The sequence below is a fragment of the Peromyscus eremicus genome, chromosome 1 (assembly GCF_949786415.1).
Source record: "Peromyscus eremicus chromosome 1, PerEre_H2_v1, whole genome shotgun sequence".
NCBI lineage: Eukaryota > Metazoa > Chordata > Mammalia > Rodentia > Cricetidae > Peromyscus > Peromyscus eremicus.
In genome coordinates, this window is record NC_081416.1 from 198,297,945 (window position 1) to 198,370,033 (window position 72,089).

General features: G+C 40.7%; 1 protein-coding gene across 5 annotated transcripts; it reads left to right on the plus strand.

The window, feature by feature from the left end:
* Positions 1 to 8,461: 8,461 nt before the first annotated feature.
* On the plus strand, positions 8,462 to 49,969 carry LOC131895038 (zinc finger protein OZF-like). Of its 5 annotated transcripts, XM_059245446.1 has the most exons (6): positions 16,487 to 16,675; positions 17,498 to 17,531; positions 18,903 to 19,029; positions 38,934 to 39,026; positions 44,851 to 44,960; positions 45,965 to 49,969. In XM_059245446.1, exons 3-6 carry the CDS (start codon positions 18,996 to 18,998, stop codon positions 47,633 to 47,635), a joined length of 1,908 nt encoding a protein of 635 aa, XP_059101429.1. In that variant the 5' UTR covers positions 16,487 to 16,675; positions 17,498 to 17,531; positions 18,903 to 18,995; the 3' UTR covers positions 47,636 to 49,969. The 5 variants fall into 5 exon arrangements, with proteins under 5 accessions (XP_059101415.1, XP_059101429.1, XP_059101423.1 ...); XM_059245432.1 differs by lacking the exons at positions 16,487 to 16,675; positions 17,498 to 17,531 and adding an exon at positions 8,462 to 8,628; XM_059245440.1 differs by having other exon boundaries at positions 16,487 to 17,531.
* The last annotated feature ends 22,120 nt before the right edge of the window (positions 49,970 to 72,089 follow it).

Below are 72,089 nucleotides of genomic sequence, written 5' to 3' on the forward strand. Positions count from 1 at the left end.
TTCTTTTTTATTTTCACTTATAAAACATTTAATAAGTAAAAGGTAATGTGAGCATGGTAAATTTAAGTAAGGGCATATTTTCACATCTTTCTCATCTTGACATTCTTTCTGTCTATAAGACAAACCTTTTAAGTTTCCAGATAAAAGTCTTTAAAATAGTGGGAGACTGCTTTCCTTCTCCACACTACCCAATGCTGAATTCTTACCATACTTTAGACCAACCTTCTTAACAGAAAGCACATTCAGTGTTCAAATGTGTCTTTTTCTCCTTTGTTCACACCTGAATTTTTTATTAATTTTACATACCAATCAAAGATCCCCCTCTTCCCTCCTCCCACCCCTCCAGCCTCTCCCTCATAACCCACCCCCCACTCACTCCTACAAGTAGGTAAGGCCTCCCATGGGGAGGTACATTTGGCAGAGGAAGGTCCAAACACCTCCCCCTGCCTCAAGACTGTTTGAGGGGTCCCACCATAGGTAGTGGGCTCCAAAAAGCCTGCTTATGCACCAAGGATGGGTTCTGATCCTACTGCCAGGGGGCCCCTTAAGCAGAAGAAGCTACACACTGTCTCACTTATGCAGAGGGCCTAGTCCCATCCCATGCAGGCTCCACAGCTGTTGTTGTAAATTTCATGAGTTCCCACTAGTTTGGTTTGGTTGTCTCTGTAGGTTTCCCCATCATGATCTTGATGCCCTTGCTCATAGAATCCCTCTTCTCTCTCTTCAGCTGGACTCCTGGAGCTCAGCCTGGTGTTTGGCTGTGGATCTCTACATCTGCTTCCATCAGTTACTAGAGAAAGGCTTGATGATGACAGTTAGGGTTTTCACCAATCTGATTACTGGGGCAAGCCAGTTCAGGCAACCTCTCTACTATTGCTAGTAGTCCAAGCTGGGGTCATCCTTGGGGATTCCTGGGAACTTCTCTAGCACCAATTTCTCCCTATCCTCATGATATCTCCCTCTATCATGGTATTTCTTTCATTGATCTTCCATTCCATCCCTGTTCCAGATCAACCATCCCATTCCCTTATGTTCTCATGCCCCATCCCCTAACTTCCATTGCCCACCCTTCTTTCCCAGTTTACTCATGGAGATATCATCTATTTATCCTTCCTGGGATGATCCATGCATCCCTCTTCTGGTTCTCCTTGTTAGGTAGCTTCTTTGGAGCTATGGATAGTAGTCTGATTGTCCTTTTTTTACATCTAGTATCCACTTATGAGTGAGTACATACCATGTTTGTCCTTCTGTGTCTGGGTTACCTCACTCAGGATCATATTTTCTAGTTCCATCCATTTGTCTGCAAATTTCACGATGTCATTGTTTTTTATTGTTGATTAGTACTCCACTGTGTATATGTACCACATTTCCTTTATCCATTCTTCAGTTGAGGGGCATTTAGGTTGTTTCCAGGTTTGGGCTATTATGAATAATGCTGCTATGAACATAGCTAAGCATGTGTCCTTGTGGTATGAATGAGCATTCCTTGGGTATATGCCCCAGAGTAGTAAAGCTGGGTCTTGAGGAAAACTGATTCCCAATTTTCTGAGAAACCTCCATACTCATTTCCAAAGTGGCTGTATAAGTTTGCACTCCTACCAACAGTGCAGGAGTGTTCCCCTTGCTCCACATCCTCTCCAACATAAGCTTTCTTCAGTGCTTTTGATCTTAACCATTCTGACAGGTGTAAGATTGTGGTGATACTTTATTTGTGAGGAAATGTGATATTTTATTTGTATGTCAATAAATAAAGTTTGCCTGGAGATCAGAGGTCAGCAAGCCATAAACAGAAGTCAGGTGGTGATAGCCTATGCCCTTAATTTAATCACATGGCAGGGAGAGTCTCTGTGTGGTCAAGGATACAGCCAAGTGTGGCGACACAAGCCATTAATCCCAGTACCAACCATAGAGACCTGGAGGTCTGTATAGACAGACAGTGACAATGAAATCATGTGACTGGGTTTAGAGCCAATGAGAAGGCAGAACAGGAAGGCAATAAAAACACAGGTTAGACGGGAAGAAGCTCTCTCTGTGGAAGCTACTGCTGGTGATAAACTAAGGCTAGTCATGGCTATTTGCTCTGATCTCTTTTGCTATTACATCTGTGTTTAGCTCTGTGTTTCTTATTTAATAAGACTGTTTAGAAATTCATCCACATAAGATGGTATCTCAGAGTCATTTTGATTTGCATTTCCCTGTTAACTAAGGATGTTGAACAATTCCTTAAATGTCTTTCAACAATTTGAGATTCTTCTGTTGAGAATTCTGTTTGGCACTGTAGCCCATTTTTTAATTGAATTGTTCAGTGTTTTGATATCTAGTTTCTTGGATTCTTTAAATATTTTAAGATCAGCCCTTTGTCAGATGTGGGGTTGGTGAAGATCTTTTCCTATTCTGTAGGCTGTCATTTTGTCTTATTTACTGTGTTTGTTAGTTCCCTTATTTTTCTGTTAAGTCTTTCTGACAGACCTGTCCATTGGTGAGAGTGAGGAGTTGAAGCCTCTCACTCTTAGTGTATGGGATTTGATGTGTGATTTAAACTTTAGTAATGTTTCTTTTACATATGTGTGTGCCCTTGTATTGGAGGCATAAATGTTCAGAATTGAGACTTCATCTTGATGGATCTTTCCTATGATGAGTATGTAATGTCCTTCTCTATCTCTTGATTAATTTTAGTTTGAAGTCTATTTTGTTAGCTATTAGAATAGCTACACCAGCTTACCTTTTAAGTCCATTTGATTGGAAAGTCTAGCAGACTGCAAGAATATACTGTAGAGATTCAGTTGTATATTAAAACTATACCTAGAAATTTCAAGTCATTTTTCTAGAGGAAGCCATTTATCAAAAAGTATTTGGTGTTATTCAGTTTTTAATATTTCAGCTATCTTCTATTATGAAATTGCTGTGGGCCCACTTGCTACTAGACCATATTGGCAAACAGTGTAAGCTTCTCAGATGCTGATCCACTAGGTAGATAACACCCCTGCAGGGCCTAGGAGATAAGCAAGCTGTACATGCATAGCTGTTTCTTGTGAAAATGAAGCTCAGACTTCCCTTCCCTAGACAGGAAAATGTCATTACAGAGCAATTGACTCAGAACAAAGGAGGTTTTTGCATATCCAGGTAGTGTGAAGGGTGGGGCAGGATTCCTGGCCAGGGCAGAGTTAGGTGTGGAGGAGAGGAAGAACAAGGCAGCTTTCTGTAGATAGTAGACAGAGTCACATGGCCAGAGAGAAGAGAGAAAGGCAGAGATTCTATAGATGGCAAGGCAGATCTCTTGTAGAGTTTTCTCAGAGCCAGGAGTAAGGAGGAAAGATGCAGGATGAAGGAATAGAGGATGAAGATTAGATCAAAAGCATAAGGGCTTAGTTATTACTAGGGCTATGAGGAGACAGAAAAAGTAGGTACAGAGAGGAACTGAATGTCAGGACAGAACTGAAGTTATATAGATAGAATTTTGCCCTAGAGAAATAAAGTAAATGGATACAGAGCATGGTGTACATAGATTCTTTTCCCTCAGATAACCCCACACTGCACATAGAATCTTCCTCAGGATTCTGGGAGGAATCTTCTCAGGGCAGGCCCTTGGGAAAAATCCAATAGGAAAGACTTTTCTCAGCCCTTCACTCTGAAGTAGTGTCTGTCTTAGAAGTTGAGGTGTATTTCTTGTATGCTACAGAAGGATGGATCTATTTTCATTTCCATTCTGTTAGCCTGTGTCTTTTTTTAGGCAAATTGAGTCCATTGATATTAAGGGATATTAATGACCAGTGAATGTTAATTCCTGTTATCTTTTGGTAGGAGTGTGTGTGTATTTCTCATCTTTGGGATTTGCTGCTGTGGGGTTATCTATTGCCTGTGTTTTTGTGGGTGCATCTGACTTCCTTAGGTTGGAGTTTCTTTCTAGTGCTTTCTGTAGGGCTGGATCTGTGGATAGGTATTGTTTAAATCTGGTTTTATCTTTGAATGTCTTGTTCAGTCTGTCTATGGTGATTGGAGATTACACTGGGTATAGTAGTCTGAGCTGGCATCCCTGGTGTCTTAGTGTCTGCATTACATCTGTCCAGGACCTTCTGGATTTCAGAGTCTCCACTGAGAAGTGGGTGTTATTCTGATGGGTCTGCCTTTATAAGTCACTTGGCCTTTTTCCTCTGCTGCTCTTAATATTCTTTCCTTATTCTGTATGTTTAGTGGTTTAATTATTATGTGGTGAGGGGACTTTTTTGGGGGGTCTAGTCTATTTGGTGTTCTATAAGCTTCTTGTGTCTTCATTTTCTTCTTTAAGTTGGGAAAATTTTCTTCCATTAATTTGTTGAATATATTTTCTGTGGCACACTTCTTAAATGTTAAAGTCTTCAAATCTGCCCTGCAGGAAGGGACACTAGCCCATCTGAGCTTGAGCCTCTGACAGCTCTTGCCCTTCTCCCCAAATCCCTCTGCCTTGCTAAAAACCGTTAGATTACATTCCTAAAGCTAGCCACCGAAGTCTGTTCCCTTATTTGGCCACTTCCTCTTCCTGAGGCTGATTACCAAGGTCCAGCTACCAAAGTGTTAAAGTACAGCAATCAAAATCCCCCTTTGATTCACCTAATTAACAGGCTCAATCAAAATGTACTGCTGCATCCTAGCCCATTCTAATAGAGACCTCCCCTTTTTATCTTCTTAAAAATTACACCTGCAAGGCCATTTGCTACTGTTTTTCTGCCTGAGTCAGAAAGCACCCACTTTAACTTTTCTTCCCCACTTAATAAGGATCTTTCTGCGGAAAAAGGTGTATTTGGGTGTGGTTTATGCCTAATTGGGGATCTGAGAGGGCGCTCAAGCTCTGTGTGTGTATGGGGGGTGTCTTCTTCACTGTATGATAGTTCTCTCTATTAAAAATCCATTTTATCTAGACATATCCATGTTACCTACAGCACTGTTAATACTCCACATACAAAGACAAAAAACTCAGAGTCTTTTAATGAAAAGCCAGTGGAAAACTAGCACTGAATTCACAGTGAAGTATTTTGTATTCTAAGTGTAAAGCAAACCAGGCTAACTCACTAATGGGATGATAAATGGCGCTGTTTGTGGTGCTGGTTACCAAGTGGAAATGTCACAATCACGACAGAACCCAGTGGTAGTTTTTAGAGCTTTATTAGTGGGGAAAAGGGGGGAGGAGAGCCAGTGCTGGGGGGACAGAGCAGAGAAGAGAGCAGAGAACAAAGAGAGAAGGTGGGGGTCCATGTCCAGCTTTTTAAGGCACAGATTGTGACCACGCCATATGTACATAGTCACCAGCGTCCGTTGATGATGTAAGATGCAAGACCCCAAGCTGTGCATGTGCTGGAGTGAGGGCAGGATCCTAATACTCACAAGTTCATATTTAGCTATTACCAACAAAATTCCTAGAAAGCTTATTCAGTTAAGAAAGTTTGCTGCTCTTGCAGAGGATTGAAGTTTGGATCCCAGCACCCATATCAACGCCCAAATCCATGTGCCTGAGTATTAAGGAATATGATGCCTTTGGGCCTCCATAAGCTTCTGCATGCATAGTGTGCCCATGTGTGCATACTCTCAGGCAGACACACATATATGTAAAATTATCTTTAAAAATTGAAAAGAAAGCCGGGCGGTGGTGGTGCACGCCTTTAATCCCAGCACTCGGGAGGCAGAGGCAGGCGGATCTCTGTGAGTTCAAGGCCGGCCTGGGCTACCAAGCGAGTTCCAGGAAAGGCGCAAAGCTACACAGAGAAACCCTGTCTTGAAAAACCAAAAAAAAAAAAAAAAAAAAAAAAATTGAAAAGAAGAGCTGGGAATTGGTAGCTCACACCCTTAATCCCAGCACTCGGGAGGCAGAGCCAAGTTGATCTCTGTGAGTTCAAGATCCAGGACAGGCACCAAAACTACACAGAGAAACCTTGTTTCAAAAAAACAACAACAAATAAAGTGAAAAGAAGAAAGAAAACAACTATAGCACTGTGGCTGGGAGTTGCATTTGGATTTCACACAAGTGACTCATGGGGTTTTGTTGTTTGAGACAGGGTCTCTCATTATGTGTCCCTAGCTGTTCTGAAATGCTCTATGTAGACCAAACTGGCCTCAAACACACAGAGATCCACCAGCCTGTTCCTCTAGAGTGCTGGGATTAAAGATGTGTGCCATCATGCCCAGCTGTTTGTCTTTTGAGACAGGGTCTCTTTGTGTTACCACATTGGCCTCTGAATTCTGGGTATAAGTGATCCCCCTGCCTTACTCTTAAATAGTTGGATGAAACTAATTATAGTTGTGTATAGAATACACCTTCAAGTTTTCTAGTTTGGGGTTTTGTTTTTGTTGTTGTTTGTCCATTTGTTTTTGGTATTTTATATAAAGGCTTGCCATGTAACCAACCCTTGGTGATCACTACATAGTCATAGTCCAGGCAGGGTTCCAGTCTTCTCTAGACTAGAATTACAGGCATGATTCATTTTTATATTTTTATTTAAATTATGTGTACTAGATTGTCTATGTATGGTACCAATGCAGAAATACGCCCCCCCCCCACCTTAGCCCAGTGAGAATTCACTCCACACACTCAGGAAAAATAAGGGTCAAAAAGCTCTTTAACGATAGTTAGAGTTTAGCTATTGCTAATGTACAGAGGACCTGGGTGGGAATAGAATATTTTGTTAACTTATATATCCTTTAGGCTTAGGAATTCTACAAATGCTGTCATCCTTAAATCTTTTTCAGGTCTTGTCCCCAGGCAACACTGAACAATTTAAACAGGCAAGAGACTATAAGTCTGGCCACTTAGGCATATGGGAGATTTATACAGCAAAGTTATTGCCAGAATTATTTCTAAGTACATTAGTGTTTTTCTTTTCAAATATCTTGCCTGTCTGGCAGAATTATACTTTTCCTGAGAAGAGCTCAGGGAACTTAATGACAGACAAGGACTTAATGGTGGTTGTGACTCTGTGTTGTCCCCTTGAGCTGCCCTTTAGAGGCATGTTTTTTCATATGGGGCTTTGATATGGGGATGAGTCTCATAGCTGGTTGTAAGTCAAGATTGCTTCCTTTTGTTATAGGAATTAGGCCAGACTGGAGGTCAGTCAGGGAACAAACATCTCTATAACCTTTCTCAGCAACCCTAAACTTCAATTGTACAAAATTTTCTTCCTCACAGTTTCTAACAAGCCTGTTTAGTACACTAATTATCTTCCAGTCAAATCGGAGACAGCTCCTTTAGTAGAATTCAACTTTGTGTAACTTAATATTTCCTAAGCAAGTTTATTAGTAAATACTTTATAGTATCAATTTTATTCACATTTCTCCTGCATCAGTATAAGCATGTGTGCAGTGCCCCCAGAAGCCAGAAGAGAGTGTTGCATCCCTGGGAGTTGGAGTCACAGGTAGTTGTGAGCTGCTGAGAACCCAGCTCCATCCTCTGCTATAGCAATACACACTATTGATTGCTGAGCCCCTTATGGATCTGTGGTCATTCAGAGATACACCAGTCTGATCATGGATATATTTTTAACAAAGATGAGGCTTTTATGCAGATACTGGCGCCAAGGCTTCCTCCAGGACACAGGATTTCCAAATGTAACCAAGAGCCACATTAGTCAGGGGTTTGTTCACAAAAACAAAAACAAAAAATCCCATAAAGTTATATTCTGTTTTGCAAGCAGCTGTCTTGCAGGTGTCCTGGTTATCTCAAGCAAAACACGCTTTTGTTTACAGAAGCAGAAACAGCGGATACCTCTGGGACCATCTTACACACACAACAGTTTTGTTAAAGTTGTACAAGACCAGGCCATTACAAAACAACCTTTAACATTTAGATGTACAATTTTGCTTTGTAGTTAAACTTTTAAACACAAAAATACCCATCAACATAACTAACGTTAGCCATCACAAGCATATCTCCTGCCACCATACGGCTTTTTAAACAGCAAAGCATTTCACATTTGACAGCACCAGCTCCTAGAAAATAAAAAGAATCCTACTTTAATTCGAATATGGCAGTGCAAATGTCCAGTAGAGAAGGAAAAAATATGGGCGATTTTACATATCAACCCAAAATATCTCAGCCTCTGTGTCTGTTTTTTGTGAAGGCTATCATTTCCACTTGTGGATAAGAAACATTTGTCTATCAGTTACTAGATGATAAAGCTTTAGGCAGGGGTTTTAACTCTAATATTCAATTAATTGGGGTCAGGCTTCTGCTTTAAAATATCAGTTAGTGAGAACTAGTTAGTCTTACTATGTGGCTAGAGAGATAGGGCAGAGGGAATCCTACAACCTCTTCTGGTTTTTATAAGAACTTGCACCCATACCCCGCCCTCCCACAACCACTGCACCCCTCTCCTGTCACTCTAGAAGGCAAAAGCTGGAAACCCCGTCCAATCGAAAGCACTGTTATAAGAGTTTCCAATCAGATTCCCTGACAGACTAGGGGGCGGACTTTCTTCTGAACTAAGGTTCTCTTACCACCTCACCCCAATACCCCCATCCTCCGTCCCCTCTTGGGATCTGTCCTGCTCTTCTTTTAGGTCTAGGTATATGGAATTCTCTGCCTCCTTCTGTCGCCAGTGACTCGCTGATCGCTGCTGCGGGAAGCGCCACAGTGAGGACGCGGGAGTCCAGGAACCGGAGATGGTGAGCTTGTGGCGTCCAGACTTGGGCTCTGTGTCGGCCCTCCGCACCTTCCCGCCCTTCCCTTTCGGGCCGGCCTCTCTTGCCCCGCACTGGACTTGCGCCTAGGCTGCCGGGATCACAGGCACCGGGCTGGGGTGGCCGAGAGCGGCATTCGAAGGTGGTCTGACCGGGAGTCCCCGGGCCAGCGTCCGAGCTAATGCTTTCCCGGACCCTCTCTGTCCTTTCCGCCTATGGCTCTCCATGCGCTTCTGGGTTTATGTGTCTATCTGCTAGTCTTTGGGGTTTTTTAATCTAACTCTCCAAATCTAGGTCTGTGAGCGCCTTCATCCACTATGGCTTTGCTGTCGCGGGCCAGTCTTTCCCCGAGTTTCTCACCACCTTTTCCTCAGGAAGCATCCCTTGAGTCATTTGGGGTCAGTAGGACATCAGCTGGAATCCAGATTCTCACTCTGTGACTGATACTAACTTTTAACTTTCAGCTTGTTTCTCTCTTTGTGCGGTGAGGGGGCGGTTACTGAGAATAGAACCTAGGATTTCCTACGTGCTAAGCAAGAGCTTTATTACCGCTGGTGTTGATTTTTCTCTTTAAATTATTATTATTGTTATTATTATTATTATTATTTTAAAGGCAGAGTCCCTCTGTTTAGCCCTGGCTGGCATGTAACTAGCTATGTAGACTCATTTTTTTTCTTTACTTTTTTGAGACAAGGTTTTAACTTTTTAGATGATCCAGACTGAATTTGTGATCTTTCTTCCTCAGTTATCCAAAATGGAATTACAGATCTGCACTATGAAGGCTGGCTCCAGTCCTTTGTAGAAGTAGAGAGAGGAGCTCAGGGAAGGGGATAAAACTTGACAGATGCCCAGGAGCCATTTGCCCATCTGTCTCCTCTGCTCCCCCTTGTTGCTTATGGAGTGGTTAAGGGATTCTCAGAAGCTGAATGGGTGTCTCCTTAAAGTGTTCCTGCACCCAGCCAGTGTCCTTGAAGTACAAAGTGATGCCAGGAGAATCCAAGATGCACACAGTGAAAGAGATTTGGAGATTTGGCAGAGGTCCTCAGAAACTGAGCAGGCAAGAGTGAGAGACAAACTGAAAAGCCACAGTTAGGGCCCCCGCTCAGGCAATAGGGGAATGGGAAGGTTGACTCCTGCTCCCCACTTGCTGTCTCACCTGGTAGAGGGGCTGGCACATGGGAACAGGCTTATTTAGGGGAGGACATGATTTCAGAATCACAGGATCTGGGGAGTATACAGAGTCAGTCTCCTCCTTTTCCCACGCTGTGTGTGTCCCAGAAACTCTAGGCTTTTTCAGATTTCTCTTGGGATAGGGCCATTGCTGTGACAGGGCTGAGTACAGACCACTGAGTCCCAGGGGAAGAGAGGAAAGCTTTGAAAACTGAAAGGGTTAGGAAGTGGGAGAGCAGGGACTACAGGCTTGTTGTGGGGACACACAGGACTCATATACCTGCTAGGGGTCCACAGACCTGGTAAGGGAAAACACAGACTATGTAACCTGTCCCCAGACTTGTTATAAGGACACGGGGTTCATAATCTGTCTCTTGTCTGGGTACTGTTTCTCCATTCCTTGTTTATTGCAGTTTTGGTTTTCCACAGAAAAAGCCTCACTCTATAGTTAAGACTGGCCTAGAAGTCATTTTGTAACCTAGACTGGCTTATAAATTACAGCAGTTCTCATGCCTGAGTCTTCCAAGCACTGAAATTAATAGCTGTGAGCAGCCAACTCCACCTACTATCCTTCCCCCCCCCCACCCCCGCCCCATTCTATGTGCTTGGTAACCTCTGACCAAGTCCCTCAAAGTAAATGTGGTGCATTGGCTTGAAAAGGACCTTTGCCCACTGGGATGTAGGGCTCTATATGCTGCTGTGTACAGACATTTTACCCTTTCTCCCTGCTTCCATCATTTCAGGTTGTCCCCCTCATGCCTTGTTTATGTAAAATAGTGGAGAAGTGTTCAAATCCCAATCCCCCCCTTACTCCCCGCTCCCATGCTGGAGTTGGTTATGTAGCTCTTTAATATCAGTTGCTGAAGAGAGTGAGGCAGGAGGAAGAATCTAAAAATGTTCAAATGGCCGGGCGGTGATGGCGCACGCCTTTAATCCCAGCACTCGGGAGGCAGAGCCAGGCGGATCTCTGTGAGTTCGAGGCCAGCCTGGGCTACCAAGTGAGTTCCAGGAAAGGCGCAAAGCTACACAGAGAAACCCTGTCTCGAAAAAAAAAAAAATGTTCAAATGTTCTGGACCAGCTTGGCCTACAGAGCCATTTCAAGGCCAGCCTAAGCTAGTTAGTGAGACCATGTCTCAAACATACAAAGAAGTGGGTATAATTCACAGGCAAGTCTGCTGTCTCTGTTTCCCACCAATAAAGTACAAATGTGTTTTTATATGCTATGAAGTAGTCCTGTTATTGAGAAAGCAGTGGCTGATTGCCTCTTTGCCTCCTCCACTACCCTTAACCTAGCTGTGCCTGGGGAGGTGGGTCCAGTAGCTGTCCTACACCACCACAGTTCTTTGTGTGCCTTTGTGTTTGTGTGTCTGGGTGTTGTTCTGAATCTGTGTGATGTTTCTTTCTTTGAATGTCACTGACTGGCTTTGACTGTCACAAGCTAAGGCATGTGAACCCACTCTGCTTTATCTGTACTTTTACTTCGTCTTTGTTCAATATCTACATCTATTCAACAGAAACCATTTTTTTGAGATCCCAGAGTTCTAAGACATGGATTGGAGTACTGATTCCCACTTCCTTACTTGGTAACTTTGATTAGCCTATTCTTTGGGCTATTTTCTTGTGTATGTGAGTATATATATATATATATATATATATATGGTATTTTGGAAAGAACCTGGAGATTTGTGCACATTAGGCAGATTCTGTGCCATGATAGAGACAGTGTGGCCTTTAACTTGCCATCTTCCTGTATTAGCTCCTAAAGAAGCTGGGATTATAGACCTGCACCATCAGGATTGGCACTGGGTCCTGTTTTTGTAGAAGTAAAGAGAGAAACCCAGGGCAGCAACAGGCACTTTGGAGGCACCCAGACATTAGTTGCTCTTCTGTCACCCCTGCTTCTGCTTGTGATGAATCTAGGAGCCAGTGTGTGTGCACAGAGACTATGAATTGGTCTGGCCTGGTGTAGTCCCTGCACCTTGCCCACTTCACACAAGGTGGTCTTTAAGGATCTGGATGACCCAGTGAAAGAGACTTGTATACAGAGGTACAGACATAGTGAGAGACACAGATCAAAATTCCCACCAGCTGGCTACACTTAGAGCCCGAGACCTGACACTGGGGTGGTAGTGGAGATTGATTCCTGTTTCCCTACTTTCAGCATCTGGGAAGGCTTGGCAGGGGGCAGCTGAAATTACTGTGTGGTGACATGACTCAGAAGACTGATTCAGGTATTCTCCCGTGTACCCTGATACAGGGAGCTTTCCAAGATTTCACCTGGGATAAGCCACTGCTGTGATTGAGTTCTGCACAGTCAGTCTAGGGCAGGACACAGGGAAAGACTGTAGAAATCAGGAGACAGGAATGAAAACTATACCCTAAACTTGGCCAGGGGCACATGGGTCCTCTGGTTCTTTATCTGTGTGTCCTGTGTCTGCAAATCTCTCCCTAATTCCTTGTCTCCCATCATCCTCTTTCTTCCTCTTCCTCCTTCTCCTCCTCCTCCTCCTCTTTTTTTTCTTTCTTTTTCTTTTTTCTTTTCTTTTTCTTGCAGGTAGATCTCTGTTGACAAGCCTGGCCTGGGCCAGAAGTGGAATGATTTTACCATTGCTTGTCTCCCTGAAGTATTGGTTTGGCTATCATGGGACTGCAGAAGATTATGGCTGCACTAGGCCCAGGAAAACATCAAATAGCTGGAAGAGACCATGCTTATGGTCCCCAGTCTATAAAGGTGTACTAAGGACCATGCTGATGGTCCCCAGTCTATAAAGTTGTACTAAGGACAAAAGTGTCCTATCGGGGGAAGGATGCAGGCCTTCTAGATGTACACGGGAAAAGACAGTGTGAGGGAAGAAATCAGGGTGTTAGCAAGGAGGTGGTGGTCTCAGGTAGGGGTCATAGCCTGCAGAAGTCTGAGGACTAATTGAGGAGAAATAGTTGTGAGGGAAGAGAGTCGGGGGAGAGGGCGTGAGAGAAGATATTTGGTGAGAGTCTGAGGATATCAGAGTCTGAGGGAGAGAACATAGTAGCAGTTTGGTGTTAAGAGAAGTGGTTCTGAGGGAGAAGAGAATGAGGAAAGATGTATAAGGGTTGATATTTTTAAAAATTAATTTTATTTCTTGAAATTATAATTACATCATTTTCTTTTCTTTCCTCCTTCCAAACTCTTCCATTTAACTTCCACCATGCTTTCTTTTAAATTTATGTCTCTTTTTCTTTAATTGTTGGTGTGTTTTCCTAAATACAAAAGTACAACCTGTTCAGTTTGTATAATGTTACTTGTATGTATGTGTTTTCAGGGCTGACCATTTGGCACTGGATGGCCAATTGGTGTGTTCTTCCCTGGGAAAAACAGCTTATCCCACTCTCTGCATTCTTCGGTTGCCTGTAGTTATTTGTCTGGAGTCAAGGCCTCCTTGGCTTTTCTCTGTCCATGTTATTATGTCTGTTGGTGTTGTCCTTGTTCAGGTCAAATTTCAGCAGCCATGTTGGTGAGACTTTGTGGGGGTAGCTTCTGACATTTCTAGGAGACACAATCTCACAGCAAATTCCCTATTTCTCTGGCTCCTATAGTCATTCTGCACCCTCTTTGACATGGTCCCTGAGCCTTGGGTGCAAGAGTTGTGTTCTAGATGTATTAGTTGGGCTTTGGCTCCACAACTTTGCATTTTTTGAGGGAAATCCTGCCTCATACTGGACACCTAGACAACTACCCAGGGCTAGTGAAGTCATGGATTTTGGAGGAGAACCTACAACTGCCACTTTACTAAACCAGCATAATTTCTAAACTACATTCTAAATATTTGACCTTATAACCATAGGTAAGTGAAGTTCTCACCTCTCATTGAGGAAACAATGACCTTATAACCATAGGTAAGTGAAGTTCTCACCTCTCATTGAGGAAATTGCAGCAGAGGGATGAAATTTTGAGGGGATCTGAGAGTGTATGTAAATTGTGAAGGAGAAGGAGGCTTTGAGGAGATCTGAGGGTGGAAGCATAGCTTGTGGAAAGTGTGAGGACCTGAGTTTAAACCCCCAGAACCTACATCAAAGCTGGGTGTATAGTGTGAATGTTTGCAATTTTAGTGCTCCTAAAGAGATGGAAGACACAGACAGAAGAATCTCAAGAAGCTGGCAGGCCAGCTAGGCTGGCATATCTTAAAGAAAAGCAACAAAAGAGACTGTCTCAAGTTGGAAGGCAAAAACTGATACTTAAGATTGTCTTCTAATTTCCACGTGGATGCCCATATTCATATTCTCTGTCTGTCTGTCTGTCTGTTTCTCTCTCTCTCTCTCTCTCTCTCTCTCTCTCTCTCTCTCTCTCTCTCTCTCTCTCACACACACACACACACACACACACACACACACACACAGAGGAAAATTTTTGCTAGTGAAATAACTTAATTAGTTAAGTGCTTGCTGCACAAGCATGAAGGTCTGAGTTTAATCCATAACCTACTTAAAAAATAATGACAGAGGATACTGGAGAGATGGCTCAAGAGTACTTGCTGATCTTGCAGAGGACCTGAATTTGGTTCTCAGCACCACTGTGGGGCTGTTCACAGCTCCCTATAGCTCCAGCTCCAGGGGATCTAACACTGTGGGCAGCTATACTCACCTGCACATACACACATACACATAATTAAAAATAATAGTTTTTTAAAAGAATGCTGGTGAAGACAGATAAATTCTTGGGGCTCACAGGCCAGCTAGCCTCGCTTAATTATAAAGAAGTTCTGTGTGGAAAGTAGGAGAGCCTGTCTCAAAAACAAAGTGGTCTTATACTGAGGAAAGCACTCAAGGTTAACTTCTAGCCTCCATACACAACCACAGATTTAAACACACCCACAAATTTACACACACACACACACACACACACACACACACACACACACACAAATACCAACGCCCTCACCCCCAGGAAAAAATAAGTGGACATGAGAGTCCTTTTAGAGTCTAGTATCTATCTCCAGCTGAGAATCAAGAATTCAAGAAAAATTAACAAGAGTTGCTCTGAAGGTTGCCTTTGTAAAGACAACAAATTTCAAATAAGAATGTCTAAATAGCAGTGAACTATGTTTACAGCCTATGAATATATGACCTTAGGTCTTTCCCATTAACCTGGAATTTTCTGGGCATCACCCAAACAGGACTATACATTATTAACAGTAAAACATCTGAAGTTTTACAGTCCTTGATTTACCTACCAGGTAAATCCTGTAAGCCTATCCAGTACAGTTCGGGAACTACCCTGTTATCTTATTTAAGTTCCTAAGTAATCCTTTGAAACACCAGGTCTCTAGTCCTCAAAGTGACTACTTCTCAAAATCTTATCTGTCTGTCTGTCTACCTATTTATCATTGACCTAAAGAAACTTAAGGGTGGCTCTTGAAAACCCTACATCACTAGTGGGTGTGTGCTCTTCTTTCCCTTCCTTTGTCTTAGCTTCCTGCTTAAATTGCATTGATAAATTCCAGCTCTGTTTCATACTGGCTTCTCCTGAGATTTTTATTTTTTATGTAATGAAGTCAAGCCTTACGGGACTAGAGAGATGGCTCAGTACCTAAGAGTACATATTGCTCTTCTAGAGGACTCAGTTTTGATTCCCAGCACCCATATCAGGTAGCTCACAATCACCTGTAACTTCAGCTTCATGGGAATCTAATTCTTCTGGCATCTGTAGGCTCTAGCACATGTGCTCCATAATTAAAAGTATTTAAAAAAATAACTTTAAAAAAGATTTCTGGCTTTACCTGAGTGGCAGTCAGTTAAAGAACACCTCAGGTTGCTGCAGGGAGCAGGGGAAAACCATTTTCCACTTTTGCTCACAATGCAAGTGGTTTTTGAGGATCTTTTAGAGGAAGTGGAGGGGCAGAGGTACCTGGGACCCATAAAATAAGGAAACAAAGGGAGAAGTGGGAAGGGGCAAGGAAAGTCATTGCCCTGTTACTGACACATTTCCTAGAGCCTTCTACTACTCAAAAAAGATCCAGTGCCCACAGCAGCCTCCTGTCCAGTGCCATCCTGAAGATTCCTCCTCCCTACAAGCATTCCCATGCAACTTTTCCTTTCCGCACTGTGATCAACTTTTTGTTCTTTATGATAAATTTCAGACAGTGTTTTGTTATTTTCCTCTGAATTCTGAGCAGTGTATTTTGAGGAATTAAATTCTATTAAATTCTGTTCATGAACATTTCACAAAGTAATCTGTGAAGATTCTTGCCTGACCCTGTGTTAACAATCTTTGCGCCTCTCTTGTCTCCTCTAGGCACACACACCTTACCAGAATGCATTTGGTTTTAGCTTCCCTCTTGCTTAATTTACAGGGTTGTGTGTCCTCATCCCAGCCTATGTCTCTCAGGTTTCAGGTATTAGAACTGCCTAGAATTAGGCAACTAGAACTACTAGGTGCTTGAAGTAGCCATGTCTCTGGGTCTTGGAGGGCCTAGTGAATATCAGTCCTTGGGTCAACAACAGCCTGAGATGGGATGTGCAGCTTCTTAAGAGACCACCTGGGTGAACTGCAATTGAGAGAAATGTCCTTCTATACTCTTCATCTCAGAATCATTTGAAATGACCATATCTGCATTGTGACTGAATAGTGTTATAGTCAATATTCCAATTTCTGTTCTTTTGAATGCTGTTCAAGTTCCATTCTGTTGCTATGACAAACATCATAACCAAAACAGCTTCTGGATGAAGGAGTTTATTTCAGCTTACTTTTTCAGGTCGTGGTCTATCACTGAGGGAAGGCAGGGCAGGAACTTGAAGCAGAAAGCATGAAATAAGCTGCTTGCTGGTTTGTTCTTTGGCTCACACCCAGCCAAGCTGTTAAAACAACCCAAGATTACCTGTCCGGAGGTAGCATTACCCTCAGTGGGCTGTGACTTTCCTATATTAATCAACAATGAAGATAATTCCTCACAGATATGGCCACTGACCAGTCTGATCTGGGAATTCTCGTAGTTGAGACTCTCTCAGAGGCTGCCAGCTGAGGATAATTAGGAAAAATACATACCAACAACAATTGACTATATGATACTTTTATTATCCGTGTGTGTGTGTGTTTCTGTTTACATGATGTGTTTGTGTTTGATGTCAACATCTGACATGTTGAAGTCAGAGAAAACTTTTGTAGAGTCCATTCTCTTCCACTTTCAGGAATTGAACTGAAGATATCAAGCTTGCTGAGACATAATTTTTATTTTAAAAATAACTATTTTTATATATGTATGTTTTGCCTGCATATATGTCTGTGTACCATATGAGTACCTGGTAGCCTTGGAGGCCAGAAGATGACATCACATCCCTGGACTACAGTTACAGACAGTTGTGAGGTGCCATGTGGGTGCTGTGAATCGTGTTTAATTTTTTTTAAAGAAGTAACCTATTACTTTATAAAATAATTGTACTAATTTTATATTCTTCCTCTTTAAAATTATTTCATACAGGTGAAATACATTTTTTTTATTACACACTTACCTAACTGTCTATTCACAACAAATCTCCCTGAGTACTTTTATTTTTTTTGTTTGTTTTTGGTTTTTGGTGGTGGTGGTGGTGTGTCTCTGTGTCCTACTACATTTTACTAGGATGTTTTTGTATAGAGAGAGTTTATTTACTTAAGCAAGAGTGCCTTCCCAGTGACCACACCAATGAGAAATATGACACTCCCTCTTCTAGCATCTTTTAGCAGCTTAGAGCTCCATTGAGAAAGGTGAGGCTTTATTGCCTATCCCCCATCCATGATGGACTGTTAATGTGCAAGTAGGCACTGCAGCTATGAGTTCCTGGCTGCAATAGGCATGCCATTTCTGGAAGACAGTGTTTCCTAGTACTGCTTCCCATGCCCTCTTCAGTAATGTTCCCTGAGCCTTGGAGGGGATAAGAATAGGTGTGCCATGTACTGGCTGAGCAGTCAACACTCACTTATTCTCAGCATGCTGACCAGTTACAAGTTTCTATATATTAACTATTGCCTACTGTGAACAAGTTTCTGTGACCAAGACTGAGAGCAGTTCTACATAATTTTACAACAGAGTATGAGGGTTTGCCTTTAGCCACACCCTTGTCCTTTCAAATAGTTGTACTCTGTTTTTTGTTTTGTTTTTGAGACAGAGTCTCTCTTTGTAGACCATGCTGGCCTAGAACTCACAGAAAACTGCCTGCCTCTGCCTCCCTTGAGTAGAGTGCTGGGATTAAAGTGTGCATACCCATTCACATAGCTGTGTTGAGTGAGCATTACGTTCTTTCTGCATTACTCCTGGGGATTTCAGCCCATGGAAGTGGTTACATGCCCACTTAAAACCATTTGTTTTTCTGGGGTCCAGAGGGGTTTGCATGTGTCCATATTCCTTTATTCCTAGAGCTTGGGCTGGGGTCGGGGTGTTAGCCTGTATTCCTTCAAATCACCTGTATTAGAACTGAGACACTCAATGCATGGACAGATTTAATGGCCCTGGAGGCAGTGGCTTGAGACTGGGCACCAGACTTTTGTAGTGAAACTGCTTAGAAACCTCTTTTAAAAAATTTCTTGGACCCCTGCATTAACACAGTTAAGATATTTATGTTAAATTTTCTTCCATGATACAAATCAAGCAATACCTTCTGTAAGACACTATCTTTGTTTCTTTCTTGTTGTGATAAAATTCACTGACAAAAGCAACTTAGAAGAGAAAGGGTTTATTTCAAATCATAGTTTATGAACATAGTTCATTGATGCAGGGAAGTTATAGTTGCAGGGGCTTGAGATAGCTGGTCACATTGGATCTATGGTCACAACAAAGGGAACACTGAATATTTGCATGCTTAGCTCCCTCTCTCCTTTCTTAAAATTCCTTTGAAATAATACATCCTTAGTGGGCAAGTCCTTTCACCTCACTTTAAAACAACAACAACAGAAAAAAAAAAAAAAGAAAAAAAAAAGAAAAAAAAAACTCCTATGACAGCTTAATAAATAATTTGTCATTGAGGTTCCCTTCCATGATTCCACATCCTGTCAAGTCTTTAGCAGAAACCATAGTGAACTCCTCATTTTATGTCCCCAAAGCTGAGTACTTGGGGTTTAAAAAGAAATGTGTCATTACAGGGTTCTGTATCATTTGAGGACATCTCTTTGGACTTCACCTGGGATGAGTGGCAGGATCTTGATTCTGCTCAGAGGACACTCTACAGGGATGTAATGCTAGAGAATTATAGCAGCCTCATGTTTTTGGGTAAGTCTGTCCTGTAACTCTCTCTACCAATTAAATTCTTAGTTGATAATTATAAGAATTATTGCTGACTCGTTTTCTTTCTTTCTGGTTTTTGTTTGTTTGTTTGTTTTTTGTTGTTTTTGTTTTTCAAGACAAGGTTTCTCTGTGTAGTCCTGGTATGCTCTGTAAAACAGGCTGGCCTTAAACTCAGAGATCCACCTGCCCCTGCCTCCCAATTGCTGTATCTTAGAGTTTTATTCCTGTAAAGAGACACCATGACTACAGCAAACTCTTTTATTTTTTTACTTTTTTTTAAAATTCATTTTACATACCAACCACAGATCCCCTTCTCATCCTTCCTCTCAATCCTCCCACCCCCACCTAGTCCCTCCCCAATCTACCCCTCATCCCCTCTTCCAAAAGGGTAAGTTCTCTCATGGGGGGACAGCAAAGCCTGGTACATTCAGTTGAGGCAGGACCCAGTCCCTCCCCACTGCCTCAAGGGTGAGCAAGGTATCCAACCATAGGTAATGTGATACAGAGAGCCAGCTCATGCACCAAGGGATAGATCCTGATCACACTGTCGGGCCCCTCAAACAGACCCAGCTACACAACTATCTCCACTATCCAGAGGGTCTAGTCTGGTCCCATGCAGGTTCCATAGCTGTTGGTCTATAATTCATGAGTTCTTATGAGCTTGGTTCAGTTGTCTCTATAGATTACCCTATTATGATCTTGAACCCTCTTGCTCATATAGTCCCTCTTCCCTCTTTTCGACTGGACTTCTGGAGCTCGGCCTGGTGCTTGGTTGTGGGTCTCTGCATTTACTTCCATCAGTTACTATATGAAGGCTTTATGATGACAGTGTATTCACCAATCTGATTACTAGGGTAGGCTAGTTCAGGCATACTTACCACTATTGCTAGTAGTCTAATCTGGGTCATCCTTGTGAATTCCTGGAAATTTCCCCAGCATCAGCTTTCTCTCTTACCCCATAATGTCTCCCTCTATTAAGATGTCTCTTTCATTGCTCTCCCACTCCATCCCTGCCCCAGCTCAACCATCCTGCTCCCTCATGTTCTTATCCTCCATCCCCTCCCCTCTATTGTCCCCGCTCATCCCCAATTTACTCATGGAGATCTCTCTTTCCCCCTCCCAAGGTGACCCATATGTCCCTCTTAGGTTCCTGCTTGTTTCCTAGCTTCTCTGGAGCTATGGGTTGTAGTCTGATTATCCTTATGGCAACTCTTATAAAGGAAAACATTTAATTCAGGCTGGCTTACAGTTTCAGAGGTTTAGTCCATTATCATCACAGTGGGGAGTATGACTGCTGGGAGTATGGAGCCATGCAGATAGACATGGTGCTGGACAAGGAGCTGAGAGTTCTGCATCTTGATCTGCAGGCAACAGAAGGAGACTGTATCATCCACTGAGTGTAGCTTGGGCATAGGAGACCTCAAAGCCCACCCCCACACTGACACACTTCCTCCAACAAGATGGCACATCTTAATAATGCCACTTTCTATGAGCCAAGCATTCAAACACATGAGTCTGTGGGGGCCATACCTATTCAGACTACCACATGCTGAGATTAAAGGCATTCGCTAACTCTTCCTGGCTAGGATTATTGCTGACTTTTAATACAAATTATATATTATACATTTAACTAACATGTACTAATAGCACATATTTGTGGAGAACTTACACAGTTATATATTTATGATGCAACACTTAAAATTTAATGATGAGATGCAGGTGACCATTAAGTTGGGCAGCTTAGGCATTGCTTGTCTGTATTGGGAATATTTAACATCTCTATGATAGGTATTTTAAAATACTCAACTAATTGTTATGTACCATCTATCACTCATCAGCTAGGTGGTGGTGGTGCATGCATGCCTTTAAGCTCAGCACTCAGGAGGCAGAGGCAGATGAATCTCTGAGGTCAAGGCCAGCCTGGTCTACAGAATGATCCAAGAGAGCCAGGACTACACAGAGATCCCTGTCTTGAGTGGGGTGGGAGGAAGTTACTCATCACTTCCATACGCATCTTAGTAAATACTCCTTATCTTCCATCCATTCCTCTCTCCCTTTTAACTTTTCCACACTCTAATAATTGCTGTTTTTTTCTCTGATGTTGCAGGGTAGCCTTAGCTTGCAAGTAAGATGAAAACTGTAGGGTGTTTTTTATGTTTGTTGTTGTAATGTTTTATGACATATTTAGATTATGCCTTTGAATTTCCTGGGCAGACATAAAGTGTTGGTTTTATGAGTTACACAGGATGATCAAAGAAAGAGGGTCACTCCAGCATGTAATCAGGCTCTGAGGCAGCAGAGGTCCAGCCTTGATGGACTGAACCTATAACAGCCATGTGGAAGCATATTTATGGATTGTTACACAAAAGTATTTTGGGTAAAACAGATTCCTCATACCAAAGCCTCTGATCTAATCTATATGTTTTGTGAAGGAAAACATCACACCCCCACAAATTTAGTTTGTACAGTGCACTGTTTGCTGTACCCAATAATGTATGACGTTCCAGATGTGTCAGGACTGTCTTGTGATTAAAGTCATGGAAAGGCTTTAAAGCTCCTTCAGAAAAAGCAACTCTATAAATCACAGAAAACAATCACCATTTTTAACTTCAGCACAGTGGCTGTGCCCTAGTCTACTGTTATTTCAGCCAGAAATTGCAACTCTGAAGTTACCAACCTGCTTCTCTAGAAGTTGCCTATCCACTCAGGCTGCAACCTAGTGGGAATTCTGTTCCTGAAGGCACCAGCTCTGTCGCTGCCACTGAATGTACCTTTAACTAAATCTATTGTTCTGTTTATAAATAAGACTCAAGATTCAAAGGCTGGGGTGAAAACTTGCAAGCTCAGAGAGGCTGAATAGCAAAAAGCTAACCTTCTCTCCCTCCTGGCATCTCTGAAAGACTGTACCTCTCCTCTGCCAAACCAAAAAAAAAAACTGTGCCACTCCAAATCCCACCCAACTACTTCTTGTGTCTCTCTATCTCTCCTGGAAGCCCTTTGATGCTTTATTACTTTCTGTCAATTAGTTGCTAACTCAGCCTCCTTACCCAATGTTAATTGTAGGCAAAGTTTTCCTGTCCCGACCACCTGCTCCCAAATAACCACTCAGGGTCTTAATATTAATTATAAATGCTAGGCCAATAGCTCAGGGTTATTACTAACTAGCTCTTACTTTAATTAACCCATTTCTATTAATCTATGTGCTACCCCGAGGCTCATGGCATTTGCCTCTCTGGCATATCTTGCTTCCTCTCCATCTGCTTGGCAACTCCTCTGACTCCATCCTTCTTTTTTCCAGTGTCCTTAGTTTGGTTGTCCCACCTATTCTTCCTGCCTGGCTACTGGCCAGTCAGCTTTTTATTAAACCAGTCTGAGAGATAGATTGTTACCATGTACATAAGGATTATTCCACGGTATTTCCCTTTTTTGCCTAATTAAAAAGGAAGGTTTTAACTTTAATACAGTAAGATTATATACAACAAAAACAATTATTAAGTAAGAATTACAGTTACAATGTCCAGTACAATTGTATTTGACAAAATTGGAGAAAATATTCTATTATCTATCTTATCTTTTGAGTCTAAAGTTTTATATCTAATTTACCTTTTATCATAACTAAGGAAAACTTTAAGTCTAATTATTTAGTCTTTAACTCCCTTAAAGACCCCAGAAGGGTGAAATGTTATCAAATGACAGATACATCTGGCTGTCTGGACAATCACCCAAAGTTCTTCTGTAACATTGGGGCATCCATCTTTGTCCTACAGGCCTGTTATATCTGACAGACTTTTTTTTGTGAAGCAAAGAATTTTGAAGGACTGTCCTACCTTGTCTTGGCAAAGTTTGACAGTCACTTATTTTGCATCTTACCAGTCTGGTTTGGACAGTATATTGGCAGTAATTGAGGCAAGGGCAGTTTCTTTGCCCAAATGGCTAGCTTTTGACATAAAGAAAATAAACCTCATATGGAGTTTCTTCAATGCCCATCATCTTCTCTGAAATAAATTGGTGCTGCCTGGAGCAGACATGTCTCACTGTCACAAAAAGCCTTATGTTATTAAAACATTTTAAATGCCATACTCTGTAGGTCTTTGAAGTGTTTGAAGACCATATATCTATCTAAATATATCTGTTTAACCTTTAAAATATACCTAATATGACTACAAGTTTGATTATTATAGGTGACTATTAACCTGTATTTCTTAATTATACATTACATTTTTAAATGAGTTGTATAAGCACAGTATCTCAAACAAGAGTAGAAACAAATATACAATATAACAGAAATAACTTTAAATAGGTATCAATAAATTAAAATCCATACCAATGTAAAATATTTTGATGTTAATAGTTGCTTTGGGATTAAAGTAGATTCAATATTCTACCCTTTTTTCCTGTTATTTCTGTATCATATCCTCATGTTTTCCTTTGGAAGAAGGTCATTGAATTAAACTGTTGTTTAGCTTTTTTTTCTTTTTCTATGACCAATAACAACCCAACCTCCTTTAAATGATAACAAGCATCCATAACCAATATTTTGGGAATGTGGACATCGTTCTCTAGATTATTTCATGTTGTTTGTGGGTGCTATTATCTTTGGACCCTGAGAAAATTTAGGATAATGGTTAAGTCTTGGCTGTAGTAGTCTGTGAGGCTGGATCATCTTAGCTAGCAGCCTTGAAGTTGTTCTGGATGCTGGATCACCTGGGCCATCTGTTTTTTTTTTTTTTTTTTTTTTTTTTAATTTTTATTTTGCAATACAATTCAGTTCTACATATCAGCCACAGATTCCCTTGTTCTCCCCCCTCCCGCCCCCCTCACCTTCCCCCCAGCCCGCCCCCCATTCCAATCTCCTCCAGGGCAAAGCCTTCCCCACAGACTGAGATCAACCTGGTGGACTCAGTCCAGGTAGGTCCAGTCCCCTCCTCCCATGCTGAGCCTAGGGACCCTGCATAGGCCCCAGGTTTCAAACAGCCAACTCATGCAATGAGCACAGGACCCGGTCCCACTGCCTGGATGCCTCCCAAACAGATCAGGCCAATCAACTGTCTCACCCACTCAGAGGGCCTGATCCAGTTGGTGACCCCTCAGCCATTGGTTCATATTTCATGTGTTTCCGTTTGTTTGGCTATTTGTCTCTGTGCTTTATCCGACCTTGGTCTCAACAATTCTCTCTCATATAAACCCTCCTCATTCTCGCTAATTGGACTCCCAGAGATCCACCTGGGGCCTAGTCATGGATCTCTGCCTCCAGGTCCATCAGTAGTTGGATGAGGTTTCTAGCACGACAATTAGGGTGTTTGGCCATCCCATCACCAGAGTAGGTCAGTTCGGATTGTCGCTCGACCATTGCCAGCAGTCTGTTGTGGGGGTATCTTTGTGGATTTCTGTGGGCCTCTCTAGCACTTTGTTTCTTCCTATTCTCATGTGGTCTTCATTTACCATGGTCTCCTATTCCTTGTTCTCCCTCTCTGTTTTTGATCCAGCTGGGATCTCCCACTCACCCAAGCTCTCTTTCCCTCGACCCTCGCCCTTCACTACCCCCACTCCTGTCCAGGCTGTTCATGTAGATCTCATTCCATTTCTCTGTCGTTGGGCGATCCCTGTGTCTTTCTTGGGGTCCTGTTTTCCAGGTAGCCTGCCTGGTGATGTGAGTAGCAGTCCAGTCATCCTTGTTCCACATCTAGTATCCTGTTATGAGTGAGTACATACCATGTTTGTCTTTCTGAGTCTGGGATACCTCACTCAGGATGATTTTTTCTAGATCCATCCATTTGTCTGCAAACCTCATGATGTCATTGTTTTTCTCTGCTGAGTAGTATTCCATTGTGTATATGTACCACATTTTGTTTATCCATTCTTCAGTTGAAGGGCATCTAGGTTGTTTCCATGTTCTGGCTATTACAAACAACGCTGATATGAACATAGCTGAACAAGTGCTCTTGTGGTGTGGTTGAGCATTCCTTGGGTATATGCCCAAGAGTGGTATAGCTGGATCTTGGGGGAGATGGATTCCCAATTTTCTAAGAAATCGCCATATTGATTTCCAAAGTGGTTGTACAAGCTTGCATTCCCACCAGCAGTGGAGGAGAGTTCCCCTAGCTCCACATCCTCTCCAGCATAAGGTGTCTTCAGTGTTTTTGATCTTAGCCATTCTGACAGGCGTAAGGTGGTATCTCAGAGTTGTTTTGATTTGCATTTCCCTGATGATTAGGGATGTTGAGCAATTCCTTAAATGTCTTTCAGCCATTTGAGTTTCCTCTGTTGAGAATTCTCTGCTTAGTTCTATAGCCCATTTCTTAATTGGACTGTTGGGCATTTTGATGTCTAATTTCTTGAGTTCCTTATATATTCTGGATATCAGTCCTCTGTCAGATGTGGGATTGGTGAAGATCTTTTCCCATTCTGTAGGCTGTCGCTTTGCTTTGTTGACCGTTTCCTTTGCCCTACAAAAGCTTCTCAGTTTCAAGAGGTCCCACTGATTGATTGTTTCTCTCAGTGTCTGTGCTACTGGTGTTCTATTTAGAAAGTGGTCTCCTATGCCAATGCGTTCAAGACTACTTCCTACTTTCTCTTCTAGCAGGTTCAGAGTAGCTGGATTTATGTTGAGGTCCTTGATCCACTTGGACTTAAGTTTTGTGCACGGTGATAGATATGGATCTATTTGCAGCCTTCTACATGTTGATATCCAGTTTTGCCAGCACCATTTGTTGAAGATGCTTTCTTTTTTCCATTGTGCACTTTTGGCTTCTTTGTCAAAAATTATTTGTTCATAGGTGTGCGGATTAATATCAGGGTCTTCAATTCGATTCCATTGGTCCACATGTCGGTTTTTATGCCAGTACCAAGCTGTTTTTATTACTGTAGCTCTATAGTACAGCTTGAAGTCAGGGATCGTGATGCCTCCAGAGGTTGTTTTATTGTACAGGATTCTTTTGGCTATCCTGGGTTTTTTGTTTTTCCATATGAAGTTGAGTATTATTCTTTCCAGGTCTGTGAAGAATTGTGTTGGTATTTTGATGGGGATTGCATTGAATCTGTAGATTGCTTTTGGTAAGATTGCCATTTTTACTATGTTAGTTCTGCCTATCCATGAGCATGGGAGATCTTTCCATTTTCTGACATCTTCTTCAATTTCTTTTTTCAGGGACTTAAAGTTCTTGTCATATAGGTCCTTCACTTGCTTGGTTAGTATTACCCCAAGGTATTTTATGTCATTTGTGGCTATAGTAAAGGGTGATGTATCTCTGATTTCCTTCTCCGCTTTTTTGTCCATTGTATATAGGAGGGCTACTGATTTTTTGGAGTTGATCTTGTATCCTGCTATGTTGCTGAAGGTGTTTATAAGCTGTATCAGTTCCTTGGTGGAATCTTTGGGGTTGCTCAAGTATACTATCATGTCATCTGCAAATAGGGAAAGCTTGACTTCTTCCTTTCCAATTTGTATCCCCTTAATCTCCTTATGTTGTCTTATTGCTCTGGCTAGAACTTCAAGTACTATATTGAATAAGTATAGGGAGAGCGGACAGCCTTGCCTCGTTCCTGATTTTAGTGGAATTGCTTTGAGTTTCTCTCCATTTAATTTGATGTTGGCTGTTGGCTTGCTGTAAATTGCCTTTATTATGTTTAGGTATGTTCCCTGTATTCCTGATCGCTCCAAGACCTTTATCATGAAGGGGTGTTGGATTTTGTCAAATGCCTTTTCAGCATCTAGTGAGATGATCATGTGGTTTTTTTCTTTGAGTTTGTTTATATGGTGTATCACATTGACAGACTTTCGTATGTTGAACCATCCTTGCATCCCTGGAATGAATCCTACTTGATCATGGTGGATAATTGTTTTGATGTGGTCTTGGAGTCTGTTTGCCAGTATTTTATTGAGTATTTTTGCATCAATGTTCATGAGGGAGATCGGTCTGTAGTTCTCTTTCTTTGTTGTATCCTTGTTTGGTTTGGGAATCAGGGTAATTGTAGCCTCATAGAAGGAGTTTGGTAATGTTCCTTCTGTTTCTATTGTATGGAACAATTTAGAGAGAATTGGTATTAACTCTTCTTTGAAGATCTGGTAGAATTCTGCACTGAAACCATCTGGTCCTGGGCTTTTTTTGGTTGGGAGACTTTTAATGACTGTTTCTATTTCGTTAGGGGTTATTGGACTATTTAAATAGTTTATCTGGTCTTGATTTAATTTAGGTATGTGGTACCTATCCAGAAAATTATCCATTTCTTTTAGGTTTTCCAGTTTTGTAGAATAGAGGTTTTTGAAGTATGACCTGATGATTCTCTGGATTTCCTCAATGTCTGTTGTTATGTCCCCCTTTTCATTTCTGATTTTGTTGATTTGGATGCTCTCTCTCTGTCTTTTGGTTAGTTTGGATAAGGGCTTGTCTATCTTGTTGATTTTCTCAAAGAACCAACTCTTTGTTTCATTAATTTTTTGTATTGTTCTCTTTGTTTCTATTTTATTGATTTCAGCTCTCACTTTGATAATTTCCTGGCATCTATTTTTCCTGGGAGACTTTGCTTCTTCCTGTTCTAGAACTTTCAGGTGTGCTGTTAAGTCACTAGTGTGAGATTTCTCCAGCTTATTTATGTGGGCGTTTAGTGCTATGAATTTCCCTCTTAGTACTGCTTTCATAGTGTCCCATAGGTTTGGATATGTGGTGTCTTCATTTTCGTTGATCTCTAGGAAGTCTTTAATTTCTTTCTTTATTTCTTCCTTAACCCATTGGTGATTCAGGTGGGTATTGTTCAGTTTCCATGAGATTGTAGGTTTTCTGTAGTTTTTGTTGTTGTTGAAATCCAACTTTAGACCATGGTGGTCTGATAGAACACAGGAGGTTATTCTAATTGTTTTGTATCTGTTTAGATTTGCTTTGTGACCAAGTATGTGGTCAATTTTAGAGAAGGTTCCATGGGGTGCTGAGAAGAAGGTATATTCTTTTTTGTTAGGATGGAATGTTCTGTAGATGTCGATTAAGTCCATTTGAGTCATGACATCAATTAAGTCCTTTATTTCTCTGTTAAGTTTCGATTTGGGGGATCTGTCCAGTGGTGAAAGTGGGGTGTTGAGGTCTCCCACTATTAATGTGTGGGGTTTTATATGTGATTTAAGCTTTAATAATGTTTCTTTTACATATGTGGGTGCCCTTGTGTTTGGGGCATAAATGTTCAGAATTGAGACTTCATCTTGGTGGATCTTTCCTGTGATGAGTATGTAATGCCCTTCTTGATCTCTTTTGATTGATTTTAGTTTGAAGTCTATTTTGCTGGATATCAGGATGGCTACACCCGCTTGTTTCTTAAGACCGTTTGATTGGAAAGTCTTTTCCCAGCCTTTTATTTTTAGGTAGTGTCTATCTTTGAATTTGAGATGTGTTTCTTGTATGCAGCAGAAAGATGGGTCCTGCTTTCGTATCCATTCTGTAAGCCTATGTCTTTTTATAGGTGAATTAAGTCCATTGATATTGAGGGATATTAATGTCCAGTGATTGTTCATTCCTGTTATTTTTTGGTGGTGATGTGTGTGTACTTTTCTTCGTTGGGGTCTACTGCTGTGGCTTTATCTATTGCCTGTGTTTTCGAGGTTGTATCTGACTTCCTTAGGTTGGAATTTTCCTTCTAGTGCTTTCTGTAGGGCTGGGTTTGTGGATAAATATTGTTTAAATCTGGCTTTGTCATGGAATGTCTTGTTCACTCCATCTATGACGATTGAAAGTTTTGCTGGGTATATTAGTCTAGGCTGACATCCATGGTCTCTTAATGTCTGCATTACATCTGTCCAGGACCTTCTGGCTTTCAAAGTCTCCATTGAGAAATCGGGTGTTATTCTGATAGGTTTGCCTTTATATGTCACTTGGCCTTTTTCCTTTGCTGCTCTTAATATTCTTTCTTTATTCTGTACGTTTAATTGTTTAATTATTATGTGGCGAGGGGACTTTTTCTGGGGGTCTAGTCTGTTTGGTGTTCTATAGGCTTCCTGTATCTTCATAGGCATTTCCTTCTTTAAGTTGGGAAAGTTTTCTTCTATGATCTTGTTGAATATATTTTCTGTGCCCTTGAGTTGGTATTCTTCTCCTTCTTCTACCCCTATTATTCGTAGGTTTGGTCTTTTCATGGTGTCCCAAATTTCTTGGACATTTTGGTTCATGACTTTGTTGACTTTAGTGTTTTCTTTGACTGATGAATCTATTTCTTCTATTGTATCTTCAACGCTAGAGATCCTCTCTTCCATCTCTTGCATTCTGTTGATTATACTTGCATCTGAAGTTCCCAATCGTTTTCTCAGATTTTCTATTTCCAGCATTCCCTCTGTTTGTGTCTTCTTCATTTTTTCTATTTCCTTTTTCAGGTCTTGGACTGTTTCCTTCATTTGTTTCATTGATTTTTCTTGATTTTCTTTCAGTATTTTATTGTTCTCTTCCAGGACTTTATTGATTTCTTCTAATTTGTTTGCCCTTTCCTCTAGTTGTTTACAGCGTTCTTCACATTTTTTTGTCTTTTCCTCTACACGAGCCTCTAGCTTCTTCATGATGACATTCATAAGGCTATTTTCTTCTGCTTCTTCCAATTTCTGATGTTCAGGTCTAGGTGTTGGAGGAGGGCTAGGGCCTGGTGATGGTGTATTACTATTCATTTTGTTGTATGTGTTTCTGCCTTGACGTCTGCCCATCTCCTTGTGGTTCGTTCCTGGCCTTATCCGCACACTTGGTTCAGAGCTGACAGATTCAGGAAGTCTCTCTCTCTTGTCCAGATGGGAGCTCTCTTGTCCAAATTGGAAGTCCGGGGCAGGATGGAAGCTCTTGTTCAGAAGGGAAGTCCGGGGGAGGATGGGTGCTCTCCTCTCTCTCTCTCTCTCTCTCTCTCTCTCTCTCTCTCTCTCTCTCTCTCTCTCTCTCTCTCCTCCAGATGGGAAATCCACGGCAAGATGGGAGCTGGGGGCCAGCCTCTAAGTCTCAAGAAGAGGCTTGGGGCTCAGGCGGATGGGCGTGGGGGCAGGGCGTGGAGACTGCAGGGTCTGCCAGGGGTCTTGGAGAAGGAGATCCTTCCCGGTGGGGCTAGAAGGGCACCTGCCCGGGGAGCAGAACCTGGGGCCAAGTTGGGCAGGTCTTCCCCGGAGTGGCTGGTGCCCAGGGATGGGGTAGGGGGCAAGCTAGGGCACTCACCTGTGCTTCAGAAGGGAAGTCCTGGGCAAGATGGGAGCTGGGGGGCCTGGCCTCTAAGTCTCAGGCAGAGGCTTGGGGCTCAGGCGGATGGGCGTGGGGGCAGGGCGTGGAGACTGCAGGGTCTGCCAGGGGTCTTGGAGAGGGGGATCCTTCCCAGTGGGGCTAGAAGGGCACCTGCCCGGGGAGCAGAACCTGGGCCCAAGTTGGGCAGGTCTTCCCCGGAGTGGCTGGTGCCCAGGGATGGGGTCGGGGGCAAGCTAGGGCACTCACCTGTGCTTCAGAAGGGAAGTCCGGGGGAAGATGGGAGCTGGGGGCTGGCCTCTAAGTCTCAGGAAGAGGCTTGGGGCTCAGGCAGATGGGCGTGGGGGCAGGGCGTGGAGACTGCAGGGTCTGCCAGGGGTCTTGGAGAAGGGGATCCTTCCCGGTTGGGGTAGAAGGGCACCTGCCCGGGGTCCAGAACCTGTGCCCAAGTTGGGCAGGTCTTCCCCGGAGTGGCTGGTGCCCAGGGATGGGGTCGGGGGCAAGCTAGGGCACTCACCTGTGCTTCAGAAGGGAAGTCCTGGGCAAGATGGGAGCTGGGGGCCGGCCTCTAAGTCTCAGGAAGAGGCTTGGGGCTCAGGCAGATGGGCGTGGGGGCAGGGCGTGGAGACTGCAGGGTCTGCCAGGGGTCTTGGAGAAGGGGATCCTTCCCGGTTGGGGTAGAAGGGCACCTGCCCGGGGTCCAGAACCTGGGCCCAAGTTGGGCAGGTCTTCCCCGGAGTGGCTGGTGCCCAGGGATGGGGTCGGGGGCAAGCTAGGGCACTCACCTGTGCTTCAGAAGGGAAGTCCTGGGCAAGATGGGAGCTGGGGGCCGGCCTCTAAGTCTCAGGAAGAGGCTTGGGGCTCAGGCAGATGGGCGTGGGGGCAGGGCGTGGAGACTGCAGGGTCTGCCAAGGGTCTTGGAGAAGGGGATCCTTCCCGTTTGGGGTAGAAGAGCACCTGCCCGGGGTCCAGAACCTGGGCCCAAGTTGGGCAGGTCTTCCCCGGAGTGGCTGGTGCCCAGGGATAGGGTCGGGGGCAAGCTAGGGCACTCACCTGTGCTTCAGAAGGGAAGTCCTGGGCAAGATGGGAGCTGGGGGCCGGCCTCTAAGTCTCAGGAAGAGGCTTGGGGCTCAGGCAGATGGGCGTGGGGGCAGGGCGTGGAGACTTCAGGGTCTGCCAGGGGTCTTGGAGAAGGGGATCCTTCCCGGTTGGGGTAGAAGGGCACCTGCCCGGGGTCCAGAACCTGGGCCCAAGTTGGGCAGGTCTTCCCCGGAGTGGCTGGTGCCCAGGGATGGGGTCGGGGGCAAGCTAGGGCACTCACCTGTGCTTCAGAAGGGAAGTCCGGGGGAAGATGGGAGCTGGGGGCTGGCCTCTAAGTCTCAGGAAGAGGCTTGGGGCTCAGGCAGATGGGCGTGGGGGCAGGGCGTGGAGACTGCAGGGTCTGCCAGGGGTCTTGGAGAAGGGGATCCTTCCCGGTTGGGGTAGAAGGGCACCTGCCCGGGGTCCAGAACCTGTGCCCAAGTTGGGCAGGTCTTCCCCGGAGTGGCTGGTGCCCAGGGATCTGGAACTTGATGTATAGACCAGGCTGGTCTCAAACTCATAGAAATGTGGCTTCCTCTGGATCCTAAATGCTGGGATTAAATACATGCACTACCATGCCTGGTCCTGAGTGGCCATTTTTAAGGAGGTTATTCTGAATTTCTCAGCAAATTTGTTCTTCATGCACACAGAAGGTGTGAAGTTTGGTGTTTGACTTCTGGTTTTGTCACATGTTATATCATCCATTAGCCCTGGTTTAGAGTATAAGGTTTTCTCTTTATAGCATCATTTATAAATAACCTCACTTTACATTCCCCTTTCTCCTTGTGTCTTTATTAGTAAACTAAAAGTGATGAAAGCATATCCTGCTGTGTTCCTAGGGGAAATCATCTCAGGCTTGCTCCACTCCCCTAGCTGTTGACTGTGGTTTTGTTGTATACAGTCATAGTTTATTGACTGGAGTTTTTTTCCTTAAGATAAAAATACCTTTTATACATCCATTGCATTCATATGACTGTTTTTGTTGTGATAGTAGTGGTTTTTTGAGACAGGATCTTACTGTGCAAATCTGGCTGCCATGGAACTCACAGAAATCAGTTTTCTCTGACTCTTGACTAGTAGGATAAATGGTGGATGCCACTATATCTAGAAATACAGCTATTTATTGTTTAGTGCATGGATATAAGGGTTTCAAATTTCCATATGGTGAAGGCTGCATTCCTAGTATGAATCACACATGACCATAGCTTCTAATTGTTTTATGTGCTATGTTGATTTTTTTGTTGAGAATCTTTGTGCCTGTGTTCATTGGGGTTACTGTACCTTAGGTTTGTTTGTTGTATCCATGTGTAGCTTTGAAGTCATTGTAATGCTGGTGAATATGGTGACAGCTAAAAAGCATGGCTGTACCTCTAGTGGGTGTTATTATATATTCAACATTAGACTTTCTTCTTAAAGTGTTGAGAATTCTCTTTGTCTTGCTATTTTTCCTATTTGATTATAACGTGACACAGAGTCATTTGTTGATATATGCCTTATCTCGCCTGTTTCTTCTTTGATGTGTTTGTTTTTTCTAAATAATACACATAGAAGGCACATTTGCTTTTCAATGATGATGCATATATTTTAAATTATCCTTATATTCTTTCCATTTTCAAAAATCTGCCTGGATTATTTAATTTATTCATTTTTGAGAAAGTATTTCACTGTATAGCCCTGGCTGGCCTAAGACTCATTAAATAGACCAGGCTGACCTTTAACTCAAAGTTATCTACCTACATCTGCCTTGCAAATGCTGGAATTAAATATGTGCTTAACCGTACCCACTAGTTTAGTTTACTTAAAGCATTTTGTTGTTGTTGTTTTGTTTTTGAGTTGTGATACATGCCTTTAATTCTGACACTCAGGAGGCAGAACCAAAGTTTGAAGCTAGTTTGATCTATACAGGGAGTTCCAGGGCAGCCAAGGTTACATGGAAAGAAACTGAAGAGTTCTGCACTTCATACTCATTCAGTTATTGCCATTTTATAAAGCTTTCAAAGTTATCTTTAATTTCTGTCTCTTTCCTTGTCTGTCATTCACCACACAAGCCATTCCAGTTAAGCTTTGATTCTAACCACACCACTGAAGGTGCCCTCTTCAGCATTCTCAATACCCATTTTGCCAAGTGCTTTGCTCAATTCATTCTCTATTCCTTCCTTAATTTCTAAACGCTCACCAACATAGCAGGCCACCTTTCCCTTGATTGCCTTCAATCAATTGGGCTTTTGTGACTATTTAATGTTGTATTCCAGGTTGAAGGTGCTGAGGAAACAATCTGCTATTCAGCTATACAAAGTGGTTAACTGACAACCTCATCTTGTAGGCTTAGCCTTTGAGTCAAGGACATGCTCTTCCCCAGCCTATCACCGAGTACTGTGGATAGTATGGCCTGGTCATCTCTATGTATATCAGTATCCTCTAGTGAGCAACCTTTTCTCCAGGACTCCCAGTTTGGTGATCAAAGACCCTTAGACCAGTGTTTAGGTCTTAAGCCTCCCCTATTCAATCCTACTTCGTCCTCACTCTACACAGGTATCAGATCTTAACTGGAAGACTTGACCAGCACTAATTCCTTTGCCCTGTACCACTCACAAGCAGCCTCACCCACCACCTCGGTTCAGCCTCATTCCATTTCAGCACTTAAAGCATTTTTTAAAATTCATTTTTATTGTTAGATTTCAACAACAACAAAAACTACAGAAAAACAAAATTACAGAAAGCCTACAATCTCATGGAAACTGAATAATGCTCAACTGAATCACCAATGGGTTAAGGAAGAAATAAAGAAAGAAATTAAAGACTTCTTAGAGATCAATGAAAATTAAGACACCACATACCCAAACTTATGGGACACTATGAAAGCAGTGCTAAGAGGGAAATTCATAGCACTAAATGCCTACATAAAGAAGTTGGAGAAATCTCACAATAGTGACTTAACAGCACACCTGAAAGCTCTAGAACAAGAAGAAGCAAAGTCCCCCAGGAAGAATAGATGCTAGGAAATTATCAAATTGAGAGCTGATATCAATAAAATAGAAACAAACAGAACAATACAAAAAAATTAATGAAACAAAGAGTTGGTTCTTTGAGAAAATCAACAAGATAGACAAGCCCTTATCCAAACTAACCAAAAGACAGAGAGAGGGCATCCAAATTAAGAAAATCAGAAATGAAAAGGGGGCATAACAACAGACAATGAGGAAATTCAGAGAATCATCAGGTCATACTTCAAAAACTTCTATTGGACAAAACTGGAAAATCTAAAAGAAATGGATAATTTTCTGGATAGGCACCACATACATAAGTTAAATCAAGACCAGATAAACTATTTAAATAGTCCAATAACCCCTAAGGAAATAGAATACCACATACATAAGTTAAATCAAGACCAGATAAACTATTTAAGTAGTCCCATAACCCCTAAGGAAATAGAATCAGTCATTAAAAATCTCCCAACCAAAAAAAGCCCAGGACCAGATGGTTTCAGCACAGAATTCTACCAGATCTTCAAAGAAGAGCTAATACCAATACACTTTAAATTGTTCCACACAATAGAAACAGAAGGAACATTACCAAACTCTTTCTATGAGGCTACAATTACCTTGATTCCTAAACCAAACAAGGATGCACTAAAGAAAGAGAACTACAGACCAATCTCCCTCATGAACATTAATGCAAAAATACTCAATAAAATACTGGCAAACAGACTCCAAGATCACATCAAAACAATTATCCACCATGATCAAATAGCCTTCATCCCAGAGATGCAAGGGGGTTCAACATATGAAAGTCCATCAATGTAATACACCATATAAACAAACTCAAAGAAAAAAAAAACACATGATCATCTCACTAGATGCAGAAAAAGCATTTGACAAAATCCAACACCCCTTCATGATAAAGGTCTTGGAGTGATCAGAAATACTGGAAACATACCTAAACATAATAAAGGCAATTTACAGCAAGCCAACAGCCAACATCAAATTAAATGGAGAGAAACTCAAAGCAATTCCATTAAAATCAGGAACGAGGCAAGGCTGTCCACTCTCCCCATACTTATTCAATATAGTACTTGAAGTTCTAGTCAGAGCAATAAGACAACATAAGGAGATTAAGGGGATACAAATTGGAAAGGAAGAAGTCAAGCTTTCCCTATTTGCAGATGACATGATAGTATAATTGAGTGACCCCAAAGATTCCAGCAAGGAACTGATGAAGCTTATAAACACCTTCAGCAACATAGCAGGATACAAGATCAACTCAAAAAAATCAGTAACCCTCCTGTATACCATGGACAAAGAAGCTGAGAAGGAAATCAGAGATACATCACCCTTTACAATAGCTACAAATGACATAAAATACCTTGGGGTAACACTAACCAAGCAAGTGAAGGACCTATGTGACAAGAACTTTAAGTCCCTGAAAAAAGAAATTGAAGAAGATGTCAGAAAATGGAAAGATCTCCCATGCTCATGGATAGGCAGGACTAACATAGTAAAAATAGCAATTTTACCAAAAGCAATCTACAGATTCTATGCAATCCCCATCAAAATACCAACATATTTCTTCACAGACCTGGAAAGAATAATACTCAACTTCATATGGAAAAACAAAAAACCCAGGATAGCCAAAAGAATCCTGTACAATAACACAACCTCTGGAGGCATCACGATCCCTGACTTCAAGCTCTACTATAGAGCTACAGTAATAAAAACAGCTTGGTACTGGCATAAAAACCGACATGTGGACCAATGGAATCGAATTGAAGACCCTGACATTAATCTGCACACCTATGAACATACAATTTTTGACAAAGGAGCCAAACGTGCACAATGGAAAAAAGAAAGCATCTTCAACAAATGATGCTGCTGGCATAACTGGATATCAACATGTAAAAGGCTGCAAATAGATCCATATCTATCACCGTGCACAAAACTTAAGTCCAAGTGGATCAAGGACCTCAACATAAATCCAGCTACTCTGAACCTGCTAGAAGAGAAAGTAGGAAGGAGTCTTGAACGCATTGGCATAGGAGATTACTTCCTAAATATAACACCAGTAGCACAGACACTGAGAGAAACAATCAATCAGTGGGACCTCTTGAAACTGAGAAGCTTTTGTAGAGCAAAGGATACTGTCAACAAGGCAAAGCGACAGCCTACAGAATGGGAAAAGATCTTCACCAACCCCCCATCTGACAGAGGACTGATATCCAGAATATATAAAGAACTCAAGAAATTAGACATCAAAATGCCCAACAGTCCAATTAAGAAACGGGCTATAGAACTAAACAGAGGATTCTCAACAGAGGAAGCTCGAATGGCTGAAAGACATTTAAGGAATTGCTCAACATCCCTAATCATCAGGGAAATGCAAATCAAAACAACTCTGAGATACTACCTTACACCTGTCAGAATGGCTAAGATCAAAAACACTGAAGACACTTTATGCTGGAGAGGATATGGAGCTAGGAGAACTCTCCTCCACTGCTGGTGGGAATGCAAGCTTGTACAACCACTTTGGAAATCAATATGGCGCTTTCTTAAAAAATTGGGAATCCATCTCCCCCAAGATCCAGCTATACCACTCTTGGGCATATACCCAAGGAATGCTCAATCATACCACAAGAGCACTTGTTCAGCTATATTCATATCAGCATTGTTTGTAATAGCCAGAACCTGGAAACAACCTAGATGCCCTTCAACTGAAGAATGGATAAACAAAATGTGGTACATATACACAATGTACTCTACTCAGCGGAGAAAAACAATGACATCATGAGGTTTGCAAGCAAATGGATGGATCTAGAAAAAATCATCCTGAGTGAGGTAACCCAGACTCAGAAAGACAAACATGGTATGTACTCACTCATAGGAGGATACTAGATGTGGAACAAGGATGACTGGACTGCTGCTCACATCACCAGGAGGCTACCTGGAAAACAGGACCCCAAGAAAGACACGGGGATCGCCCAATGACGGAGAAATGGATGAGATCTACATGAACCACCTGGACATGAGTGTGGGTAATGAAGGGCGAGGGTTGAGGGAAAGAGAGCTTGGGGGAGTGGGAGATCCCAGCTAGATCAACAACAGAGAGGGGGAACAAAGAATAGGAGACCATGGTAAATGAAGACCACATGAGAACAGGAAGAAGCAAAGTGCTAGAGAGGCCCACAGAAATCCACAAAGATACCCCCACAACAGACTGCTGGCAATGGTCGAGAGACAGCCTGAACTGACCTACTCTGGTGATGGGATGGCCAAACACCCTAATTGTCATGCTAGAAACCCCATCCAACTACTGAGGGATCTGGATGCTGAGATCCATGACTAGGCCCCAGGTGGATCTCTGGGAGTCCAATTAGCGAGAATGAGGAGGGTTTATATGAGCGAGAATTGTTGAGACCAAGGTTGGATAAAGCACAGGGACAAATAGCCAAATGAATGGAAACACATGAACTATGAACCAATGGCTGAGGGGTCCCCAACTGGATCAGGCCCTCTGAATGGGTGAGACAGTTGATTGGCTTGATCTGTTTGGGAGGCATCCAGGCAGTGGGACCAGGTCCTGTGCTCATTGCATGAGTTGGCTGTTTGAAACCTGGGGCCTATGCAGGGTCACTTGGCTCGGCCTGGGAGGAGGGGACTGGACCTGCCTGGACTGAGTCTACCAGATTGATCTCAGTCCTCGGGGGAGGCTTTGGCCTGGAGGAGGTGGGAATGGGGGGTGGGCTGGGGGGAAGGTGAGTGGGGCGGGAGGGGGGAGAACAAGGGAATCCGTGGCTGATATGTAGAACTGAATTGTATTAAAAAAAATTCATTTTTATTTATGCCATGTCTATGCAGTGCCTGTAGAGGATAAAAGAGTGTTAGATTTGCTGGAACTAGAGTTACAGGTGGTTGTGTGCCACCTGATAAGGGTGCGAGGAACTGAATCTGGGTCTGTATGAGTATCAAGTGTTCTTAACCACTGAGCTATCTCTTCAGTCCTTCGGCTGATTGTTTTTATGATTATTTTCTCCAGTATAATTTGTTTTAAATGTTATCTTAGGGTTACCATTGCTGTGAAGAGACACCATGACTACAGCAACTCTTACAAGGAAAATATCTAATTGAGGGGACTTGCTTACAGTTTTAGAGGTTCAGTCCATTATCATCATGGCAGGGAGTATGGTGGTATGCAGGAAGGCATGGTGCTGGAGAATCCTACATCTTGCAGGTAACAGGAAGTCGACTGACAGTCACATTGAGGGAAGCTTGAGCAAAAGAGACCTCAAAGCACATCCCTACAGTGAAACATTTCCTCCAACAAGGCCACACCTCCTAATAGTGCCACTCCCTTTGGGAACCATTTTTTTTTCAAACTACCATAAATATCTTTTGTTGTTGTTGTTCTAATTTTATTGTGTTTTCTCTTTTATTCACCTCTGTTTGCTTAAAATTTTCTGGAAATGCTGATTTAAAGTGATAATCCAGTCAGTGAAGAATGTTAGTATAAACCCTCTAATGAAAGTTTCTGATTCATTGATCAAAGCACAGGTCCTTAATTAGATCTCTTGTCTTTCATTAGTGGACTGAACCTAACACTTTTGCAAATTTTGTTTATTATTTCCCACTACAGGACACTGCACGACCAAACCTGAGTTGATCTTCAAGTTAGAGCATGGATTTGGGCCATGGAGTTTAGCAGAAGCCTCTATCCAGAGCCTTCCAGGTTGGTAAATGTGTAATGAGCAAGGGAGGTCAGCAAGAGGACAGTTCATCCTGTTGGTCATGTTAAATGCTTTTCATCAACTTACCTACTCCCAACCAGACTTTTGATTTTTGCAATTTCTGGAAAGAATTAGCCATATCAACCCATTACCTTGTTTTGGTTGTTTCTGATGTGTGTTTTCCTTACATGCAAACATGTGTGTTTTTAAATGAATACTTCCCTGTTGCTGACATATAATCTTGATGAGGCCAGCAGTTAGCCAACAAACAGCACTATCTGGTAAGATGAGAACAGAGGACTTACTTACATTAGACTTTAGCAACACACCAATAACTGCCACCCTACATCGCCTCTGAACAGATAGTACTGTCAGAGAGCACAGATAAGAAAAGTGATTCTTTTTTTCTCCTCTCTTCTTTAACCTCTTTACTTCATAGTTAGTGTTTTTACTTTATTTCCTTTTTTATTCAGTTATTTTGTGTTTATATCTTTAGTCTTTCTTGCAGGCTTATTTAACCTGGTATTTTTTTTTTTTTTTGCAACCAGATTTATTATCTCCTATGTTTTTATGTTCCCCTCTCATGTATTCCTTTCCCTTTTTATTCTTATTTTTTATTTTCCTTTTATTTAACCCTATTGTCTGTGGTGATGTATTGTGTCCCACAAAATATTGTGCAATCTAATAAAGTTTATCTGAGGATCAGAGGAAAAAGCTAGCCACTATAGTAAGCATAGAGGTCAGGCAATGGTAGCACATGTTTTTAATCCTATTACTCAGGAGGCAAAGTTCTGTCTGGATCTCTGTGAGTTCAAGGCCATACTGGGAACAGAGGCATGTGTGTGGTATATACCCTTAATCCCAGCACTAACCATAAAGGTCTGGAGTTCTGTACAGACAGACAGGAAGTGACAGAGCTAGGCAGGAAGAAGAAGTGATGTAGCTAAACAGAGAAAGGAAATGAGATGGCAGAACAGAAAGGCATATAGGCATGGGTATACAGGAAGTAGGTCTTTTTGGAGACTGAGGAAGGGTAAGGTGGGGTTGGTGTGGCTTTTCCTATGCCTCTGATCTTTCAGTTTTTATACACACACACACACACACACACACACACACGCCCCACCGCCAAAAAAAAAAAAAAAACAACTAAACAAAGGAGATTAAATTCAGGGTTGCTGTTTAAAAAAAGAGAGAAAGAGAGAGAAAAAAAAGAGGATACAGATAAGGGGTAAATTATTGAATCTGCTTTTGAAAAGGAACTATTTGTTTTAAATATTTTACATTGGATTGGATTTTTCTATATTGTATACAAATTTTGTATTGGACTCACTAAAATAGGATAAATAATGAAATTTTTTGGTGGCACATACCCTTAATCCTAGCATTCCAGTGAGTTCAAGGCCACAATGGAAACAGCCAGGCATAGTGACACACACCTTTAATCCCAGGATTTGAGATCTCATTTCTTGCTTGGGAAAGACACACGCCTTTAATCCCAGGAAGTGATGGCAGGAAGCAGAAAGGTATGTAAGGCCTGAGGATTAGGAATTAGAAGCTTTTAAGCTTTTAGGCTTTTATCAGCAGTTCAATTGAGATCCATTCGGGAAAGACTCAGAAGTTTCAGTCTGAGAATTTGTGGAAACAAGATCAGATGAGGAGTTGTCAAGGTGAGATTGGCTGTGGCTTGTTCTGCTACTCTAATCTTTCAGAATTCACCCCAATATCTGGCCCTGGTTTTTTATTAGTAAGACCATTTAAGATCTGTGTTACAATTGTCTTAGTTTGGGTTTTATTGCTGTGGAAAGACACCATGACCATTATTATTATGGAAGGAAACATGGTGACATACCGACAGGCATGGTATTGAAGGAGAAGCTGAGAGTTCTACATCTTAATCTGCAGGCAGCAGAAGGAGACTGTGTACCACACTGGGTGTAGTTTGAGCATATGAGATCTCAGAACTCACCTCCACAGTGACACACTTCCTCCAACAAGGCCATACCTTCTAATAATGCAAACCCTTTATGGGCTAAGAATTCAAACACATGAGTATGGGGGCCATACCTATTCAAACCACTACACCTATTTTCTACTTTCCTTGCTCTGAAATAGGATTAAAAAGGAAACCCTTTTTATTATCTCATTTACATCTTATTATTATATTATTATTACTTGTTTTTTTCAGACAGTTTCTCTGTGTAGCCTTGACTGTACTGGAACTCATTATGTAGAGCAGGCTAGCCTTGAACTCACAGCGATATGCCTGCCTTTGTTTCAGTGTGCTGGGATTAAAGGTGTGTGCCACCATACCTAGCATAATATTTATTAATTTTTGCCTGAAATCTGTACTTCAATAATCACATATTCTTCAGTGTATCACTTTTTACTTTTATTTATTAATTCATCTGTTTACATTTATTTATTGTGTGTGTGTGCTTGTACACATTATGGCTCACCGTTGTGGAGACCAGAGGACAATTTGTGGGAGTTGGCTCTCCTCCTACCATTTGGGTTCTGAGGATAGAATTCCCGTCATCATATTTGCAGCAAGTTTCTTTACCCTTGGTTCCATCTTGCAGGCTCTAATTTGTTTTTATATTTATTCTATGTTTATATCTGGTTTATTTTGATAGCAGTGTTGTTATTGCAATTTGCTTTCTCTTCTCTTAGTAGTGATGGAGATTGAGGATACAAATGAAGGCTGCTGATGGAAAAGACCCTGACATAAAATGAGAAGAGCTAGCCATCCCTACACCTGCACCAATGACACCCTGGAAACTCAGTCATTGTGGCAAAAGAGCAAGCAAAAGTGACAACTGTGCCACAACATGATCACTCTAATAACTTAACTCAGTGACTGAATTGTCATAGGTGTGACTGGGGTAGTTAGAGGCCTTAGTGAGGGAGCTACTGCTCATATTTTGCTAAATGGACCTGATGTGCCTGTCAGATTGCTGGTTAAATATTCATGCATGTATCTATAGATTAATGCCAGTGTCAGCTTGGGTCAGAGAAGCTAACTTTTGCAGTGAGTACTGGTTACAGTAGGATTCATGACTGGTCAAAGTGCTAAAACATGAATGTGTTGGACATGGTAGTGAGTCAGGGAGATCTCTGTGAGTTATTAATCCAGCCCGGTCTACATAGTGAGTTCCATTACAGCCAGGACTACATAGAGAGATTATGTCTCAAAAAGGAAAGAAAAAGGGAGGAAGAGGAGAAATAAATGAATGGAGTGATCCATCCAAACTGAGAACATTTCATTTAATGTAAGGGACAATACAGGGTGTTCACTCTTGAGTCTTTTTTAAACAGATGTTAATTTTATAATGAGCAGAAAAGCAAGCAAAAGAAACCAAGAAATACAAGTTAAGAAAGAAATAAGTGGTAATTCAATTTTCAGGTGACATGACCCTATATTTCAATAGCCATAAGGGCTCTTAAACATTGTCTTTAAGTAGCAGGTTACACAATAAACATAGCAAATTGGTTACATCTCCTTACCTCCCTCCTTTTTCTGCTAAGAATAAGATCCAGGGTCTTAACATATACCAAGTGCTATAATTCATTGATAGGGCTTCAAGCTGTGCAGTAACTTGTTTTGAAACAGCATCTCATGTAGCCTAGGATGACCTTGATTTTTAATTTAATTTTAATTTAAGATCACCTTGAATTTTTAAAATGGTGTCACCTTGCCTAGTTTTATGTAGTGCTGGGGATTGAAACCAGGACTTTGCTAGGCAAACACTCTACCAGCTGAACTTTATCCTTAGCTTCCAGTTTCTTTTCTACATTTGAAAAATGAACATGTTGAGGAGGAAATGAAGAAAACAATGTAATTTAAAATTGCCTTTAAAAAAAAATCTAAGCTACCTAGGAATACTCTAAATTGTGTGTACTGTTAAAACTTTAACACGGTTTTGAAATTGAGATGTTAGCAACATAGCTCAGTGGATAAAGGGACTTGAGTTTAATCCAAGACCATTATTGTGGAAGGAGAGAACTATTATGTATTTGTCCTCTGACCTCCACACATGTGGTTTGGTTTGTGTGCACTCTCATATATAAACTAATAATTAAATGTAATTTTTTAAAAGGGAGATTGAAGAAGACACTAGAGTAAAGACCTCTCATGTTCCTATATTAATGCAATTAATATACTCAAAATTAATGCAATTAATATACTCAAAACTTATTTTTTAAGTTTATTATTATTATTCAGTGTTTGGGCATGCTGTGTATGACAGGGCCATGTGTATTATAGCATGTATGTGGGAGTCAAAGGACAACTATATGGAGTTCTTTCCTTCCACCTTTATGTAAGTTCTAATGATTGAACTCACATTACCAGGCTTGCACAGCAAGCATCTTTTCCAGCTGAGCTATCTAGCCTGCCCCTCAAATATCTTTTTTTTTTGGGGGGGGGGGTTGTTTTTTTCGAGACAGGCTTTCTCTGTTTATTTTGGGTGCCTGTCCTGGATCTTGCTCTGTAGACCAGGCTGGCCTCGAACTCACAGAGATCCACCTGGCTCTGCCTCCCGAGTACTAGGATTAAAGGCTTGTGCCACCACTCCCCATCAAATATCCTTTTAATGAAAGCTATCTATACATTCAAAGCATTCCCAGAAAATGATAACTTATTCTTTAGAAAACAGGAAAATATAAACATGTAATTGTTTTACAGAAGAAGTAAGTCCAGCCAGCCAATGGAATCCTGTAGAAAAGATGTGATGCTGGACATACCTACTTCCAAATAATGCTACAAGAGCTATATTAGCAAAAATAGTAAGCTGTTGGCAGAAACCATTATCACAGACACTGTAATGGACTAACACAATGATGCAAAAGTATATTCACACAACTGTAGCCATCTTTTTCTCAAATTACAAAGAATCTATATTTCATCAAAAGGACTTTAAAAGAGAGTTTTATAAAATGTAGATCCCTGCACATAAAAGACTGAACCTAGACAGGTATTTCTTCCCCTGTACTTATGGAAGAGACCTTAATAGAAGGCCTTTAATCTTGAAACATCTGGAGAAATTCATGTGAATACAATTGAATAAGCCAAGTATTTTGACTTTTGAATAGAATGTAAACACCTGTGGAATGTGAACGTATAGCAGGGCATGGTAATTCATGCGTAAAACCCCCAAAGTCAGAGGACTTCAAGGTCATCTTTCACATACTAAGTTCAAGACCAGAAAATGACAGATGAGACTAGATTTCGAACAAAAACAGCTACAATAACATAAAATGAATACATTTCCTAAATTTAAAATTTCTACCCAGCAATAACCAGAATGGAGAAGTATCCATAGAAAAGAAATACCTTTGCTAGGTAATCATTCAATATGGGATTAATACTGAGAATATGTGAAGAAAGAACACATACACACAGTTGGTGATAATATAGAATTATTCAGCTGTGATGCAGATCTCCTGTGTCTGGCTATATGTGTAATGGGATTAAGGATACAGTGACTGCCCATCAAGTCCCATGCTCACAGTAACCAAGATATGATATCATCCTTTGTGCTCATCATTAGATTCATCATAAAAGATGAGGCACGTTTCTGGTGTATTAGTCAACTGTGAGAAGAATCAGATTGGTTTAGGCATGGTGGCCCACACCTTTAATCCCATGGAGTATTCAGTGTTTATTTGCAAGATGAAGTAAATAATTTTTATATTCTTCATGAAGAAATAAAATGTGTACCATTATCAAAAGTCAATATTATTTTATAGTTTCTATGAGAATGAGAAGACACATGAAAAAGATTTTAGAGATATTCATGGACGGGGATATTTTCAATGTCATTTTAGGTGTTCATAAAATGACTGTCCCAATTGAGAATGACCAAGAATATCACAAGGGACTTTTGTGGCAAGTTGAAATCACCAACAGCCAGACATCAAATGAAGAAATTGTTGAAGTAAGTAAAATATTTAACATGAGTTCTTAACATATTTCAGATGTAAATGTAAACATAAAGATTGGAAATTAGGAATCTTTCTTCAGGAACTTATCTCAGGTCAACAAGATGGCTCAGTTTGTAAAGGGACTTGTCACCAAGCCTGACCATCTAAGTTTAATCCCCGTGTCCCATGTGGTGGATGCTGAAGAAAAACCCTGAAATTTGTTCTCTTTCCTCCATATGTGTGCCATGGCATACATATATATACACAAACACCAATATAATTTGAAAAATGAAAAAAATTAACTCAGGCCTGGGAAGATTGTTTAGTCAGTAAAATGCTAGACATAGCATGAGAACATGAGTTTGTATACTCGGCACCCATATATAAAGACAGCTGTGGCGATATGTATCTCTGACCAGTGCTATGAAAACAGAGAGATTAGGGTTACTGGGGTTTGCTGGCCTGTGATTCCATCCAAACTAGGAAGGTTCAGTTCCAGTGAGAGACCTTTTCAAAAAATAAAAATAAATATAGAGTGAATAGTTATTTATGAAAAGACTGAACAGCAACCTTTAGTAACCTCACATATTCATACACAGATACACATAAACTTGTGTATACACATTTGTTCCCTCCTATAAACTTACAGAGGAACTTACAGCTGAGTGTCTTTCTCTATTGTTTGGTTGTTAAGTTTACAGCTAGAGAAGAACATGATAACTTTAATGATAATGGAAAAATTATTCTGACATCCTGATCGTTAATTCGCCATAATCTCAGTCAAAGTTGAAAGTGATGTTGTCAATATATTTGACCAGTGATATTGTTAAAGACAATATTATTTACACATAAATTTTCATATTAAATAGATCTCTGGTAAACTCAATAAATATTAGATATCTCTATATATGACATTTATCTATATAGCACAAGATAGATTCTAAACCAAAATTAGAAAGCATGTTCTAGGAAAAAGCCCTGTGGCTATATGAAATATAACTAATTCCTCTGTATCAAGGCAGAACTGAAGGTGGTACAGAAAACCTGCCAGGGGACATCTTATGAAGGGAAAGGATGTGTGAAGATGTTTTGCCAGCAGTCACAGCGCACAAGGGATCAGAGCACACTCTCATGTAAGAAAACTTTCAGTTATAAGTCACTTCTCAATAACGGTCAGAGCCCTTTAGAGGAGACACCCTGTACACATAGACAGTGCAGGAATACATTCTCTTGGAAGTCACACCTCACTGAACATCAAAGAAGTTGTATAGATGAGAAGCCATATGAAAGTTCAGGATATGGGAAAGCTTCCCACACCAAGTCTCAGCATCAGATTACTCATACAGATGAGAAGCCCTACAAATGTCTGGAATGTGGGAAATACTTCTACTACAAGTCACAAATCACTGAACATCAGAGAAGTCATACAGGTGAGAAGCCTTATGAGTGTACAGAATGTGGAAAATCTTTCAGCTATAAGTCACATCTCACTGTCCACCAGAGAAGTCATACAGGTGAAAAGCCACATGAATGTACAGAATGTAGGAAAGTTTTTTACTATAAGTCACAACTCACTCGACACCAAAGAAGTCATACAGGAGAGAAACCCTATGAATGTGTGAAATGTGGAAAATCTTTCTACTGTAACACGCATCTTTCTCTACATCAGAGAATTCATGTAAGTGAGAAACCTTATGAGTGTACAGAATGTGGGAAAACTTTCTCTTTCAGTGCGTGCCTCACTCGACATCAAAGGACTCATACAGATGAGAAGCCATATGAATGTACACAGTGCCCCAAAGTTTTCCACTTTAAGAAACAACTTACTCATCATCTGAAAACTCATACTGCTGAGAAGCGCTTTGAATGTAAACAATGTGGGAAAGCATTTTACTGGAGGTCTAACCTTAGTGTGCATCAGAAAACTCATAGTGGTGAGAAGCCTTTTGAATGTAAACAATGTGGAAAAGCATTTTACTGTAAGTCCCACCTCACTGTACATCAGAGAACTCATATAAGTGAAAAGCTCTATCAATGTACAGAATGTAGGAAAGCATTCTATTCTCAGACACAGCTTACTGTACATCAGAAAACTCACAGTGATGAGAAGCCATATGAATGTAAGCAATGTGGGAAAACATTCTACAGCAAGTCTGGGCTTACTGCACATCAGAAAACTCATACAGGTGAGAAGCCCTATGAATGTAAACAATGTGGAAAGGCATTCTATAATAAGTATTTGCTCATTGAGCATCATCGAGTTCATACAGGTGAGAAGCCCTATCAATGTACAGAATGCAAGAAAGCATTCTACTGCAAGAAATATCTTTCTCTACATCAGAAAACTCATGCAAGTGAGAAGTCATTTCACTGTGCAGAATGTGGGAAAGCCTTTTCCTGGATGTCACACCTCACTCAACATCAGAGAATTCATACAGGTGTGAAGCCCTATGCATGTGAACAATGTAGGAAAGCTTACTACTTCAAGAAACAGCTCACTCGACATCAAAGAACTCATACACATGAGAAGTCATTAGATGTAAATAATACAGGAGAACAATTCAAAGCAAATTCAACTTCTCTGTGTATGAAAGAATTCATACAAAGGAGAAACTCTGTAAGTGTACCAAACGCAGAAATTTTTCTTTCTCATGTCACACCTTACTCAAAGTCAGATGAGAAAGCCTAAGGACGTAAAAAAAATCAATGAAATTTTACTAAAGTGTATAATCAGAAAGCTTGCAGGTGAAAATCTGATTAATTTTAAAAGTATGGTAAACTTCTAGTGTAAATCAGCTGTTATTCTATCAATGAACACATACCACAGTGAGATATATCTCTGTAAAATTGAAGGCATGGTACCACAGTGCTCTGTAAGAGAAGCCATATGTGTGAATGTCTCCTATGAAGTTAAAAAATGTAGAAAAGATGTGTCATTCTTCAATTGACTTGAATATACTGTGAGTAACACCGAATGTTAAGAACAGAGGAAAGCTTTCTAATATTAAGCCTCTTGAATTCACACCTGGAAACTTATGCAGGTGTGGGGCCCAATGAAATTAATGAAAATGGACATGTTTTGATTTGTTTTGTTTTGTTTGAGACAGGGTTTCTCTGTGTAGTTTCAAACTCACAGAGATCCTCCTGGCTCTGCCTCCTGAGTGCTGAGATTAAAGTTGTGCGCCACCACCACCCAGTCTGACATGTTTTAAAATAGAAATCAGGCTTCTACATTAGAAACTTAATATATGATAAGCCAGGTACAGCAAAAATTGTAGTGATGTATATTACCATGTGCTTTCAATTCTAGATCCTCATCCTGCAGTTTTATTGAGACTCTGTGACTGAAGACTAGCCTTAGCAACAGATAATCTTATTCCATATGATTAAAAGCAGTAAAGCCTACTTGAAGTGTCCCATGTCAGGTAAAGACATTGCAACCCATGTATTTAAAACCCTAAGAATATAAAGAGTGCCAAAAATTTTAAATTGAACTTGAAATTGATCTGGCATCAGAAACCCAATAGAGGTGATTAACCAGAGGAGCCCAATTTGAAAACACTTCAGTAGTCAAACTGAGTTTATTACAGATTTGCCAATAAATTATAGATGTAACGATTCTAGAAAAGGCATTCAGCCATGCTCCCACAGTACCAGCCATCAGATAACTTATGCAAATGAGAGCACATTTGAAGTTTAGAAGTATACTTGGCTTAAATGTGGCTCAGTGGCAGTAGGCTTATGAGTCTTGTATTTACACAGGAGTTTTCATGTGTCATCTTGGTTTAGAATATTTACATTCATGGGGCATTTGTATATCAGGTAAAATTGTCTATAAGTTTTAATGTCCCATCAGATATGAACATTTTTAATGTGTCACATTTTTATAATTGTTTAGTTTTGAGACAAAATCTTGATGTGTAGCTTGAGTGTCCTCTGATTTCTGCATGTGCGTAGTTAGGTACCTCCCCCCCACACACACATATAGAACATATACACACAGTAGAAAAATATCATTTTTTTTATGCATTAGGAAATTGTGTAACAAAACATCAGGATATATAATTTTCATGTTACTCTTCAAATGGAATTTTGCTTAAATGTGCTATTAAAAGTTAAAATGTTCAACTATAACCCAATAAAAAAACATAATAATGGACCTTGCCAATATCCATTAGGCAACTTTTTTTATTTTGGGGGTCTTTTTTTCCTCATTGTAATGCTTTGGATCAAAACCACAGACTCGGACATTCTAGACAAGTGCTCTATCCTGAGATGTAGGTCCCTAGGCAATGTTTTGATGAATTTGTAGTCATTGGAACTTTGTAGTTCAGTCTAATCTATTAAAGCCCATACATACATAAATATCTGTGCTTTGTGGATAGTGGACTTTATTTCCTTGAGTGGCTTCAGCATAACCATATAGAATATGTGAAGTTTGTTTAAAAATATAGGAACTGAAGGTCAGAGTGTACCTTAATAATAGGGCATATGCTTCTGCATGTATACTTTATAACTGTAATCCCAGCACACACAAAGGATATAGACATTTAAAGATAGGAAGCATAATACAAAGAAAAGGTATCAGATTCAAAGTCATGTCTTTGTGACCATGACCAACTATGCTGCACATTCTAAACTTTAAGATACTTCCCCAAATAGTGCCCCCAATTTGAATATCAAACAGTCAGAACATAGACATCAGACAGAGATTCCATGTAGCTGCACAGCATGTAGTGACTGTGTCCCCAAATTGTTGTTACCCACTATTTTAAAGAAGCTTAGGGAATTATTTATGAAGCAAATACAACTAAAACCAATAAACTCAAAGATTAACAAAATATATAAAGCATTTAGGAATGAATAACACATTTTAATCAGAATAAAATATGCACAGTAGATAACATCATAAAAATGAGAGGCACAACATCAATGAAATAACATTTAAGTAAAGAGGGGAAAATAAAAATCAGATACAGAGTTTTATGTTTTGCAGAGTCTTTAAAGAGCTAACTAGAGGACACAGTGCAATTCAAGTTATACATAATTTCATAATAAAATTAAAATAAATGCTGATGAGAATCTTGAATTACATATGTTTATTGTGTATGTATATGTCCATATTCCATAGTGTGTGTGTGTGTGTGTGTGTGTGTGTATAGGTTTGAAGGCAACATCCTTTGAACCTCTAAATATAACGTTAGGAATAAGCATTTTTGCAGATGTAATTAAGCTAGAGACCAGGATATGAATGATGTCATCTGGATTCTCCAGAAAAAAAACTAAATAAAATCATACTGTCCTCATAAGGAGACACAGCAGAAGTGGAGTGAAGAATGTCTGTGTCCTTAACTACTCTCCTGGCCAAGGCAGTAGGTTCACAAGTTTAGAACCAGTCTGGGCTACAGAGTGAGTACAGGTCCACATGAATGATATCATTGCTATTTCATAAGAAAAAGTACAAAAATGGGCTGAGAAGTTGATAAAAATAGAACACTATAATCAAGCAGTTAGGAGGTGGAAACAATAAGATTTAAGTTAAGGTCATTCTCCAGCTATATAGTGAAGTCCATGCCAGCATGATCTACATGAGACCTTATCTTAAAAGACTTCTAGCCAGGCAGATTCTGAGTTAGAGGCCAGCCTGAGCTACAGAATGAGTTCCAGGAAAGGCTCCAAAGCTACACAGAGAAACCCTATCTCAAAAATACAACGAAAAATACTTCTAAACCCAATCAAGTAAGGCTTTTCTGTATGAGTACCCATCCCCAACTAAAGTATAGCTCAGAAACATGGACACTTGGGAACACTATTCTAACAGGTGTCCCTGGGAAGAGGTCAATATAATAGCAGGGGATATACAACTGAAGACTGTAGATGTAACCATCTTATTAAATAAGAAACACAGAGCCAATGCAAAGATGAAAGCTCAAGAGGTCAGAGCAATAGCTAAGAGCTAAAAACCTTACCCTTCACTGCCGCTGCTATCTTCCTCAGCAAGAGACCTACTTCCTGTCTGTCTTTTTTATAGACTTTCTATTCTGCCTTCTCATTGGTTGTAAACCCAACCACATGACCTCCTCGTCACTGACTGTCTGTACAGACCTCCAGGTCTTCTATGGTTGGTATTGAGATTAAAGGTGTGTGTCTCCATGCTGGCTGTATCCTTGAACACACAGAGATCCGCCTAGCTCTGCCTCCCAAGAGCTGGGATTAAAGCCATGCACCACCACTGCCCAGTTTCTGCTATGGCTTGCTATTAGCTCTGACCCCCAGGCAACTTTATTTATTAACATACAAATAAAATCACATTTCAGTACAATTAAAATATCACTATAGAAGACAATGACTCCCTTCTCCCAGAACGTGTTTTCTCAGTATGTCACATCACTGGGACAGAATATGAAGGCCATCACTGAATTCTAGGATAAATAAGAATCACCCTTCACATTAACTCAGTGGCTTGGGTCTGCCTTAAAACTTGCTCACAGGATAAAGTGACTGCTGGAAGTTATTTTAACATCAAGTCCCAATCTGTAAGATCTGTTAAGGAGTTACCTGCCCAACTCAAAAGCTCAAGACCCTGCTTCAGTGAGCCTCTTAGAGAGCTCTGCTTTCTCTAACAAGACCTAAGAATGAATTCTTCCTTTCTTGATTCTGTAATACCTTTTTATGTTCCTTTTTGCTATCCTCTTGATGTCTTATATAATATATCCTATTGTAGGAATTCACATAGACAACTCTTTTCCAGAAGACCTAAGACTATTCCTGGACTAGGGTTCACATTTACTAAGTTAATTATCCATTCCATAGCTACAGTCAGTGAAAACATTGTTGGGTTCCTATACAGAACTTTGTGTTTCTTCTCATACTGATTATTGTTGTCACATTCATTACCTGCCTTCCTAAAATCAAACTACAGTGCCACTTTTAATCAGCATGAATTTCATTATCCTGCTACTCCTGTCCTTGACCATACAACCAATACTTTTCCAAAAGTCCCAAAATATCATCACATGCTCTTCAGTCCTGGACGACTGCTAGATTTTCCTACCCTAATGGTGATTAACCTAGAACTTTTCAAATAAACCAGATTGGGCACCGGAGAGATGGAATGGTAGTTTAACAGCAGTGCCTGTTTATCCAGAAGACCCAGATTTGATTCCTAGGACACACATAGTGGCTAACGACTCTGTATAACTCTAGTTTCAGACAATCTGATAAGCTCTTCTGGCTTCTGTGGGCATCGGGTGTGCATGTAGTACAGACATATATACAGGCAAAACCTTGCAACTCATAAAACCTTACAAATAAACCAAATTTGCAATCTTACTACTTCCAACACTCTCTGGCTGAATACAAAGGTATCTGATTCCTTATGTCTCAGTTTTTGTCAGTTGAGGGTTCAATCTTGTCATATATTAAGCTTCTAAGCTAGATCTCCATTTGTATTAAGGCCATCAGCCACTTGGAATAGTCCATTCTCATGGACAACCGTAGGACATAGAAGGCATAGTACATAGGACAACAAAGAATATGTCTCCTTTTTAAAAACACCCTCAATTGCCACACAGCAGAGGCTTGTCTTATCGGTATACCTGACAAAACTCTTATGTAAAAATTTAATTTCATCAAGCTGAAGGCTTGCTTATGTTGGACCTATTTTTGAAGGGTTTGTACCTCCAAAAAAAAAAAAAAACTATCAAAAACATCTTGCACAGACCAGAGAGATAGCTCAGCTGTTAAGAGCACTGGCTGCTCTTCCAGAGGACCTGGGTTCAGTTCCCAGCACCCACATGGCAGCTCACAAATGTCTCTAAGTCCAATTCCAGTGAATCTGATACCCTCACACAGAAATGCTTGAAAGAAAAACACCAATGCACATAAAAAGAAAGCATTTTTTTTTTAAATTGTCTCCCTCTCTAGTAAACACCACGGTTTTAAAAATAGAGTTCAAGAAGTTCCACCTATTTGGAAAAATGAAACAGCTTTTGGACACTAATCTAACTTCAATCTTTCCCTTGATTGTTGTTTTGATTTCCTGCTATTTCTTTTGTGCCCAGACATGCTCCTTTTCTGGAATAATTAATCATGTACTGAAAAAAATTATTTTCTGTGTTTGGGTGTATATCCTACATGTATGTGTACTACATACTTGCCTGGTACCTTTGAAGGCCAGAAGAGGGCAATAAATTCCTTGAAACTGAGTTACAAACAATTTTGATCCATCATGTAGGTGCTAGGAATTGAACCCAGGTCCTTCGAAAGAGCACCCAGTATTCTTTAACTGCTGAGATAACTCTTAAGCCCATTAACCATGTATTTTTTTTCACTTGTTTATTGCCACATGTCTTAGTTACTTTTCTCTTGTGGTGATTAAAGATCATGACGAAGCAACTTGTAAAAGAAAATGTTTGATTTGGGTCTGACAGTTGAGTCTGCGACTATTATGGTGGAAGCATGACAACAGGCAGGTAGGCATGGTGTTGGAGTAGTTGATAACTTATGTCTTTACGCAAAAGTTCATTGCAGTGAAACAGAGGATGGGGGTATAACATGGGGATGTGAAACAAAGCCCACACCAGTGGCATCTCCCACAAGTCCAAATCTCCTAATCCTTCCCAAGCAATTCACCAACTGGGGACCAAGTATTCCTATATATGAGCCTACAGGGGTTATTCTTGTTTAAACAACCATACCACATATCTTTTCTAAGGAGCCTTCCTCCTGTGAAACAGTGTCTTTTCTTGTCTACTGACTATTTAGATTATCATTTGTACAGCCTTGTACTTAGTGAACAAATGAAGAAATACCCCAAAGAAGCATCCTCAAGGGCTTTGCATTTCTATCCAAAGCTTATTAATGGTTCACTAGGCACCATAGGACAGTAGAAGAAACTGCCAGAAGTATAAAACATGGTCCAAGGCCACCCCTGAGATCTCAGCTCTGCAGAAGCAGGTAGTCCATGAGTTTGGCATTAGCCTAAGAAACAGAAGACCCTATTTTGCTGTGGGATGGTCTGTATGTCAAATGTGTTGCTGATTGGTCAATAAATATATCACTGATTGGCCAGTGGCCAGGCAGGAAGTATAGGCGGGACTAACAGAGAGGAGAATTGAGAGAACAGGAAGCTGGGTGGGGAGACACTGCCAGCCACCACCATGACAAGCCGTATGTGAAGATGCCGGTAAGCCACGATCCATGTGGCAAGGTATAGATGAATAGAAATGGATTAACTTAAGCTGTAAGAACAGTTAGCAAGAAGCCTGCCACGGCCATACAGTTTGTAAGCAATATAAGTCTCTGTGTTTACTTGGTTGGGTCTGAGTGGCTGTGGGACTGGCGGGTGTCAGAGATTTGTCCTGACTGTGGGCCAGTCAGGAAAACTCTAGCTACACTATTTTAAAAAGCAAAATGGGGAAAGGCAATCTCATTTCTAGTTGGAAAAGTGCATTGTGTTTTGCATTTGTCCATGTCACTGCATAATTTGCAGATTTAGAAGTTAAAAAAATATAAGACTTTAGAAGCTACAGGCAGGTGATTTAAGGATATACTAGGCAAGATTTTTTTTCTTTAATTTTTAAAAATCATGTGTGCAGGTGTTTTGCCTGTATGTATGCCTGGGGGCCACCTGTGGGCCTTGTCCCCAGGGAGGCCATGATTAAGTTTGGTCCTGGAGTTACAGGTGGCTGTGAGCTACCATGTGGATGCTGGGAATTGCACCTGTATCCTTTGGAAGAGCAGCCAGTGCTCTTAACCACTGAGCCTCTCTCTAGCCCAGGTCTTACTATATAGACCAGGCTGACCTCAAACCTACCAGATCTTCCTACTTCTGCTGCTTGAGTGCTGGGGCTAGAGGAATGTACCACCATAGCCAGCAGGAATTCTTTTTAACAGAAGAAAAACTAAGCAATAAGGTAACTAGCAACTTCAAATATTAAAATTAAAGGAGTTAACACCCTTCCCCAAAATCCACCCTAGAAGACAGCACAGATTTGCAATACATACCATATAAAGAGATTTGTGTGCAGAGTAAAATTGAACCACATACATGTATTATGTTTAGAAAATAACTAATGTACATGCAATGCACATGCACACACACATACAAATTTAAAAGATGAAAGACCATACATGACATTGATCCCATCTCTATGACAAGGAACAAGCCAATCAAAACATCAAATAAATGGGTTCTCAAATTGACTACATGGTCAAAAATTAGTCTCCTGGTGATCAGAGAAAACCAGATAACTTCTGAATGAATCTATTCATACACATAATGATTGTAGCCTTAAAGTAATTGTAGATTAGAGTAACTAACTGAACATAGTTGACTATGTTAATGTCAATCAATGCAGCCTGAGCTTACTAGCATAACCCTGTAACCCTTACATTGTACCTCATAAACACCTACAATGTGACAAATCAGCTGGCCGTAGCTCTTTGATTTTTACCTGGGTATAAATCACAGATAAAGAGCAGTAACCCTACAAGACTCCTGCTACCCCTGCCTGCTGCACCATCAACTGCTGTCAAGAGATGCAAAACCTGTTACAAAACCAGCACTATAAAAATAGTTTAGGACACATGCTTTTACTCCTGAAGATGAAAGCAAATTTGCATTATAGTGAGATAGATTTGCTTGTTTATGTTTACCTAAAGTTAAGTGATGGTTGAATATTTGATACTGCAGGACATAGAACATCTGTGGTATTTTTTAGAGTTGATATTTTGATTTTAAATTCATCAGTATTGAGAAAAGTTTCACATATGTAGTTTTTTAAAAAGCTACAGAAGTATATTTAGGGGCATTTCAGAAATTATTGGAAACTCTGCCATTATTCCAAGACAAAGTTCATTTATATTATCATTAACCAAGTGAACAGCTCTCTCTATCATCCATCCATCTATGTATCTATCTATCTATCTGTCTGTCTGTCTATCTATCTATCTATCTATCTATCTATCTTGAATGAGAGTATCACTGTGTAGCCCTGGAACTCACTATGTAGACCAGCTGGCCTCAAACTAATAAAGAGCTGCCTGCCTCTGCCTCCTGAGTGCTGGGACTAAGGGTATATGCTATGAGGTCTAGCTTTGTTTTGTTTTTTGAAAAATGGTCTCACTAAAGCTCAGACTTACTTAGCCCAAGCCTCTCTCAAATTCATAGAAATCCTCCTGCCTCAGTTTCTTGGTGCTGAAATGGCAGATATGAAACCACAAGCCCAGCTGAAAGAGATTTTTTTTCCTAAGATTTATTTTATTTTTTATTTTTAATCTCTCTCTCTCTCTCTCTCTCTCTCTCTCTCTCTCTCTCTCTCTCTCTCTCTCTCTCTCTCGTGTGTGTGTGTGTGTGTGTGTGTGTGTGTGTGTGTGTGTGTGTTTGACACATAACTTGCCTTTGGAGACCAGAGGATTCAGATGTCCCTTGAGCTGGAGGTACAGAAGATTGTGAGCTGACATAGGTACTAGCAATTAGACTCTGGTCTTCTTTAATAGCAGCACATACTCTTAACCACTAGGCCATCTCTCTAGCCCCTCAAAGAGAATTTTAAGAAATTATTTATTGATTTTATATGTTGGACTGTTTTCCCTGCATGTATGTTTGTATGCCACATGTGTGCCTGTTGCTTGCAGAGGTTGGAAGAAGGCATCAAATCTGGAAATGTAGTTACAGATGGTTGTGAGCTGCCATATAGGTGCTGAGAACCAAGCCCCAAGTTCCTTACAAGAGTAAGTTTTGTTAGACACTGAGTAGTCTTCTACCACTTTTTTATTCACATTACCAATTCAGACTACACTACTAAATTAGACTACTCAAAAGAAGCCTTTTATTAGACCTTTTATTAGTTGCAACACTAAGTAATACAGCAGAGGTTGTTGTCCCAGCCTATTCACCAAGTGAGTTGACTGGGTGGCTTATATAAGAAGAGTAGGGATGTTTGCAACAATTATAGCAACCTCTTATGAACTTGAAATTTATTATTCCATTAATCATTGTTTTTTTAGTAGAACCAGTCACAAAAGTCCCTCTGATAGTTCGCCAGAAATGGTCCTCTCTGATCCAGGTAGGAATGGTTACAAAATTACCTAGACTCTAGATTCTAGAATTTATTGAGCTTCCTGATAGCAAAAACAAAAAAACAACAACAAACAAACAAAGATGATTGGAGATGGCATTAAGGTTATAGAGTGCATGATCAGATTGGACATGATCTTAGACTCTACCTCTAGCATGAAATAAATTAGTTGTGGTGGTGCCTACCTATAATTCTACCAATTACGACATAGAGGTAGTAGGATCAGACATCCAAGGAAATTATCTCATAGGTTTCTTGAGGTATCCATGAAGTGTTTATAACCACTAGTTTGGTAAAAGGTGGTGTAGTCTGAAGTTTGATAGTCTTCTGCCCAAGGAGTCTAGGGCAACAAGGGAGAATCTAACAGCTGCCTGTATGGGGTTCATATTGCCCCAGTATCTCTGCTTATTTATAAGCAGTTAGCATTAGTATGAGTGTTCAGAATTAAATTTTCAAAGAACTTCTGACTAACAGAACAGGTGACCTTAATGGTGCTTTAACAATGCTTGACATAAGCCCTTTGTTAGTGAAGACTCAGATAGATTCCTTTCATCTATCTGAGTTACTCTGTCAATAACATTTTTAAGTTAAAATGAAACAAAGCAACAACAAAAACCTTACACTAATGCTCACTCTAATATTTAGTAATGTAGAGACAGAAGGATCATGAGTTCTACTAGATCATGGACTTGTAGATTTAAGACCAGCTCTACAGGCTAGAGAAATGAAGCTATGTTTCCCCAGCTGCTCTGGCCCTTATCCTACAGATGTAGTAAGAATGTGTAAACAAATGTACTTCCTTATCTCTGCTGCTTTGATGGCCACCCAAGCTGTCTTTGGGGTATAATCAGGTTCGAAGATTTTCTCTCTTGTATACTCTCAGGCTGATATGAGTGTGCCCCCTCAACATTCATAGAAAACACCCATACACATAAAATAAAGTAGTAACTCTCAGAAAAAGAAAAAGAAACCACATCATCCAATCAACCAACTAACCAAACAAAAAGATCTAGGTATGGCTTTCAACTGTAATCTTAGCACTTAGGTTGAGGATGAAGACTGTCATGAATTTGAGGCCATCCTGGGCAATACAGCCAGTTCCTAACTGGGTTACATGGTGAGTTCTATGTCAGCTATTGGAGCTATCTTGCAAAATCTTGCTTCAGAAAAGAAGCAGAGAGAGGGAGAGAAAAAATCAAAATTATAGTTAAAGACATGAAGTACCTATTTCACCAATATGTAGATCAATAGCAGTATAAAAAAAGCATCATTGAACTGATTAAATCTAATCTTGTACTTCCATTAACAATAGTAAAGTGCACAATCTTCCCAAGATCACATGAAGTTTTCACCCATAAAACTACTTTCTGAATCAAAACTATACAAGAATAGTACACATGTAAAAGTGTTCCCTACAAGCATACTGAATTGGGGCTGGAAAGATGGGTCAGTGGCTAAGAGCACTGGCTGTTCTTCTAGAGGATCCATGTTCAATTTCCAGCACCAACATGGCAACTCACAAATGTCTGCACCACCAGTTCCATCTGACATGAAGGTAAAGCACCAATGCACATAAAGTAAAAATAGTTTTTTTAAAAAGAGCATACTGAATTAAAATAGCAATAAAATACAGAAATGGTAGATACAGAAAAGCTATTACAGGTTTGGGGCAAAGGAAGTTGAAACACACTGTCCTTCAGATGAGAGCTTATTGTGAGCATTATGGCATCTTACTACTGGCAGCACAATGGGGTCCTGAAGGGGAAAAAAGACTTCAGTTCTAAAGAGCAAAGAGCATTTCTGACTTACAGGTGTTTAAAAAGAATGGGTAAATTCCATATTACGTGATCTATGTGCCACTAGTTAAGGAGGATAAGGGCCAATTTTTAATTCAAAACTGTCTTGGGTCTAGGCATCAGGGGGAATTGGGCTTGCCTGTAGCTGCAAGGTGGAAGGACAGAACTCTTTGTGAGAGCTACAAGGTCACAGCAGATGTTGCCAGCTCTCTGTCTGAGGAAGGAGAGACTGCAATGAAGGGTGGCCTGTTTTAGGGGAAAGAAAGCTGCAGCAAGGGAACCTGTCATCTACCAAGATGACCAGCTAGTGTCTTCAGTGACAGGGTCCTGATGACAAGGTTCAAGGGGATGAGAAAGATACAGAGATAGAAGTTAGAGAAGATAAATTTGGGGTTGGGAGGTCTTGTACAAGCTATATATTTTTTGTCAAGCAAAGCTATTAAGAAGTACAGCATCTTATACACTATTTCCAGAGGTGAAATGGGACAGAGTCAGCAGAATCTATCATACAATGGAGCAAAGTTAACAGGAGGCTAATCAAGCGATGTTGCACAAAGGGAACAGAGGGTAATCCAAGAACATTAGACTGAGCATAAAGTGGCTTGGGTCTGATAACTCTAGCCTCTTCATGAGAAAAAGCCAAATTCCCAGACACTGAAATCTTAACTTTTTTGATACCCAAGTATCAGCCATAGACTGGTCTTTCCAAGTCCACTTCTGAGCAAGGACACAGAACTAGAATCCTTTTTTTTTTCCTTTCTCCAGCATCTCTGAAAATGCCTTGGATCAATCTGTCTCTCAACAAAGAAATACTTGAACAACTTTGAAATAATTGGAGATTAAATTGCAAAGTTTAAGAATGCATGAGTCAAAAAGTGATCCTAAGAGAAATCAAAATTTTTTTTAATTAAATCCAAATCTTTTGAAAATTCATGGCAAACAGCATAAGTGCTCCTAGGTAAATTAAACCACAAAAGCATACACTGAAAATGTAGAGAAAAAAAAATCCATCATTTAACCTTCTACATTAGAAACTGGAGAAAGAACCTAAATCAAGCACAGGAAAGTAACAATATCAAGTCTTGTTTTTGTTTTCATTGTTGCTTTTCAAGTGGGGTCTCTCAATGTAGCCCTTGTTGTTGTAAATTTCCTATGTAAACCAGGGTGATGCTGAACTCAGAGATCCACCTGCCTCTCTACCTTGTGAGTGCTGGGATTAAAGATGCATGTTACCATCCCTGATTTAGCATTTACCACCAAGCCTTCTGTTGGCTTGCATCTGTCAAAAGAAGGTAGGCACTATAATCCTTATTCTCCTTGCCCTGTGACACCTCTCTGCTTTCATGTCTTTGACTCAACATTCTCTCCTAAGCCCCAGCAAATACTAAAAAGTGAAAATTTTTGAAAAATATCTTCTAAGGCATGATGATGTATCATGTTCTAAAGTATAGAAGTATAAAATGCTAACTTAAGTTATTCAATATCCAGATTTCTTAGAAAATTTTCAAAATTAGGAACATATATTCCAATTTTTGGGAGACTTTGTTACTTAGGTGTATGAGTATATTGCCTGCATGCATGTCTGTGTACATTGTATTGCCCTCAGAGGCCAGATGAGGACATCAGATCCCTTGGTATTAGAAGTACAGATGGTTGTGAGCTGCCATGTGGGTGCTTGGAATAGGACCCAGGTCCTCTGGAAGAGTACACATCCATCTTCATACCCTAGGATTTTTTTTTTCGGCAAACACATTTATAGTACTACTGTGGAACTCATATGAAAAGAGAATCCACATCATTTCTACATAAAATTTCTACATGAAAATTACATACTTCATTTCATTTTACACATTTATTTATTTGTAAGCAAAATCTCTATATATCCTTGGCTCATAAAAATTGCTCCTGTCTCCTGAGTGCTGGGGTCATGTGCCACCATTCCCTTTTGTGGAATATTATTTTAAGATGTGTTGCATTCATTTATGTTGTGGAATATTTGTTTAACGATGAAAAGATATGTTGCATTCTTTTATGTTTTATATGTTACTTCATCTGCCTAAAACACCTGATTGGTCCAATAAAGAGCTAAGCAGCAAATAGCTAGGTAGGAAAATGGATAGATGGGGCTAGTGGATAGAGAGAATAAATAGAAGGAGAAATCTAGGGAAGGAATGAGGAGGAAGAAAAGGAGAAGGTGAAGAGGACACCAGGGGCCAGCCACACTGCCAGCCACATAGCCAGCCACAGACTAAGAAGGAAAGAATGATATACAGAATAAAGAAAAGTAAAAAGCCCAAAGACAAAACATAGTTAAAAAAACAGGATAATTTATGTTTGAAAGCCTGGCTAGAAACAAGCTAAGCAAAGGCCAGGAATTCATAAGTAAGAACAATATCCATGTAGTTATTTGGGATGTGGGTACCAGGCCCTCAAAGAGTTAAAAAAAAAACTACATTTCCCAGACCTCTGTTTTATCTATTCTTTTTATTTTGTTGAACACATTAATTCTTCAGGTGGAAGAACCTCTATGTATTCTTTAAGAATAAAGACTACCATTCCAGTGGTATGATAGCTCAGCCCTGTAATCAACTAGGCTCACTGAAGCAGGAGGATTGTTGAATTATGGGCCAATTCAGCATCAGGGATGGACTAGGAGATAGACAGATCCTAAGATACAGTCAAGACAATGGGTCATGGAGATTTAATGAAGATGGCATTCTTACAGTTTTTTCCTCACCCTCCTGACCCAAGACAAAGGCTTGGAATGTTATCAGCTTCCTCTTTTTTTCTAAGTTGACCCACCCAAAATTAGAGAAGGGGACCTTCTCTATACCACCTGAAACAAATCTGAAGCTGTGGGCCTATCAGCTTCCATTTGTTTAAGTTAACCAATCTGGAATTAGGAGAAGGGAAATGATGAGGGATAGTCACCAGAGAAGACTGCTTAGACATTGGTTTAAGCCAATAGAAAGTTCATTATCCAGCTAGCAACTACACTGGGTGTTTGGCATCACAGTATAGTCCCAAACCTTTCTCAAGGTGAGATTTTAAACATAAAAAAATATGTTCTGAGTTGACATACTTCAGTTAACAAGAACAGCTAGCCAGAAGCAGAACTATAGAAGCAAAAAAGCAAGGTTTGTACATTTTGAGGCTTTTCCAGAACTATATGGACTTTGATGGATTAGGCCTTTGTTTTAGTTTTGGCAGGTGTTATTGTCTATGTGCTCAGTTTTACAGCCTGAATGGTACTTACATCATGGAGTTAGTTGTGCTAAGGTCTAGGGGCATACTAAGTTCTGGGGTTCTGTTACATTTCCCACTGGTCTTAGTGAATGAGTCAAATCATGGACTCATCCTGTTTTAGTTTAAGATGCAGTGGTACACTGTTAATCCAAAAAGAATGAGAATTAAAGGTACAGCCAGTGCTGATTGCAGAGTAGTTAGCCGGTGACTAAGAGAACACAGACCGGTTACAATTATTTCCCCAACCATGGCAAGATTTTTTCTAAGTATTTCTGATCAATTACTATAAGAGACCTGCTCAGGTAGGGTTCAGATCCCAAAGATGTCTAGAGTCTGCATGGGGGAAGAGGAAACTGACATGTGAATCAGGATGGCTCTCAGTGCATTCATTGAAAAAAGGCTATACCTTTTATACTTAATCATTTAGCCACAGGAAAGATTGAAAGCAGGCTCAAAGATTCAGGGATGAAAATAGCCATTAACTTCATTACAGCATTTTTCCTAAGACAAAAGCAATAAGTTTAGCAAGTATCTAAATGTCTATTGTTCTCAAAGGTTCAATAACTCCACCAGGTACTCTCTTACATCAATGGAAGGGCCACAAGTTCCTCCTGCCAGAGGTAAGGAGATGACTACTTTAATAAGCAGGAACTTTCTTCAAGCCCGTGAGAGAATGGAGGCCCTTATCCAAATGCCTGACCTGTGGAAATGTGCTTCTTCTGGGGACCAGACACTCCACTACAATTTAAGAGCAATTTTCCTTCCTCAAGGGGCATGAGCAGTGCTTGTACCATGTCTTAGTCTCACAGTGTGAGCCTGTTACCCTCCTACACTCTCTGAAGGGAGTTATCCGTATAAATTAATCCATGAGGCAGAATAGCAGGCATCAGAATAAGGGGAAGTGCCTAGGTTAAAAGTTTGAGATAATAGACAAGTTTTAGTGCTGTCTAAGATCTTTAACATTATTTTGGACTACTCCCAGTCATGAGTTTTCTGTCAATGGGATGACAATTTAGTTAGTTCATATCCCTATATAGTATAGGGGACATGTGTCTAAGCATAACCAGCAATCCTGGCCAATTTTTGTTTGGGAATGATTAACTCTACTCCCAGAGTGCCTTTCTGTGGCACAGAGTTTTATGTCTCAGGTTTTTGTTGTTGTTTCCCAAAGGCCAGAATCTTTTCTAAGGTAATTTTTTTGGAAGCCACAGTTTTATAAACCCAATTTTTGTAGTGGAAACTCACATGTTCCTGACAACCAGAGAGCCTAGCTGCAGGGCATGCATAGAATTGTAAACTCTGTATCCCTATCTCAAAAGATAAATTCCCATATCTTTTTTTTTCTCCATACAACCACACATTTAAAGTATTTAACAACAAATAAAGGTCAAGATGGAATCTGGGTTGCTGGTCTGTAGACACACTAACTAATACTTTCCCTGTTTATGTCTTCCTTGGGTCCCAGGTCCAGGCCTGAGGGCCAAGGCTTTTGGACCATAATGCTGTATTCATGCCAAACACAAGTCTCAGGAGAAGGTAGAGGGGCAGGGAGTGGAAGGGCCTGAGGCCTAATGAAACCTTAATTTCAATGGTTCCATAGTACAGAGGCTGTCCATTTGGCAGCAGTATGTATGGCTTCTTTTTTTTTTTTTTTTTTTGACCCGGGTATAGTGGATCCATGATGTAATGCCAGCTACTTTCACTGCCATAGGAGTGGAGAAAATCACCTTGTAGGAGACTTTTTAGGTTAGTTTCAGCATCCCTTTGGTTATCCACTTGACCCAGATTGTATCACTATACTTGAACAAAGGGGAACTAATGACGGACTCGGAAGCCGGCTGGGTCTCTGGGTTAGTCTAATAAATAACATGGGGAACTGGAGAGCCTGCAGTGACTTGAGAAAGGAATAGAGAGTTCTGCCAACTGCTGGTTTGTGAGCCTGGGAAGCAGTGGGAGAGGACTTCTAAACATAATTTCACTGGAGGGTAAACTCTACCGTATATAGGGTATAGGAGGCAAAGCATAAGAAAGAGGCCTATCTATCTTTTGGTAGACTCTAATGAGAATTTTGTTAAACTTTGAGGTTTTGTTTATTCTTTTAATCTTGCCAGAACTCTAGTGGGGGGGTCTATATGCATAATGAAGTTTTTAATCTATGTCCAAAGTTTTAGTTATTAATTGAGAGGTTTTGGTTGTGAAAGCCAGACCATTGTCAGACTCCATTGCTAGGGGCAGGCCAAATCAGGGGACCAGTTCCTGGAGGAGCTTTTTAAACTACTATTTGAACATTTTCAGTCCAAACAGGGAACACTTCTACTCATCTGGGAAAAGATATCTTTAAAAAATAGTTAACACTTTTATCCTTTCCAGCAGCCAGGATATTGGTGACATCAGTTTTCCCAGAATTTTGGTCTCTTATTTGGATCCCTTCCTGGGTAAGGTCTCTCGGTTTTGGATTCACTTGAGCACAAACCTGGCATCTGGCTGAGACATCCCGCACTAGGCTGTTAACTTACTTTGGTCTGAGCAACTCAGAAGGTTTTGTGGACCCCAGATGAGTAGCCTGGTGAAAGTTAGTTACCAATAGTCCCACCAATTGTTTCTGGTAGAGTGGTCTTTCCCTTTGGTGTCCCCTATCAACCTGTGGGTTTGAGCTATCAATTTTTTCTTTACTATAGAGTCTCAGGCAAAATATCAATAGGCCCCACTGGTTGTAGAGTCATTTGTTGATAGTCAGGTCAGCAGCCCAGCAGTGGAAGACAGCAATTTGTGGGGGAAGCCAAATAGCCTCTAGAAGGGCCAAGATTTTTTTAATGATTTTTCCCTAGCATTGTGAAGCCCTCCTTTTTCTATAGATCATACCATGACATGTCCAGTAATAAAAGCAGACTGATTGACAGTCTGTGTATATGTTGGTGGACTTCCCTTTTTCCCATCTGACAACCTGGGTCAGATCAATCAGTCCTGCTCTCTGGGATGAGGTACCAGGCATGGGAGCAAATTGCTTCTGTTAAAGTAACTACTGCAGCTCCCACATACTTGGTTTTATGTTTCATCTCCTGACATTCATGGATAAGCACCTGCATCATCAGGAAATAGGGCAGTAAAATTGATGGAGGTGGGTTTTGCAAACAGTACACAAGTGTGAACCAGGAGTAGGGCCTGGTAGTGGGCCACAGTCATTAGACAGCCAGTATTCTGGTGTTCCTCAGAGGAGGACCTCAACTGTATTGTAGGATGCTGTGAGTGTAAAATCTTGACCCAAAGTTAATTTATTTTTTTTCATTAAATTATTAGTAGGTCCTGTAGCTCTTAGGTAGGTGGGCTATCCTGTGGTTACAGGGTCGAATCATCATAGGATATTTTAAGTCAGAGATGTTTTTAAAACTTCAGATGCCTAGTCTCAGTTCAGATTAGGGGCTTAGTGCCCCACTTTGGGCTGGTATATAGAGGCTTTGCAATTTCACAAACTCTGGTATCCAGAGTCAGTAATATTCAGCTGCACCTAGGAACTCTTGAACCTGTCTCTTAGTCTTTGAAGTTGGGATCTGAAGAATGGCAGCAGTCCTACTCTGAGACAGGCTCCTTTTGACTCCCCTCAGCGGGTGGTAGCTAAGATAGATAGCCTCTGATATACAAAGTTGGGCTTTCTTTTTTTTCTTTTCTTTTTTTTTTTTTTAGTTTTTCGAGACAGGGTTTCTCTGTGTAGCTTTGTGCCTTTCCTGGAACTCACTCTGTAGACCAGGCTGGCCTAGAACTCACAAAGATCCACCTGCCTCTGCCTCCTGAGTGCTGGGATTAAAGGTGTGCGCCACCACCGCCCGCTTAGATGACATTTTTTTATAGCCCAAGGTCTACAACTCTGGCAGCAGTCCTCCAGTGACCCTTTCATAATCTATTTGTCCAAGAAACCTCTGACAGAAGGGCAGACAGTCTGAATTTAAATTCTGGGGCAATCTGGTCGAGATATATTACCCACTATAACCTTCAATTGGGTCAGTCCATTTGAAAGCAAAGATAGGTTAACTCGCTTCTGCCAATGGAAGGGTGAACAATGTATGTTTCAGATCCATGACAGTATACACCTGTTTCTCTGGGAGAGTCAGACTCATGAGAATAAGAAGTCTTAGGGTTTTTTTCACAGGCAGAAGTATATTCCAGGGTGAGTGACAGGGCACCAGGATGCATTTCTCTTCAAACCAAGCAATATCGACTGCAATTTACCCCTTTGTTCCTAAGATCATTGGGTATTGTTTAATCTGGATGGAGGTAGCCAAACTGGTTAGAACAATTATAGGACCAGTCCTACCCAGTTGGTTTCTGCCCTAGAATATTTGTTATCAAAAAGACAGATAGTTCAACTGTATCATTTGATTGGAAACTGAATTTTCAGCTAGGAGATATTCTTCTGATAGAGGGTAAGATACCAAGATTTTGCTGGGTATCTATAGTCTAACTGCATTTCATAATCAGAGAATGTAAGAGTGGATTTCAGTTTATGCAAAAGGTCTTGTCCCAATCAGTTCTCTGTTGTTAAACACACTACCTTCAGCAACTGAGACCTGCTTTATTTTGTTTTAACTTTTATAACTTTTTAAAAAGTATCTGGGGCTGACTGGGTGACAGAGGAAATCTTTTTAGCAATTGTCTTTAATCTTTCTAAAAGGTACCTAGTGAACATTGTTTAAAGTCTCCTTGGTTAGTGTTGGATGGGTGGGAAAAATCTGTTCTGTCCAGGTTTTGTTCCCTGACAGCAGTCCCCCTGCCCAGCCTAGGGCAGTTCTTTACTTTTTTCAGAGAACAATGGGTTTTATGGATCATTGATTGAAAAGATTACACAAATCAAAATAGAGAGAGGAACTGAACTTTATCTTTTCATTTGGGCTCAGCCCAGAGGAACTTTTCCCCTTCTCCTGGGCTGCTTAAAGCAGGCATGGTGTAGAGCAGAGGGAATGCTCACTTGGGGGAATTATTTCCCACCCTCTGTATGTATTCCACTTGGATGGCAGGAGGCCCTGAATGAGAAGCCTGATCTCTCCCCACCTCCATACAGGAACCAACCCTGACCATGAGCAGGAGTTAAGCAACAAAACAAATAAGTGTTCCTGCTCCTAGAACAGGTCAGGTGAAAGAGTTTTGGGTTTGCCTGGGTAACTCAGCAGAGCCAAAAGGATTTGGGTTCCCAAAGAGATGGGGCACAGATCTTAAGCCAGGAGGTTCTCACACCAGAGAAAGCCATTGGTTAATACAGGGAAGCAGAACTGTCAGAAACACATAGAAAGACATATAATGATACACATACACACAGAGAGCCACAGTAAAGATAACCAGGAGTGTCCTCCACATATTCATACTTCTGAACAGACAGAGGGATCCAGTGACAACTCACATAGATCCTGGGCAACCATCATCAGCAACCATGTCTGACCTCTCCTATGTGTCTACAAGAAGATGCTTTAACCAGACTTACCTCCAGAGATGACAGAACAAGCAACTTTATTATTTGTTTTCTTTTGGAGAGGAAGTGTCAGACCCATTTGGAACATTAAGCAGCAATTGATCAAGGAGCCTTGGGGTCCTGGAACATCTCAGGTTGTGTAACCCCAGAGGCTCTGAAACCCATGGTGTCTTAGGGTCTGGCCTCTGGGATCTTGCTGGGGCCTCAAAAATGTGGGATATTCACCAGAGAAGACTGCTTGGATAGAAAGTCTTTATTATCCAGCCAGCAACTACGCTGGGACCAGTTTAGCATTGAACTTTTCTTGGGATGAGCTTTTAAGTACAAAAGCCATGTTCTGGGTTAACATACTTCAGTCAACAAGAACAGCTAGCCAGAAGCAGAACTATAGAAGCTAAAAATCAAGGTTATTACATTTTGAGACTTTTCCAGAACTATATGGACTTTGATGAATTAGGCCTTTGTTTAAGCATTTGGCAGGTGATGAGTTTTACAGCCTGAATGGTACTTATATCATGGAGTCGATTGTGCTAATGTCTGGGGGCCTACCAAGTTCTGAGGCCCTGTTACAGAATCTATCCTAGGCCACACACACACACACACACACACACACACACACACACACACACACACCAAGACAAACAAACAAATAAAAAAACACTTAAAACCCACAGTGCTCCATGGGAAAATGTGGATGAGGGTGAGATGGACTTAAGTTTCCAGTCCTCTCTCTGCTCTGTGGGAAGTCATTCTGTGTGCTTCTCTCTCTGTGTCTCTATCTCTCTGTCTCTCTCTCTTCTCTCTTCTTCCCTCCCTCCCTCCATGTGTGCCTCAGTTGTCATCAAGTTTTGCTACATGTTGCTTCCCATCCTGTCTGAGATTCTTCCTATGTTTTAATTCTTTAACTGGCAGAGAGAATGAACAAAATCAAGACCTATAGAGAATCACAAAGGTACATTCACTCCTCAATGACTACTATATCCCCAAATGTTAGGCAAGCCCATCCCCCTGATATCCAGATGAAAAATTTATGGATTATAACTTTACCTTTATTTAGTTTTTGTGTTGTGACTCCTGGGTGGTGGGCTAGATTATATGGAATGCTACTTTTCTCCTTATCCTCCAGGCAAAACAAAAAAATCCTTGTGAGTCAGAAACACTTTACTTCTTTGACTGAAGGCTCTTTATATTCAAGGTCCCAGTCTTGTTATCTATGCTGATGAATCAATTTTTAGAGCTGGAGGCTTGCTCTCCTACCTTTAGGGCCTTAAAGGGACCTGGGTACTGTGGGATGCTCCCTTCTGGACTTACAATTAGGCACAATCACAACCAAACACCAATTTCCAAACACAAGGAGATCCTTTATTAAGCAAGTCAAAGAGGCAAGGTGACTGAATCTGAATTGGGCAGAAACATCAGCAAATAGCTTTTGCAAGTGTTAATTTTAAGAGGGAAAAAGGGGAGGTCTGTGTTAGAATGAGCTAGGATGTATTGGCAAGTTCTAATTGGGTATTTTAATTAGGTTCTTCAAAATAATGTATTTTGATTGCTGGACCATGATGTTTTGATAGTTGGACCTTAATGTTCTGATAGTGGGACCTTGATGATCAGTCTCAAAAATGAGTCAGCCATAAAGAAGTGACCAAATAAAGAAAAAAGCTACACCTTGGTGGCTAGCTTTAGGAAAGTAATCTAATGTTTTATCAAGGGAAAGGGCAAAAACCTTCCAGCACCATGTTTGCCATGGTTGGGCCTGCTAGAGCCCTTCAGGCCTTATTGTGCAGCACTATTAACTTTCCTATAAAGGTTATCTGTAGGGTAATTCATTTATGGTCCTTCTTACTAAAAAAAAAAAGAGAGAGAGATGTTTTAGTTTCTTTTGAGACAGGGTCTTACTACCCTTGGAATTTGATATATAGACCAGGCTGGCCTTGAACTCACAGAGATACTATGCCTCTACTTCTCTGGTGTTGGGAGTAAATATTTACATCACCACTCCCTCCCTATTAACTTGTTTTTTTCTAGTTCTTTTGCTTGTGAGCCTGTATAAGTCAGAGTTCTCTAGAGTCACAGAACTTGTGGAATGAATCACTCTCACTCTCTCTCCCCCCTCTCTCCCTCCACCCCTCCCTTCATCCCTCCCTCTCCCTCTCCCCTTCTCTCTACACATACATACATACACACACTATATATATATATATATATATATATATATATATATATATATATATATATATATATATATATATATATATATTGGAATACAGGTTGCAGTACAACTAATCCAACAATGGCTAGCTGTGAATGGAAAGTTCATGAATCTAGTAATTGCAGTGTCCCATGAGGCTGGGTGTCTCACCTGGTCTTCTGTATATACTAGAATCCCAAAGAAGTAGGCTCCAATGCCAGTGAAGGAATGGGTGAAAGCAATCAGAGGAAGAAAAAACAAAACCTTATTTTTTCCATGTCCTTATATAGGCTTCCAGCAGAAAAGGTGGCACAGATTAAAGGTGTGTCTTCCCACCTCAAGATCTGGATTAAAGGCACGTGCCATCCCTGCCTCAGGATTAGGATGAAAAGTCTGTGTCTTCTATCCAGATCAAAGGCATGTTGTCTTCCTTCCTCAATATCTGGATCACATGCAGGTGTGCCCTCCATTTCTGCATGTAGTTCATTCCAGATATAGTCAAATTGACAACCAACAATAGCCATCACAAGTCCATCCCTTGTCAACTTGACACACAATCATATCTTCTTATGTCATGATTAATTTCCAAATGAAAACAATAACCAGGTCATAATAGTAGCTAAACATAATATAACTCACCCACTTACAATCACAAGTGAAATATTATATTTAACCAGGTCATAATTACACCCATGAGGTAACTCTCATATGACTATATGAGACACCCTCATATGACTATAAACACATTATAAATTTAGAATAGGTAGCAGTGTCCCTTAGGAGACTTCCTATTAGTATTCTCTTAACTGATGTCATAACATATGATAAAGTAATTAAAAGAAAACATAAATTTCAGTACAAATGCATTCTTAACAAAGTACAACAACACTCATGTCAATTTAATCCTTATTTCTGCAACTGGTCACATGGTCTTGGATGTATTTATAACTACTTCCCTCTATTACCCATTCTGTATTTCTTCCACCCTCTGTAAGCACTTCAGCATGTCTTGGCTCTTTTCCATGGGGAATGACCCATACCTTCATTCCCAGTGGGTCTGTGCCCTTAGTCATTCTGCCTGGATTAGGCTGTTTATTAGGATACAGTAACACTAAGAGTCTCCCTACAGGATCTGCACTCCAGAAATAATCTTTCTTACCTCCATTGTGGAGAAGCAATCCATGATATTATGGATCAATTACACCTTCTAACACTGTTATTCCTTTCTTAGCCTGTTGGTTTAAGGGCATTAGAAGCCCAAAGTGCCCTTGGGGAAATCTGAGCTTCCAGTTCAATGTAGTATTTGTTGTGGCTCCTGGCAGGACCACTCCCTCATCTAGAACCAAAATTTTTAGGCCACCAGAATTTAGGGTTATATAAACAGGAAGCAAAAATTTTCCCTAGAGCGTTACTAGGGGTGACATTTTTGGACGTTGGGCTTTGTATCTGTAGCAGATAGGCTTCCTCTAACAGCCCTGGATACTACCAAAGAAAAACTATTACTATTATGCCCTCTTGTATACACAATGCTAAGTACAATCACACTTAAGAAAATATTAGTCCTGTCTCAGGGTATCTATAATGGTTACCCTGTGTTTTCCCTGAAAAAAGTCATTTGCCCTATTAAGGACACAAATGGTAAGATTTATGACTGGTCAGTTTCCAGTTCAGTTATTGATTGTAGAAACTATTTTATTTCACATCCCTCTTTTTCTTGGTCTGATGACCTCATTCTAAAACCAATTTCTGTTCATCACTGGTTTTCCCCAGGATGGGCCATTCCCATGTTTTTGTCCAAATCTTCAAGCCACTTCATTCTTAAAAAACATTTATAAATACTCTTTGCAGCTACTAACTATACTGTTTTTAAAAGATCTTTACACACTTCTCCTATTCATTTTGGCTTACTACCCCGTGTTACTGCACCTTTTGCAATCCTTGTTGAAGGTTTTCTTCATTCATTTTCAATTTCAAAAAATGATACTACTTACCAAATATTTTTCCTTATCTGCTTTGTTACTAAATGTATCAACCTAACCGTGTCTCCAGGTTCTTTTGTGGTTGTCTGTCAACCTCTCTATATTCTCCTCTTGTTAACCTTTCTTGAACTTGGCACAATGATCTAGGCAGCTATGCTATGGAAGCTATTGCTAATTTACTTATTCATCCTAAATGCTTCATTGCAGTGCTGAGTTTTGGATATTACTGCTTTAATTTCTATCATTGGAACTATGGCTGCCTCTACCACACCCTCATACAACAAGTGCATATGGCTGATCATAATATATTGTCTAAATATATTTCTGTTACTCTTTTTACTCCAGAATCTATTAATAAGGGCTTTCTTGATAGGGTCAATGCTATATAGGAAG

Excerpts from the sequence above, each read along its gene's own strand:
- LOC131895038 (XM_059245432.1), top strand. Across the intron at positions 19,030-38,933 it reads TAGCAGCCTCATGTTTTTGG|GACACTGCACGACCAAACCT; the intron begins GTAAGTCTGTCC and ends TTCCCACTACAG. Across the intron at positions 39,027-44,850 it reads CTCTATCCAGAGCCTTCCAG|GTGTTCATAAAATGACTGTC; the intron begins GTTGGTAAATGT and ends ATGTCATTTTAG.